This window comes from Lipotes vexillifer, unplaced genomic scaffold, assembly GCF_000442215.2.
Source record: "Lipotes vexillifer unplaced genomic scaffold, Lipotes_vexillifer_v1.1 scaffold740, whole genome shotgun sequence".
Lineage (NCBI taxonomy): Eukaryota > Metazoa > Chordata > Mammalia > Artiodactyla > Lipotidae > Lipotes > Lipotes vexillifer.
In genome coordinates this window covers 2,232,271-2,304,359 of record NW_006778610.1, presented here as the reverse complement: position 1 = coordinate 2,304,359, position 72,089 = coordinate 2,232,271, and the positions used below count along the sequence as shown (strand labels likewise).

At 39.2% G+C, this 72,089-nt stretch overlaps 2 protein-coding genes across 2 annotated transcripts in view; one reads left to right on the top strand and one right to left on the bottom strand.

Annotated features, from left to right (window-relative positions):
• Positions 1–8,001, top strand: part of ZCCHC9 (zinc finger CCHC-type containing 9) — an 8,777-nt gene extending 776 nt beyond the window's left edge. Inside the window, exons 2-6 of the mRNA XM_007451719.1 lie at positions 427–833; positions 3,493–3,643; positions 3,982–4,074; positions 6,027–6,095; positions 7,375–8,001. Of these exons, the coding sequence (XP_007451781.1) occupies positions 450–833; positions 3,493–3,643; positions 3,982–4,074; positions 6,027–6,095; positions 7,375–7,493 (816 nt within the window). The 5' untranslated portion in view covers positions 427–449 and the 3' untranslated portion in view covers positions 7,494–8,001. The remainder of the gene's footprint in view (positions 1–426; positions 834–3,492; positions 3,644–3,981; positions 4,075–6,026; positions 6,096–7,374) is intronic.
• A 9,341-nt stretch (positions 8,002–17,342) lies between these two features.
• On the bottom strand, positions 17,343–65,142 carry ACOT12 (acyl-CoA thioesterase 12). The gene is made up of 15 exons (XM_007451718.1): positions 64,890–65,142; positions 60,004–60,073; positions 55,048–55,108; positions 43,892–43,993; positions 39,552–39,687; positions 35,165–35,321; positions 33,487–33,606; positions 32,472–32,622; positions 31,910–31,965; positions 31,561–31,624; positions 30,803–30,886; positions 21,506–21,639; positions 19,626–19,754; positions 18,129–18,255; positions 17,343–17,863 (listed from the first exon to the last, which is right to left on the bottom strand). The coding sequence occupies exons 1-15, from the start codon at positions 65,020–65,022 to the stop codon at positions 17,714–17,716; spliced, it is 1,674 nt and encodes a 557-aa protein (XP_007451780.1). The 5' UTR covers positions 65,023–65,142; the 3' UTR covers positions 17,343–17,713.
• Positions 65,143–72,089: the final 6,947 nt, after the last annotated feature.

Sequence of the window (72,089 nt, the reverse complement as noted above, 5' to 3'; positions counted from 1 at the left end):
CTAAGCAAAAAGATTGGAAGAAAGTAGACCTGGGACTTAGAGATAGGGAAATAAACCGCTCAGAAAACTGCGGAATTTGGGAAAAGTAACTTCATTTACTATTACTATGTGATTTAATTTTGGAAATAATTTGGTTTCTTAATGAATTGTTTTTCAGTTTGAAGCAAGTATTTATATCCGTGTTTTTTTTGTTGTTGCTGTTTGTTTTCTTACTGGTGTGGTAGCAAGGGCTAGCTTTACATTACAGGCATATCTCTGCAGCATGTTATAGAATTAAATATACAGATATATAAATTAAGTTAAAAAGTGTTTTAATAATTAAAACTCTAACATATGGGTACAGGTGATATAGTGATATAGCATGTATCTTTTTTTTTTCATTTTTTTATTTGAGATGGTGACTAACTGGCCATGCTTGTCTTAAAGACGGATAAACATCTGATGAAACCATGACCAGGTGGGCACGAGTTACTACCACACAGAACAAAAGACCCTTCCCTGCAACATCATGGGAGGACATGAAGAAGGGGTCCTTTGAGGGAAAAAGCCAAAACCTACCAAAGAGTAAACAACTTGAAGCTGATAGTCTGTCCCTTAAAAATCATGCACCCCAAGCAAAACACAAAAAGAATAAAAAGAAAAAGGAGTATTTAAATGAAGATGTGAATGGATTCATGGAATATCTAAGGCAGAACTCCCAGATGGTTCACAATGGGGAGATGATAGCAGCAGACAGTCAGGAAGTCAGGGAAGAAATTGCAGTTGCTTTAAAGAAAGAGAGTCGCCGGGAAGGAAGACGATTAAAAAGACAAGCAGCAAAGAAAAATGCAATGGTAAGATTATCACTTCTACTAAAATGTTACTTTGTATGGCTAGAAACTATTATTCATACACTGAGATATGTATTTTAGCAGAGTCTGATTGTGGTTATGTACTAGACGTATACGGCATCTTTTTGAGGGCTAGTAATGATACTAGGACTTTTTTTGAACACCTTCTCTATGCTAGACACTTGATGTACTGATTAATTATCACAACATACAAAGGTTGTGGCATTATTTCCATATTTTGGGTAGAAAACACTGGTGTGCATCTAGGTTAAGTGTCTTGCTGAAAGCCACTTAGCAAGTAGCAGAGGAGAAGTTCAAACCCAGGAAAAGGTGTTAATATTTGATTACTTAGAATAGTGGTTGGCACTTTGTAAGTATATGCGTTATTAAATAAATGTAAACCTAAATGAGCTGCTAACTTTGTGTAGTTCAGCCAAAAGAAAAAAAGAAGATATTTAAACCCAGAGTCTGACTTTAAGACCTATGTTCTCACCCCTTCCAGTAGCCCTTTTTCAAACAGCCATTTTTAAAAAAGATCAAGATAAGGGGGAAGGTTAAGTACAACAGGTTAGATATGTGTGGTTCCCATTAGTTGGAAAGGATGTCTCCTTTTATCTTTATCCATGAAATACTGATTGCACAGGAAGGAGATCTAATAAGAATCATACTGGTTAGTAACAGAGCAGAGTAATAGCAGAGTTAAAACTCCTTGAGACTCTCCCTAGTCATTGCTCCCTCCTTCCCCATGTTACACTGAGAGGAGTGCTGGGGGCTACGGGTTTATTTCCGTGGTGCCAAGACCTAGATTTTAAACTGTGTCAGACACAGGAAATGAAATACTTGGTATAATTCTTTCCCTGCTCTAGTAAGGGATTCTTCTAGCAGGATACTACATAAGAATCAGGATTTGTTGCTATTTTTTACAGTTTTATTTTTTATCAGAATTACTACATGTAGAGCACTGTTTGCACCAGTGTAGATTTGAAATGTTACAGCCTCCATAAATGTGGCTTCTGACTATTTGCAGGATTAGTTTTATGCAGTGTCATATTTAAAGATTCTTTTGTGGAGATAATACTGATAAAATGTTCCTTATGGATAAATTGGGATAGAAAAGATAATCATTTCTATTTGGATCAAGATAGTTTTGTTTAAATTATACAATTTTTAAATATTTTAAAGTCAGCTTAATTTAATGTAAGGATAATGTAAAGATAATTTCATTGACATAGGTGGTATGGTGAATTGCATACTTTTTGAAAAAGTTTAGTATTGTGACCTTTTAAGAGAAGTTTTATGTTTTTAATTAAGGGGAAGGACATTGTTTTTCCAAAAAAAAAAAAAGGAATTCTTTATATTAAAGCGTGTGCTTTAAATAGTATATGGCTTGTTGAGACCCTTCAACTCATTTTCTTGTTTTTCTTTTTAATACCTCAGACTAAGCAGACTAAGCATCAGTTCTATTGTTAATAAGTTGACATCTAGAAATTTACCAGTCCACTCTCCACAATCCCATCTACATTAAATTTAAGGATCATTCAAAAAGTTTGTATTTGGTGAAATTAGGTTTTTACAGATAAAACCCCAGTCGGTAAGCTGTCAGGTTACTAGAGACAATTTTGACTTCACCAAGAATACAAGACTTCTTATGTTGGTGATCCAGTTTTGGGTAGTAACTTTTCCTGCAGTTGTAGAATAAATGAATTCTCTGTTGTTTGCACTAGCTCATTTTAAATGTAAAAGTTAATAAAGACTAAAGGGACTCATTCTTTTCCAGTATGTTATTAAACAGGAAAAAAAGAAAGGGCATAGTTGCAAAATATTATTTTGCCTACTGAATTTGCTTTTTAAAAACCTTGTGCTTATTTTGAAAAAAAATTAAATGATGAATTATTTGTTATCCAAAAAATATACCTTTTTCCAGTTTAAATAAAATACTTTAGCTCTCTACCATCTTTGATTATGACTGATATTCATTGCAGCGAAAAATATCCTGCAGATTGCTAGGTAGTATGTAAAGAAACCAAACCATTGTTCAATGTTAGGCTGGAGCCAAATAATTCATCTTAGAATTATACCTTGAAAATGTGCATATATTCTAAAATGAAACATCTATCTATTTATGAATATTAAGGAATATGTATGAAAGATATAAAAAATTAAGTATACATTTTGGTATGAAATATATCTTATGATTCGAATCATAATTTAAATGGAATCACTTGACCCAAATTCATTCAATTATGTGAACTTTAAAAGTGAAAGTATTAATTTTGAGTGATAATTTTTATGGTCATTGTCCATCTCCTCCAGAAAACTGAGTGTTTCTAGGTACAGACATCCCCATTAATGAAATGAATAGTCCATATTTGCTTAATTCATTTAAGCAATTACCTCCTACAAAGACGTTTATAACTTGAGTCTGAGACTGAGAGATTGATGGATTGAGGGTTTTCAAAAGCACTGAAACTCTGATGGAAATGACATTTCTTATGGTTTAGGAATATGTGAAACACTTTTTTCTACAGATAAATACTGAGATTTCAAAAAAAGAACTAGATAACTTAAAAATGAGGAATGTTTTAAAGACATTTTTGATGACTAGAATTAGTAAAGCCAGTGTAGTGTTGCAGTGTGGAAACTCACATTTTTGTTTTCCTAGGTATGTTTCCATTGTAGAAAACCTGGCCATGGGATTGCAGATTGCCCAGCTGCCCTTGAGAATCAAGAAATGGGCACTGGAATATGTTACCGGTGTGGGTCCACAGAGCATGAAATAACCAAGTGCAAGGCTAAAGTAGACCCAGCTTTTGGTATTAATGTATCTTTTTTTCTATCAATTTTTTATTTGGTTAATGGGGAAAGTGGCCAGTAAGTAGCCAACTTGTTTTTTTCGTTGTTGACGGGATTTGTTATGAGTGTGTCACTTAATATTTTGAAATCAAATGAGATTAAACTTTAAATCATGTAAAAACAAATATGTTTCTTAAGCACTCTGAAAACACTCTGAGAATAGAGTGTTTTAAAATAATATGAATTACATGATGTGTATATAGATATATGTGTGTGTGTGTGTATGTGTGTATATATATATGTGTGTATATATATATATATATATAACTAACTTAACAGGAACTGTTGATTGTTACAGGTGAATTTCCTTTTGCAAAATGTTTTGTTTGTGGGGAAATGGGACATCTGTCCAGATCTTGTCCTGATAATCCCAAAGGACTCTATGCTGATGGTGAGTACTTTTATATGTTGAAAATGGTGAGTCATCATGCAGTTGTGATTTAGTTTATACTGAAACTTACTCAAGAATTTATTTAAAAACTAAATTTATTTAGTTTTTAAATAAATTCTTGAGTAAGTAGCAAAATCTTGAGAATTTCATTATCTTTATCAAGCACTATTCTATGTAGTAGACTTTTTGTGTAATATAACTTTGTATTATTTTTAATACATCAAATCAGAAGAAACTGACATGTCTATTTCAAAATATCTGTGCTTGCTTCAGCATCATTTGTGAGAGTGTAAGTATCTACTTTTAAACATAACAGAAGCAAAGGGATAATTTCTCAAACTAGGAGAAGATTTAAAAAATAGTGTTGTGAATTTAATCTCAGTCTAGCATACCATTTTGGGTAGAAGGGTTGGTACACACTATTCATATTTGTAGTAACTTTTGTTTCTGAATGTTTTCCTTAGTTAGTTGTCTGGCATGGGAATCAAGTAACTCTCTTACCTTTAGCTCAACTAATGGCTTAAGGTGCCCACAGTGAAGTCTATGATGTTTAAAGCTTTAAGGAGCAGGTTGTCATCTGTTAATGTGAGTCATTTGTTAATGTGATGCTGGTACCATCAGGTTCTAGAAACCACTTGTGTTGTGACTGAGTCCCCTTGCAGAAGTCCAGTGAAAAAGCATAGCTTTGGAGTTAGACCAGTTATAGCCTCAGTACTACCACTCACTAACTGTGGGACTTTGGCCAAGTTAACTTCTCTCTTCTCAGTTTCCTTACCTGTAAAATGGAGATGAGAAAATTGTATTTCATTGATTCTAAAATGCACATTTTTTTCACATTTTAATATCTCTGAACTCAATGTATCTTACTATTGGGGGGTGTCACATAATTGGAAGGTTTTTTTTCCAGAGAGCAATGTAAAATAATGATACGTCTTACAATCAGTGGTGTCTTATATTTGATGAATTATGGTATTTTACCTTGAAGAGTTATGAGGATTAAAATATATTATTCAAGTGCCTCTTCTATTTCACTATGGCATCTACAATAGTAAAGAGTCCTGGACCTGGAAGATGCTCAAAAGTGCCTTTCAGTTTTGAACTTAAGAAACAGGTCATATAATATGACTAGTGAGCAAAGATGCCTTTGTATGGTCAGCCAAAATGACTAGATATAAAAAAGTGCAGCAAGGGGAGTAGGTCACATAGAAGTGAGAATTCATCCTATTAGGGTCATTTTTCTGAGTGAGTCACTTAACATTATGAGCATGATCGTGATAATGCTTGACCGTTAAGCAATAGTGTTTGACCATTCAGTGAAGACTCATTTTAGAAACCAAACGTGTTGTAATTCATAGTCCTGGAATGTTGCTTAAAGGGCAGTAGGCATTTTTACTCGAGTTAGGATGCCTGGCAGATAGAAGGTACTGAAACAAAAGTTAATTTCATTCCTTTTGTAATTGCTCACCCCCATCTGACCTGTACAGCAGAGCAGTGGTTCCTAACCCTTTGGGGACCTCATAGCACCTCATGGTTAAACATTCTGATCATTAAAGAATCTGATTAAAAACTGTGGGCATTCTCCTCAAAAAATGCATCTGCCCACAGATTTTTCAGAGTTCACAAACCCTTCCTTTTCTAACCGTGGTTAAGATCCAGGCTTCTGTGCAATGGCTGTTGGACACTCCAGAGGACACGTACCTTCCGTCATATCTCACTTCTTTTTCCCACATATGCCCTGAAGGCCAGGGGCAAGAAATGGTGGGTAGGTACAGTTTAGTGCTCTTTGAAGTCAAGAGGAATGGAGAATGGACTTAATAGGAGTAAGTTCCTGGCTCCAGCTACCTTTGCAACTAACAAGGTTGTGAGGACCAAATAAGATATGAAAGTGCTTTGAGACGTTAAAAGCCCTATGTAAGTATTAGAGGTTTTCAACTACTCTGTTCTTTTTATAGGTGGTTGCTGCAGATTTTGTGGCTCTGTGGAACATTTTAAGAAAGATTGCCCCAAAAGTCAGAATTCAGGTGAGATCTCTGGGCATCCATTTAGAAGGGGTGAGATTAGTATTCCTCTGTGTTTTTGCTGAATTTTGTTATTAATAACTTGTTGATGTACAACTGATTTTAAGGCTGCCTGGTTTCCTACTGCAGTGATGACTTCATCATTTCTTTATCAGCATTACTAACTGAGCATCAGCTGCTATTCTGAGGTGGGAAAAAAAATGACCAGTAAGCCCCAGAGGACCCTGATTTTATAAAGCATCTTATTCATAAACATTTTTATTTGCTAACCCATGTATTTAATAATAGAGCCAATTCTGTTACTTGAAGAAAAGTATGAGAAAAGTATTTCTCACTAAGAGAAAATAAGAAATTTGAGAATAACTTACAGTATTCTTATTATTGAGTATCCTCATGTATGCTGTGAAACCAAAAGGATTCAGTTAGTTGCAAAAACTGCCGAAAATATTAAAATTGTGTCATCTACACAGCATCTGGCCAGTTACATTTTCTTCCCAGTGAAATACTACCCATGGTCATTGAAAACTTCGTAAATGTTCACCAAACCTAAGGCAGATTTTTTTGGGATGCGGAGACCATTATTACATTAGTTTACCTAGCTTAAAATGATGATAATCCTGAGTGAAAGAAAGCAAGGCAGTAGGATAGCCCACTAGTGCTTCTTGGGGAAAAAGCACACTTCTTTTTATATCATATAGTCATAGTACCACAAAAATAAGTCTGCCCATTCTTACTTCCTACCCCTAGCATTTGAATCTGAAAACCAAGAGTTCTTGTTTACAATCTTGTCTAGAAGAAGATAGTCTTTACTACACTGTAGGCAGTGAGATTGAAATGATGAAGTGGAATTTGAATTCTCCCTCCTGGGAGGATTGCCTCTTCCCAAATGATAAGACTGACAAGCAGATGTTTTATAATTTCACAGGTGGAATCTTGTTCATTTGAAACTGATGCTTCATAAGTCTTGCTGTTTACAGACTCTTGGAATTCATTGACTCTATAATGATGAACTCTGGGAAAGAATGAAAGAGCTTTCTCATCAATTTGTGCATTGCAAAGCAGTTGCTGCATTTCCCTAATTGGGATGAGAAATTGCCTGTGGTACTCTGAAATCAAGGGTTATAATCAATTACAGAATTGCTCACTTTCCTTTAGTTATGGAGTCTTCTCTCTTTGTGATTATTCATGTCAAAACTAGTTCCTTTGCTAAACCAGTACCAATCTAGGTGGATGTATTTGATGACTGTTTCTCTTACATTTTGACTTTTCTGTATCTTTACAGATCGAATGGTCACGGTTGGTCGCTGGGCAAAGGGAATGAGCGCGGACTATGAAGACATTTTGGATGTGCCTAAACCACAGAAACCCAAAACAAAGATACCTAAAGTTGTTAATTTTTGATTAGTGCTATCGTTTGTTAGCACCTCATTGTTAAACATTCTGAACTGGGCCTACTTCGTAAGTTGGAGCTGGACTCTCCCTTGGAGTCCTGTATTGTAGATATCAGTACAGTCTAGGTGTGGTCAAACCAGTTCCTGAGTTCTGTCCATCAGGGAGCACTTCTACCATTGTTTGGAGAAAATCACTGAAAAAAAGTATATGTTCAAAATGGATTTTCTAAAAGAATATATTTTTAACCAACAGAACTTAGGTGTAACTAAGTGGTTATATACCTGATTGTAACAGTCATCTTTTTCTAAAAACAAAATTATGCATTAATATGAACTATCCCTAAACATGGGGTACCTGCTTTGCATTTGGAAATGAATTTTTGTTATATTGTTTTCTTGGCTCAAAGTATCAATTTATTATTATATTAGAAATTAATTTATAATTGCCACAAAATCTGTATTTTAAAAATATTTAATAAAAACTCACTTGCTATTTACTTATTTTTCTGAATACCTAATTTTGGATTGAATGAGCCATTGTCCATTAATGTCCATGTAATAATCCCTTTGGAAACACAGTCTTTATGAATCCTAGATGAGCTTAATTTTTATTAATTTTTGTTTTAGATTTGACATAAAGAACAAATTATTGAGGTTAAAATAGAAGAGTATCTCAACTTAACAGCAGCTCTTTCTTTGCCCCTGATTTTCGAGAGAAATTCTAGCCAAAATTCAGTTTGTGCTATTTAACCAGAATGATGATGGCACATAACAGATTGTCTGTCAAACTTAATAGCATTTTGTTCACATGTTTTAGATGAGTCAGGATGAGATGCAAGAATCATCATCATCAAAACGGAGTTAGAACACTAATCAGAGACCCATTAGCTTCTTTGTTTGATTTGATGAATACATGCATACTTAATACATATATTTCACAAGGCTTAAGCCTCCCATTGTACTGTATAATGGAATGACTGTTGGATTGTGTGTTTCATTTGGAATTTTACCTGATTGGATACATTTGTAATGAAAGGAAACGGCTGTGATTAGTTACTGATGTTTCAAAAGCAAAATATTTACCAAATAAGAAAGGAACACTTTTCTGTTTTAATGTCTGTACCTCTGAACATTTCTAATCTTAATAGGAGCTGTTCTTTTTTTTTTTTCAGTGACAGGAAAACATGACAGAATATGGCTCAGCATCCCAGAACTTAAGGAAATGAGTGCCATTTAAAAGGAATGGTACAAGTCATGCAGCTGGAAAAGGACAGCAGTGCTGCCCTGGTCATTTAGTCTGAACACACCCAGATTTATTTCACCTGTCCTATCAGGAGCAAAAGGCTCTGGAAAGTCAAAAACCTGTCAGCTGCAAGTTAAGTCTAATGTTTTTTATGTAGTCTTCAATGCAGGGATGTCCATTTTGTCTTCTTTGGGGTTACTTTGTTTACATTTTAATGGTCTATAAAGTAGACAGTGAAATCATTGGAAATAAATTGCAGGTGCTGAATGTAACATTGGAAAACTATGTGGACACTTTGTTAAAGAAACTCACCAGAGACAGAAATTCTGACATCCTGAGAGATTGTGTATTGCTTGATGTTGGTTATTTTCTTAACTAAGAATGCCAAAAGAAGAAGGCACACATTTACTTTATTCATTATATATTTTCCAAGGACCTACTATGTTCCTGGTACTCTTTCAGGCATTTGAGATTGTGGCAGTGAATAAGACAAACAAGGCCACATGCATTCTGCTGGGGCTGAAGAATGGAGAGGAGACTTAGGAACAAAAAATACGTATCAGAAATATCAGTAAAAATAATATAAGAGAGGGGTATTTTATACATTTTATAAATATTTTGTTGAATCCCCTAAGACTTAGTGGTTAGCACTCTTTTCCTCCTTTGGTCCTTTGAAAATGTCATCTCTCTTTACAAGCTTATCTTTCACTTTTCTGTGGCTGACTCCTAAATCTCCAGCTTGCCCTAAAATTCCTGGTTTCCGTTCTGTCTTCTCACCTGCCTGCTGGACATTCTTACTTGGATGTTGCACTAACACCTCAAACTCATAATAGCTTTAACTCTCATCACCTCCCCTGAGGGAAAAAATGGACTAATTCCCTTTGTCTCCATTTTATTCAGTACAATTATATTCCAAGCCTGTAGGCTCGCATCTCAAGTTACGCTTTTCTTGACATTCTCCCCACCACACCCCAGTCAACCCTCTCTTACTTCGTTCAGGCGTCTGCTTATAATCTGCTTAATAGAGAGTCTTTTATGACCAGCCTTATAGGAAATAGCTTTTTCCTCATCCCAATAACTTTTCATTCTCTTGCTGTCTAAATATTCTCCATAATTTATGTCCCTACATAACACTATTTGTCCCCTCTCCACCGGATTATAGGTTACATGAGGGCAGGAATTTTGAGTCTTACTCATTATCCTCAGAAGTGCTTGGCGCATACAGAGCATTCACACTGTTGAATGAATGAGTGAATTAAATGAATATGTGATAGAATTAACACAGAGATGATGCAAGAGGCTGGGTAGCTACTTCAGATTGGATAATCAGGGGAAGCCCTCTGAGAGGAAGACGTTTAAGCTGAAATCTGGTTGACAAGAAGAAATCTGATGTGAAGATAATGAGGAAGAGTGTTTAGGGAGAGAAAATAGTCAAAGCCATGAGCTTGCCATATTTGAGGGGCAGAGAGAAGATGTGATCTTTTTGACTGGCTTCCTTCACTTAGCATAATGTTTTCAAGGTTCATTTGTAATGTTACATTGTGTAGTACACAGGGAGGTATTAGGGAGAAAGCCTTGAATATCTTGTTGTGAGGTAATAAGTAAATGCATTGATACTGAGGAAGGAGCCTGCCTGGTATAGTTGGAAAACAGCAAAGAGGCGAATATGGTTGGAAAAGAGAGGGATAAACTAGTAGAAGATCAGAGAGTTAACGGGTCCTATCTCACAGCCTCTACCAGTTTCTGCCACATAAAAACCACAGACTCTCAGAAGCATACACGAATAAGCAGTTATTTAGCTCATGCCTATGAGTCAGATCTAGACTGGGCTTATCTGGACAGCTCTGCTAATCTCATTTGGGCTTGCTCACATCCATAAGAAGTTTGGTTTGGGGTCAGCTTATCTAAGCTAGGCTCAGATGTAGAAGCGCTATTGCATGTGTCTCTCTTCCTTTTCCTGGGACCAGCAGGCTAGCCCTGACATGTTTTTCTCAGGACAGTGGCAGAGATGTAAGAGGGCAGGTCCACTTGCAAAACCATTTTCAAGCCTTTGGTTGCATCATGTCTGTTGGTGAGTCACACAGTCGAGCTCAGAGACGAGGTAGAAGAGCGCGCTCCATTCGTGGAGGTGGGGATGGTGGTGAGGGAGTGAATATTTCTGAAAAATAATCCAGCGTACCACAACATACCCCAGACCATTATAAAGCTTTGGCTTTCACTCTGTGATATGCAAAATTTTTCACACGTTTGGGGAGAAATGTGACATGATCTGATTGCCGAGTTGAGAGCAGAGTGAAGGGAGGAGTAAGGATAAAAACAGGTTATAATTCAGGTGAGAGAAGATGGTGTGAATGAGGGTTGTCGTGGTCGAGTTGTTAGAAGGGGTCAGGTTCTGATTATGTTGATATATATATATTTATTATTATTATTATTATTATTTTCTTTTTTGTGGTATGCGGGCCTCTCACTGTTGTGGCCTCTCCCGTTGTGGAGCACAGGCTCCAGACGCGCAGGCTCAGCGGCCATGGCTCATGGGCCCAGCTGCTCTGCGGCATGTGGGATCTTCCCAGACCGGGGCACGAACCCGTGTTCCCTGCACCGGCAGGCGGACTCTCAACCACTGCGCCACCAGGGAAGCCCTGTTGATATTTTTAATGTAGAGCTAATAAGATTTCCTGAAGGAAGGAGGATTTATGGAAGGAAAGGTGGCAGAATTAAGAGATCTATTTTGGAAATGTGGACTTTGAGATGACGATTATCTTAGTGGAAATGTCAAATAAGTAGTTAGATAGACAAGTATGGAGTTCAGGAGAGTTTAGGGCTTGAGACACAGATTTGGGAGTTATTGGCAAGTAGATGTCTTTTAAAACCCAGAGGCTGGGTGGACTCACTGAGGAATGGAGCTAGAGGAGAAGAGGCCAAGAACAGAGCCCTGGGTAGTCTAATATTTAGAGGTCTGGTGGAGGAGGAAGAACTTCAAGAGGATTTAAACGTGTGACTGGTCACACAGGAGGAAATCCAAGAGTGTGACATCATGGAAGCCAAGCGGAGACAATGCTGCAAAAAGAAGGAACTAGTCAACTTTGTTAATGCTGCTCAGAGGCTAAATAAGCTAAGAACAGGTCCATTAGTTGTGGCAATAAGAGAGGTCTTTGTGGAGTAACAGAGGGAGAAGTACAGTTCGGTAAATGAAATAAGGATATGAAGACCACATTTATAGATAATTGGAGTAGAGATGGGTGGCCTTTAGGAGACTGGATCAGGTGAAGTGTTGTTTTGCTTTGTTTTGATTTATTTTAAGATAAGAGATAATAGTGACTATGAAAATAATCCAGGAAAGACTCCTGAAATAGAGAAAAAAAGAGAATTGGAGGTGGGAAGCCTCGGAGAAGGTTAGAGAAATGGTTCTTTGCTAGGGTAGAGATGTTTAATTCATTGTGTTAGGAGGGATGCCAGAGATGTGGAATGTACATAGATGGGGAGATGAGACAACTTCTGCCTAATGGTTTATATTTTCCTCAAAGAAATATTTTCTAAATTTCATTAACTGAGAAAGGGTAGGAGACATGAGAAACTTGAAGGAAGAGAAGGCAGTGTGAAATAGCAAACATACAGGAAATGTAGTAGTATTATCAGAGCCCTTTTGAAATCTGTGGTCATAAAAGTCCAGTGAGACCCGTCGACAATTTTCAGGTGCTTAGTGCACGGGTGAGGTATTACAAATACTTTAACCGCAGTTTTAAGTTTGCCAGACAAGTCTAATGAAAGGAAAAGGTACAGGTGTTTTCCAGGGTGTGATATTAATGATAGACCATGGAATCTAAGCCAGATAAGGAAAGAAGGGAGGACATGGAGAGGGATAATGAGCTATGGAAATGATAGAAATTTTATTTTTGAATCTATTTTCAGATGTCCCTAAAAATCACAAAATGAGGAAGGGAAAGATGGCATCAGATGTGTAATTTTTATATGGTACTTTATACCTTCAAGTGTACAATGAGAAAGACATTTTATAATATTTCTCTGACTTTTGAATCTGGAGGTGGGTTACTATCAAGAACTGTGAAGGGTCTGAGGTTCTTAATACACTAGTCTTACTGTTTCACAGATGTCGAGAAGGCATGAGAATCCTGGTTCAGAGACAAAAGATAGTATTCATGGCACAGCAAACACTTTGAGTATCGTGAGTATCAACTTATTTCTGTTGCTTCCCTTTTTCCCTTAGTCCCCACAGGGTGACATGATGGGCCCAGATGGATGCTATAGACAAAGCGGGTTTGTGTCACAGCTGGGGAACAAGTTGCAAACGCTGTAGCACAGCAAACAAGCCAGCCTTCCTACGCCCAGAGAGTGAGCCATTACACTGAAGTCAAGCTGTGGTCACCTTGACCTACTTAATTGCCTATGGGACTAGCATCTGCCTGTGGATAAATAAGTCTTGCAGTTTGGCACACTCAGCAATAATATGCAGGACCCCTCTGGGCCCATGGCGAACTGTGAACTGTCTGTCCCAGTAGTTACACTACCTTCAAATGGGTAAAATGAGTCATGAACAAGCTTCATAGTTTACATTTCAATAATTTATTCTAAACATAAAACTTATTCCTTAACATACACATTTTCAACATATATTTTCAAAACTACTCCTATAAATATACCAATAAAAATTTCCAAGTTTGTCTCTGAAATGTGCAATAAGAGATACGAACAGGGCTTCCCTGGTGGCGCAGTGGTTGAGAATCTGCCTGCTAATGCAGGGGACACAGGTTCGAGCCCTGGTCTGGGAGGATCCCACATGCCGCAGGGCAGCTAGGCCCGTGAACCACAACTACTGAGCCTGCGCGTCTGGAGCCTGTGCTCTGCAACAAGAGAGGCCGCAATAGTGAGAGGCCCGCGCACTGCGATGAAGAGTGGCCCCCGCTCGCCGCAACTAGAGAAAGCCCTCGCACAGAAACGAAGACCCAACACAGAAAAAATTAATTAATTAATAAAAACGCCTACCCCCAACATCTTAAAAATATTAAAAAAAAAATACGAACAAAACCATGTGATGGTATATATAAAAATACTCTGGATTTCTCTAGGTTTAATTAAAATTGTTCATTATTTCCTAGAGGTGTTAGACCATAATGGTAAACTATATTCTAAACTGTATAGATCAGTTTTTACATTTTTTTCCTCTAGAATTCTTCTTTAAAAATATGATAGAAAAACTGAATATAAATCAGAAACTCAGTTGCATTAAAACCAGGAAGAATTAATAGGGAAGAACTTCCTTTCTTTTTTTTTTCTTGCGTTATGCGGGCCTCTCACTGTTGTGGCCTCTCCCATTTGCGGAGCACAGGCTCCGGACGCACAGGCTCAGCGGCCATGGCTCACGGGCCCAGCCGCTCCGCGGCATGTGGGATCCTCCCGAAACGGGGCACGAACCCGCGTCTCCTGCATCGGCAGGCGGACTCTCAAGCACTGCGCCACCAGGGAAGCCCGAACTTCCTTTCTTAATCAAAAAGCTTTCAGTCCTGTTAGACACACTTGAAAACCTTACTATCAAGAAAGGTATGAAATCTTTAGTGTTCCTGGAGGATATTTTGACACTCCAAAGGAGAAAATAAGCATGACTACATTTTTATGTTCCCTCTGTCCTTAGTCTCCAGTGGCTTGAGGGTGAGTGCTGATGAACGAGCTTTGCTGCTTATCCTTGGTTCAGGCTTGTTTGCGTAAGGTCAGGGCACCAAAGAAATCCAGAAAAGGCTGTCGTTAATTCATTTGTCTTTAATTACCTCTCTATTCCAGCCTCTCCAGCGTCTGCTTTTCCTGGAATGTGCCAGAAACACATTCCCATCTCAAAGGCTGTGCCTGGGCTAGTTCTTCTGCAGGAAAGATGCTATCTCCAGAGATCCTCGTGGTTCAGTCCCTCTCTGCCTTCAGGTTTTCACTGAAATATCCCTCAATGGGGCCTACTCTGACCACCCTATCCACCAGGCCATCAATAACCAAAAGCCCAAATCCTGGATGTATATATTGCTACATTCGTTATATAGAATATTTACTATCTTTCAGTGTGAACTCCTCCCCACACCTTCTTGTTATTTAACAAAAGTCATGTTTCATTGCCAGAAGAATGTTATTAAATTTTACGTCTTTAACTTGCAGTTCCCTTAAGGAGTAGATGTGAAGCTTCACACTTCTGATCCCTGGTCCACATGCCTGCATTTCCAGGCATGAGGGCAACTCCTGGAACTCCTCACAAGGCCCCTCCAGCCCTGGCCCAGCTGGAGTGTGGGTGGCAGAAGTAAGGAGTGTGTGTGTGGGGGGTCCTGCAAAGTCAGCGGGGCTGAGGGACCCCGGGCTCTGCACTGAGCCATAGCGCTGGCCTCCCAGCCCGGGGGAGGGGGGCCCAGAAGCAGCAGAAGCATTTTCCTGCTGCTTCTGGCAAGTGACCACCCTATTTAAAATATGAACAACTACCTCCAACACCTTCCCAGCACTCATCCTTTACCCTGCTTTATTTTTCCATTTAACACTTATCTCCTAAATATTCTATTTATTTATCAATATTTTCTTATGATGTTATCAGTATGCTTCTGTTCCTTGCTGAACCCACAGTCCCTAAAAGCGTCTAACACAAAGTAGGTTCTTAATAAATATTTATTGAATGAGTGAAAGCATTCAAATACATTTCCATGAAAAAAGGAAATGTAGGGCTTCCCAGGTGGCGCGGTGGTTAAGAATCCGCCTGCCAGTGCAGAGGACATGGGTTCGATCCCTGGTCCGGGAAGATGCCACATGCTGTGGAACAACAGAGTCGTGCACCACAACTACTGAGCCTGTGCTCTAGAGCCCACAAGCCACAGCCACTGAAGCCCCTGCGCCTAGAGCCTGTGCTCCGCAACAAGAGAAGCCTGCGCACCGCAACAAAGAGTAGCCCCTGCTCTCTGCAACTAGAGAAAAGCCCGCATGCAGCAACAAAGACCCAACACAGCCAAAAATAAATAAATAAAATAAATAAATTTATAAAAAAAGAAAAAAAAAGGAAATGTAAACCTAAGGGCTGTTGTTGAATTTTGCAATAGGAATTCCCTAGTCAGTTGTGTCATGGTTTGAGGCAATAGATTTTAAACTTTTTGAGGTGCCCTATGTAGAGCCTGAATGCATTGCTATCTTTTCCGGTGTCATGCCCTTTTAAAGTCTCTTTAGTCCAGTAGTCTGAAAGTGAGCACTTCCAATTAGGCCATGATGACCACGTGACTGATAATATTGAAGTGGGGCTAGTGTGGCTGATGTTTAAATTTTATGTAAGTTTGATTAATTTAAATGGTCACATGTGGCTAGTGCCTACCATATTGCACAGTGCTTGACTATGCCTGTGTTACAAGTTAGAGTGGGCAACATCTTTACGTCTAAAAGTGATCCAGCCAAAGTTACTCTGTTCCTTCAACCTCACAATGTTTCTGTTACTGTTCAGGAGAAAGTTTCAAAAAAAAAAAAAAAAATTCAGAGGTGTAGGAGAGACAGAAGTTAGAAGTGTTTCAATTGTAGGAGAGGGCTGAAATTTTAGCATACAAAACTCTAGTGTACTGTAACCCTCTTTATTCCTCCTTTTTTTCACCTTTTTGAAATCTAAAAATATTCTCAAAAATCTACTTTTGGAATGTAATGTATAAGCATTTTTTAATCGACATATCCACTCTTCTTATTGTATATAAATGTTAATTCATAAAATTGGGGCACAGTCCAAATTTCATATAAATGAAAACCTGCTGGCACAGATTAATAAAAATAATTACAACCAAATTTGGACAGAAGTAAAGATTTGACATACTAAAGCAGGATGTAACTAATCTCTTAAGTGCTTTAAACTCTTAATGGAGAAGTCCTTTAACTTTTAGAAGTTGTCCTGTAGAGAAGGCTAACGACGTATGCTGGTTTGTCTTATGAGTTAAGACAAATCACAGACAGAGTAAAATAATAAATGTTAAAACCTAGAGGGACTTCCTTGGTGGTGCAGTGGTTAAGAACCCGCCTGCCAAGGCAGGGGACACGGGTTTGATCCCTGGTCCGGGAAGATCCCACGTGCCGCAGAGCAACTAAGCCCATGCACCACAACTACTGATCCCACGTACCACAACTACTGAAGCCCGCGCACCCTAGATCCCGTGCTCCACAACAAGAGAAGCCACCACGGTGAGATACCTGTGTACCGCAATGAAGAGATGCCTGCTCGCCGCAACTAGAGAAATCCCATGCGCAGCAACAAAGACCCAACACAGACAAAAATAAATAAATTTTTTTTAAAAGTCTAGGGAATAAAGTTCTAATGTAATGATTATTAAAGTAGAGCTCAGTTAATGCTTTCTCTACAATATCACATTTTGCAGGTACTTTGTGAGTGTAGATAGAGCAATAGATACTAAATTGGTCAGCTAACTTGATATATGTTAAATGACACTAGGAAAGTAGTTCCTATTACTAAAATTGATTGCATTCCATTATGTTTTAATGTCTTCCTAATTTAAAGTTCTAAAACATGTAATACATCTCGTCAGATGCTCCTGACATACAGATACCTGCTGTACATGGAACAACCCCATACTATTAATCAACTAGCCAACTTATCATTTCTGATTTTACAAAATTTTGTAAACTTTCAAACAGAACATGTAGCCTAAAAATGTTTTGATTATTTTAACCTAACTTCCACCATTTTACAGAACACACAATATTGCATGTGGGAAATTTTCCATTGCCTCTGCCCCTGGAAGGGAGCAAAGCCACGGGTGATCTAAAACAGAGTTTTAAAGCTCTTTTAATGTTAACCCAAATCACTGGTATTGGACTTGGGATGCATTTTGTTTTTAACCTCTTCATAACTGCATTTTGCTTAGACTGATATTATTTGTGGCCCAGAAGCTTGTCAAGTGTCAGAGCTAAGGGTGCTTGAAATTGAAAGTGGAAAATAAAATGACAGATAATTTAAATTTTATCATTTAAAATATGCTTATCAACCCATCATCAGTAGTGTTCTCTATGAATTGTATACAGGAGGCTGCTGTCTCTTCAATGGATTTTGACCAGCCACCAAGATTTCCAGCAAAGTAAGGAAGGATGCTAGCAGAAATCTGGTTAAAGTAAGATACCTGTTTCAAAAAACAAAGCAAAATAAAACAATATTTTAATTTCTTATTGACTTGGAGCTTTTTCAAGCAGGGATCTCAATCTTGTTAGTGTAGGGGAGGCTATTACCCTAATCTTTTGGGAATGGATCTGAAAGGATGACCTTAGGATTCCCTGGTGGGTGTGGGTGGTCACATTGCAGAATTACAGTTAATTAGTAAATCCAGGTAAAAGGTTCTTCTGTATCTGTAGGAACAAATTAATCTGCAGATGTTTCATTAGACTTACGGTACATGAACTGCTGTCAATAGCACGGATGAGAAATCCGGCACTTATGATTTCACTTCTGACGTACTGTGGAGAAGGTGGGACTGATGGCAGAATAACTGACCTCACTGCCACCGTGTAAGTGTGACTGAAAGATAAAAGGACATTTTCAAAGTTCTTGAGAGAAACAAAGAATAGTTGTTAGAAAATAAATTCCTGCAGTTAATGCAACTTGTTTATATAGTAGAAGTAAAACTATAGACACCCAGATCTTTTAGATGAGTGGTATACATAGGAAAACATTCTCTATGGATACATTCAAGTATAGCAAGTAATAATAAGGGCCATAGGTGTTTTCTGCCTAAGAATTACATATACTTTGTATAACTCGGCAAAGCTGCAGTCAACTTCCAAACTGGTTTTTTTTTTTTTGGTGCCCTAATGGGTTGTAATTTCAGTCTCTTCTTTTTTTAATGAAAAGATAATACCATTGTTTTAAAGAACCTTCAAACAATAGAGAACCCTATACATTAGAAAATAGAAGTCATCCTTCAGTCCACCATAAGCACAATACATACTTATCCTAGAGATGATCACGTTATATTGTGATCCTCCAGATCATTTTATAAATATATAACATTTATGTAAGCAAATGGACGTATGTAGATTTTTACATAAATATAATCATTTTACAAATATTGGTCTATAATTTGATTTTTCACCTAGCGGTAAAACTTTGGAGGTGTTTCTGTATCAATGCCTCTGTGACTACTTCATCCTTTTTAATGCTGGTATAGTGCTCTGAAGTATGGTTCTACCATCATTAATAAGATGGAGCTTCAGTTTATTTCTAATATCTTTTGCCATGGTAAATGATACCACACTGAACATCCATGTGCATTAATCCCACACGGGAGGGATTATTTCTATAGGCCAGCTGTGACATCAGAAATAATGCTGGCTACTTCCAGGGGTAGACCATAACTGCCCTGGCAGCTTCCACTTCTTGTCCCTTTGAACACCTGCTCTTGGGACCCTTCCACTTAGGACCTAGACACTATTCTCTGAGAAGTACAATGCCCATGGAGAAGCCATGAACAGACACTCTAATTGACAGCCAGCCATTTTGGGTGTCTAGAACAGTTGGGTCTTTGTAAATTCTGAACCAAAACCAATTCCTGGTATTTTATTTGGCTTTCACTGCATTTTTACAATAATGGAATATTTTGAAGGTTTGCTAAATATCCGTTTTACATCTGCATAGAGCAAAAGGAAAGGGAACTGCTTTACGAGTCTCACAGATGCTTTGCACATGGCTGGCACTTACTAGATAATTGTTTCTTTCTGGTTCTTTGTTTTTTAATGATAACTAAAGCCTCATCTAGAAAAAATTCACAGGAACATCATTCAAGACCAGAAATGTTTATTCCATTGACTTCCTTGCTTTCATACCAACTTTTTCTTTCTTCTCTATACTATAAGACATTTTGCTATAACACTTGAATTACATACACTCACCCATCTTTGAGAGGCCTTCTTCGTGAAACAAGTACTACCAAGTCTTTGGGTTTGTCATCGTTCACCACAGGACAAGTGATATAATATATCTGATCATCTTCACTTACCCAGTCTATGACTTCACAGGACCTATGTAAATAGAACAGTGACAGAAAGCCTACATTTTTCTACCTGGTAGAATAAGGCATTCCTTTCTTTTGTTTGTTTGCGTAACTTCATTATTGGTGTCCATATTCACCCTTCTGCTCACATAACCATCCCCCCAAAGCCAGCATCATTTCTTAAAGTCCATTTTTAGAGTTGTTTGGCCAGAAGGAATAATTCTGCATGTGATGAAAAGAATGCTGGCCATCTGACCCTAAGGTCACTGCCCTCAACACTGCAGAGAAAGGCACTTTTCTTTTTTCCACAAAATTATTTTTCTCTAGGATCAAGTAATAATATTTTGAAGACTAGTGAATTATATGGACAATCCAATGACTCTGAGGTAAAGGAATATGGTATATTGGGAAAGAGCACTAAGCTTGGAATCAAGCAACTTGCCTTTGAGTCTCAGATTGCTTAGTAGCTATGTTATGTTAGGCAAGTCACTTTTTTTTCATCTATAAAATGTAGATAATAGTACCTATGGGGTTATTGTGAGGATCAAGTGAAAACACCTGGCACAGTACCTGAATCATAATAGGTGCACCAAAAAAGTAAGTGGAATTAGAATTCATTCATTCATTCATTCAAGTTCAATTAGGCTAGAATGTCAGGTGATATAGAAAATAGTGGGAGATACATTTGAAAAGAGCAGCAAGTTTAGGCATTATTCTTGCTAAAATCTTTGTACTTATAGAGTTATCTACAAAGATCGTGGCAAGAAAATCGTCAAGTGTTTCCTCTTCTCTCTGAATGTTTATTATTGTAACATTAACCAGGATGTATCATTCTGGCATCTATGCAAATGTAACACATGAGCCCAGAGATGTTTCACTTTAGTGGTGGTAAATTGTCTATTACATGCTGTTAATCACAGTGAGATTTGGACATTTAAAAGATGAAACTCTACTTCATCCAAATTAGGAAGTAAATGGTAATGCTGAATATAATAGGTATAATCTTACCAATCCTTTCCTTCAAGCAAGGTGTCCATGAGGCCTGAGCCCTGCAGCCCAGGAGCTTGGACTCCTTGGAGAAGGGGGTGTTACCCTGACAGTGCAGTTGACAAGATGCCCAGCTCTGCGTTCCAGGAAAGGAGGGAGAGTGGAGAAGATTGGATTAGGGATGTGGGAGACAAGGAGTAAGAGAAGAGGTGTAGGCTGGCAGGAGTGGGCCCTGATCAGACATGGAGAGCAGGAAGGAATGTACTCAGAGCTGCTTCTCCCAGCTTCTCACCAGGGAGCGCTGCATCACGGAAGAAGAGGGGACTACCAAATAAAGATCAAGAGTGGGAGGTTGGAGGGACTATTTGACAATCACTTCCTCAAGAGCAATGAGACTGTGTATTAAAGTACAAGAGTGTGGAATTCAGAGCCTGACAGACCTGGGTTCCAATTCAGGTTCCATTGCTTTACTGCCTGTGTAATGTTGGCAAGTCTTGGGATCTCTCTCTTGTTAAATAGAAATAATATCAACTTTGAAGAGTTACTGATAGGAGTACAATAGATGTGGGTAAAGCATGTCAACTCAACATAGATGAAAAATAGATGATTATAATAATTTTTGTGTCTCTCAGTAGCACCTGATGCAGTTTTCCATGCAGAGCAAGCTTTAGCAAATACTGTTTAATAAAACAATAGGTCGTACATTGGGCAATGGAGATACACTGCAATGTAGAGGTCATCTTTTACATGATGTCAGGGTTGAATAAGAAAATATTTAAAATTTATTCTTACATGTAATGGGGGTCCCACAAAGGTCGCTTGGTAAAGTCAGACAAGAGATGATAAGCCAAGTGTGCTGGTCTTTCCACATGCTTTTCAACACAAACAGATAAAATATTGTGCTCTTCCAGAGTATATATTTTTATCTAAAAGAAAATAACAAGAAAAAAATTACAAAAGAAAAATAGGTGTTTTTACATTAAAACCACAAACATATATACGTAGTCATAGGCTGATTGCACTAGCTAAGGCATCTTGGCACCTGGGTAATAATGAAGCCAAATGATGGCAAGTTCACTTTAAATACTTGGATGTCTAGAGCTCAGACCAGGATGCTATGCCCCTGTGTCATCTAAATAATATGTGACTTGAGGGCGGGTTATTATTGTGCAATAGTTTTTCTCATGAAAAATTAAGAACATAAGCCTTTCTTTCTTTATCCCTTTGTGGTATTTCCCTGCCTCTATCCAGGAACAGCAGAAATTATAACCAGACTGCTGGGCAAGTCAGTGCTTCATTTCCCCCTAAGACCTTGGAGCCAAGGCTGCAACCTAACGTACTTTCTCAGGATGTCAGGCATGCCTTCACGTGGGCTGAGGGAGCCCAGGGAGTAAGTCAACGCCTCTAGAGCCAACTCAGCCTCTCAACAGGGCCGCTGAAGTGTTTCTTCAGCACAAAGCATTCTTTCATTTGTGAATCACAAGAACTCATCTTTCAAGGCGGCCAGTTCCTGGGTTTCTAGTGCTTATTATTCCTTAGATAAGAGGAGGCTTGTCGTGGGGATCCATTTGATGTATACTTAAACATTCATGTATCCCTTGTTACTCTGAACTTTCCTTCTACTCTGCTTTGGCCAGTAATCAGAGATACATGTTCAGCTAAGAGCATATTTCTATCCTGCCCATTTTCTCCATCTCTTTCAGGGTGCTTTGAAGACAGTGTTGAAATTTGCCATCTTATAATCATTCCCATGGCAACAAGCTGTGAGAAGACAAACAAACATAGGGTTAAGACTTCACTGCAGGAATCAAGGAGATGGAAAAATCAGGCTGTGAGGGAGAAAACTTTTATTTAAACATAAATATCTTTAGGAAGAGAATGAAGAAATGAGAAGCTGACTAAAAGCAGCTTAGAAAGGTAAGAAGTGACTATTTGCTTATGCTATTTTACCTCTCTAATTGACCTCAGTGCGAAGCCTGTCTTTAAATTGAGCCTGCAAAGGAGGACATGATGTAGGCTGTGGGCACTTATCAAAGAGAAAGAAAACCATGAATGCAGCTGTAGTTGGTGGCTGAGACTCACCCCAGCATAGACTTGCCTACCTTTGCCCCCCGTACAGCAGAGTCGAAGCAGGTTCACTGGTGTAAATCCAGAGGGAAGTCACCTTATCAAAGCCTGGTGTCCATGTGGCTCTTAGCCAGCCTGTTGGGGCTCTGCAGTCTCAGAGGAGGCAAGGGCAGGGGGCCAGAGTGAATCCCACCACCTCAGTCAGATTCTGGCCATGGGGCAACCATGGTTAACCTTGGTGGAACCAGGCTGGAGTAGGATGTAACACTGGACTGAGCATTTTTTAAGGGTTGAATTGTCTGTCCCCCCCCCCCATTCATATATTAAAGTCCTAACCCCCAGTAGCTCAGAATGTGACCTTATTTGGAAATAGGGTCATTGCAGGTGTAATAAGTTAAGATGAGGTTATACTGCAGTAGAATGGGCCCCTAACCCAATATGACTGGTGTCCTTATAAAAGGGGGCAATGTGGACACGTGAACATACACACACACGCACACACACTGGGAGAATCCCATATGAAGGTGAAGGCAGAGGTCAGGTGGTGCATCTACAATCCAAGGAATGCCAAAGATTGTCAGCAAAGCACCGGAAGTTAGGGGAAAGACCTGGAATAAATTCTCGCTCACTCCCTCAGAAGGAACCAACACTGCCAACACCTTGATCTCAGACTTCCAGCTTCCAAAACTGCAAGGCACCCAGTTTGTGGTACTCTTATGGCAGCCCTAGGAAACTATCACAGCACTTTTCCAGGAAGCTGCTCCCCAGGTTGCAGATACATGCTGCTACTTCCTATCCTGGATCCAAAACAAACTTCACGCTAAGTAGCCATCATTAAATTCTGCCCTTATAAAACTCACTTGACTTATCCAGTGCCAAGTACAGTATTGGATGAGTGGATGATATTTTGGTCCTTTCCCCAAAGTTAAAAGTAGCAGACAATCAGAGTTAATGACATTGATGCAGACAAAGCAGACAAGGAAAGGCAACGGTTGTTGTTGGTTCTCTTTAAACCGTACTATTTTAGGAAAGCCAACTTTGGCTTAATGTAAAAATTCTCCAAGACCAGCTCTCCAAGAAAACGAGTTCCCTTTCATGCTTGGAAGAATACAGGTTAAATTCCATTTATCATCTCAAATGTTTTATCATTTGGTGCCTGGAGAATTTTAGTCTATGAAATGAAGCTTATAGTAGGCCCAAAATTTGCTGGAGCTTGTTAACATTTTACTAATGCTATATTTTTTCATTCTAATAAGATTCTGTTCAATGGGTTTGGATCTTATACAAATAGCACAAGAGGAAATAACTCAAAGTTTTAGAATTTTATACTATCTGTTGACAAATATGTTATTGATACTATATTGTGGAAAGGAGGACAAAACTGGTTTTTACAGAGTCATGGGCACAGGGGTAGAGTCCTTGGAGGTAGGTTACCCCCTGGGCTAAGGGGAGGAGACATGATCAGGTGGAGCTCTGGGACCAGCCACAGCTTCATTGAGAATAGCTCTTCTTTGGTCTGTTTCCTGTGGGTTTTGTCCTGTGTGAAGGTTTTCACATGATCCTTGCCATTCTGGCTTCCAGTACACTCTCAGCCACTCCCTAAATAAAAGGCTACTCCTGTCAGGCCAATCTCTTACCCATGCCAATTCCAACCAGGAAGGTTTGGCTCAAGGCTACTCACTGCCTAGAAAGCACCCTTTACCCCTCCAGCAATTTACCCTTACACTATCTTCAAGGAGGAAAGAATCAACTCCTCTCCAAAGTTGTCTCTAAACATCTGTCTTCCCTGACATTGAACTGCCTAAGAGCTGACCTTTGCGGTTTAAATACTACAATCTCTCACTTGTTTATAAACTACCTTAAAATTATCCTTCAGCTATGATATGTATATATGTGATGCTTTCGAAATAGACTATAAGCTCCTTTAAGATGGGGGTTCATCTTTTGCTCCTTGTATTACTGGTATTATTAATTCCAACACTATACATTGAAAATGAAATATGGGTTAAAACAGTAAGTACTGCCCAATTTTGTTACAAGTACTAGAAATTTTAGAATTTTGCCATCTATCACAATTTATATCAAAATGAGTATAGATTTTTATATCCCGAAATAAGTATAATTCTTAACAGACTGTTTTGTTGTAAAAATTTACTCACCTAAAAGGTGACAGAAAAAAATGTGAGCTGTATTTTTAAATTAAAAGCATATTATGGTGGGCTTCCCTGGTGGCGCAGTGGTTGAGAGTCCGCCTGCCGATGCAGGGGACGTGGGTTCGTGCCCCGGTCTGGGAAGATTCCACATGCCATGGAGCGACTAGGCCCGTGAGCCATGGCTGCTGACCCTGCGCGTCAGGAGCCTGTGCTCCGCAACGGGAGAGGCCACAACAGTGAGAGGCCCGCGTACTGCAAAAAAAAAAAAAAAAAAAAAAAAAGCATATAATGGTGAAGGTGGTTAAAAAAACCACATGAAAGCTTTAAAAGGTGGGAGAGAAGAGGGCGATAACTCAGAAAGAAAAAATCAGATTTTTATTATAAATACAATCTAAAAAAAAAGGAGGGCTTCAAATTCAACAGAGATAACATAAGAATGTTTAATTATACAGTGTTCTCTAATAAGTATCTGTACAAAACTTAAGAATTAATTATTGATGACTCTCCTTAGACACTAGCAAATATACGTTTATTTGTTTAGATTGGTTTCTGGCACCAAACTCTTTAAGAATTGAAATTTTAATGACTTCACTAAATATGTTCTCGTCCTTCATTCCAGACATGAGTTTGTCCTTTGCTGTGCTGCTCATGAATGCTCAGATGCCAGCAATGATGCAAGAAACAGATTTCATATTAGTAAAAGAAAACAGTCTTGAAGCAGCTTTTATGAGGGATAAAGAGAAGCAAGTAACTTAGTTATGTTAAACCTGTATTTCTGCATCACTGAACCAAACACAGATGGAAACCTAACTGGATCCAAAGAAGGTAAGGAAGACCCTGAAAGGATTCAGCAGTGAGCACCAAGACATAATAAAAGCAAACAACCAAAGCCAAAACACGCAGAGGAGGTCAAAGTCAGAGCTGAAAACAATAAGTGAAGTATCTGAATTGGCTTTGATTTCAGGGTAAGTGACCATATAACTTATTATCCAAAGTGGAACACTTAGGCACTGTTAATAATTATGATGGGAAAACCAGGACTGTCCCAGGAAAACCAGAACATATGGCAATCATATTTTAGAGGCTACTGTTTCATTGATGATGAAAAACAGTACACACTGAAATGTGAGCATAGATAAAATGTCAGCATTATTGAGCATCTCCTGAATGCCAGGCAGTGCTGTGTTCTGGGACTATAGTCATGAACAAATTGGTCCTTAAAGAGCTTATAATCTGTTTAGTGTGGACATCAGCCTCAAAGGGTCTCCTGATAGACCTTTGAAGTTAGATAAAATTAAAATCCAAATGATATACATTAAATTTGATGACATGCAAAACATTGTAAAAGGTGCTGAGAAGAAAGATGTCAAGACAAGCCTTCTTTCTTAAGATGTTTATAATCTAGTTAGGGAAAAAGACCATGTGTAAAAAGTTAAATTACTATGAAAGACAAATACTAATTCAATGTAGCTGTGGGAGAAATGTCATGAGATAATGCATGTTGACAAGTTAATCATAAAGAAGTAATTGTTAAAGGAATTCCTAGAGGGATAAGTTCCTTCAGTCAGGGGTGATTGGCTTTATGGAAAAGCATTTGTCCTGGGTCATGAAGACCAGGTAGGACTGGGGTAGATAGAGAGGAGAAGGAGAGAGAGGTGGAACATGAGAACTAAGCTCGGAAGTAGGAGTGTGTAGGGCGATTTGAAGGACCCTAGATCAGCCAGTGTGGAGGAGTAGAGACAGGGCTGGAAAGATACTTGACTCTTAAAAAAATTTCCCCCAAAGATTTTTTTACCTTTTAAAAAATTGAAATACAGTTTATTTACAATATTATATTAGTTTCAGGTGTATAACATAGTGATTTAATATTTTTATAGCTTATACTCCTATATATATGAATATATATGTGACTATATATGAATCTATATAGATGTACATATCTATATTTATACATTAGATATATACCCAGTAGTAGAATTGCTGGATCATATGATTGTTCTCTTTTTAGTTTTTTGAGGTACCTTCATACTGTTTTCCTAGTGGCTGTACCAGTCTACATTCCCACAATCAGTGTACTAGGGTTCCCTTTTCTCCACTTCTTCACCAATATTTGTTATTTGTGGTCTTTTTGTTGATAGCCATTCTGACAGGTGTAAGGTGATAACTCATTGTGGTTTTAATTTGTATTTCTCTGATGATTAGGACTGTTGAACATCTTTTCATGTGCCTGTTAGCCATCTGTATGTCTTGGGAAAAATATCTATTCAGGTCTTCTGCCCATTTTTTAATCGGGTTATTTTTTTTGATATTGAGTTGTATGAGCTGTTTATATGGCCCCTTATTGGTCATGTCATTTGCAAATATTTTCTTCCATTCAGCAGGTGTTGATGGTTTCCCTTGCTGTGCAAAAGCTTTTAGCTTCAAAGCTAAATGCTCTGGGGGCTCCTCCTCCCGATGCCAGACCCCCAGACTGGGGAGCCTGACATGGGGCTCAGAACTCTCACTCCTGTGGCAGAACCTCTGCGATATAATTATTTTCCAGTTTGTGGGTCGCCTACCTGGTGAGCATGGAATTTGATTGTATTGCAAATGCAACCCTACTACCGTCTCATTGTGGCTACTTTGTCTTTGGATGTAGAATATCTTTTTTGGTAGGTTCCAGTCTTTTTTGTCAATGGTTGTTCAGCAGTTGTTATTTTGGTGTTTTCATGAGAGGAGGTGAGCTCAAGTCCTTCTACTCCACTATCTTGTCTTCCTCCCCTTTATTGTTATATAATGCCCTGCTTTGTCTTTTGTTATAGACTTTGTTTTAAAGTCTATTTTGTCTAATATGATTATTGCTACCCCTGCCTTCTTGCTGTTTCTGTTTGTATAAAATCTTTTTCCATTCCCTCATTTTTGGTCTGTGTGTGTGTTTAGCTCTGAAGTCAGTCTCTTGTAGGCAGCATATAGAAGGGTCTTGTTTTTTATCCAGTCAACCACCCTGTGTCTTTTGATTGGAGCATTTAGCCCATTGACGTTTAAAGTAATTATTGATATTATTGCCATCTTATTACTTGTTTTCCAGTTTTTTTTGGTAGTTTTTCTTGTTTATTTCTTTTTGTTTGTTTGTTTCTTCCCTTGTGGTTTGATTATTTTCTTTAGTAGTATGCTTGAGTTCCTTTCTTTTTGTTTTTTGCATCTATTTAAGTTTCTGATTTGGGGTTACCATGGCGTTCATATATGTTGTCATGTAACTATCTCCTTGTTTCAAACTGATAGTCCTTTAAGTTCAAACACATTCTAAAAGATCTACAATTTTTTCTCTCCTCCCTCACATCTTATGTTTTTGATGTTTATCCCTTAACTGTTTATTGTAGTTATATTTTATTTTATTTATAGTTTTTGTCTTTTAATATTTATACTAGCTTATTTAAATGGTTGATCCACAGCCTTTGCTAGTGGGGTTTTTCCTTTCCTATGACGTCTTACTTCTTGTTGTAGCCTTTTCTTTTCCACTTAGGGAAGACTCTTTAACATTTATTTTAGGGTTGGTTTAGTACTGATGAACTCCTTTGTCTTTTGCTTGTCTGGGAAGTTCTTTATCATTCCTTCAACTCTAGATGATAATCTTGCTGGGTAGAGTATCCTAGGTTGTAGGCTTTTCCCTTTCAGCACTTGAAATATATTGTGCCACTCGCTCCTTTCTTGTAAAGTTTCTGCAGAAAAATCAGCTGATAGCCTATTGGGGAGTGGGTGTCTTGTCCTTGTATGTGTCTCTGTTTTTTCTCTTGCTGTCTTTAGAATTCTCTCTTTTTCTTTAACTTTTGCCATGTTAATTATGATATGTCTTGATGTGGGTCTCAGGGCTCATCGTGTTTGGGTATCTCTGTGCTTCCTGTACTTGAATATCTGTTTCCTCTTTCAGGTTCAGGAAGTTTTCAATCATAACTTTTCCAAATACATTTTTGACCACTTTCTCTCTTCTCCTTCTGGGACCACTATAATGTGAATGTTAGTATGCCTGATGTTGTCCCAGAGGTCCCTTAAACTGGTTTTATTTTTTTAAATTTATTTTTCTTTTTGCTGTTCTGATTGGGTGATTTCCATTATTCTATCTTCCATTTTACTTATGTGTTCTTTATTACCTACTCTGCTTTTAAATCCTTCTAGTGTCTTTTTCATTTCCGTTATTGTATTCTTCAGCTCTGACTGGTTCTTTTTTTTTTTTTAAATTGGAGTATAGTTGATTAACAATGTTGTGTTAGTTTCAGGTATACAGTAAAGTGATTCAGTTATATATATATATATATGTATTCTTTTCCAGATTCTTTTCCCATATAGGTTATTTCAGAATACTGAGTAGAGTTCCCTGTGCTATACAGTAGGTCCTTGTTGATTATCTCTTTTATATATAGTAGTGTGTATATGTTAATCCCTGACTCCTAATTTATCCGACTTGTTCCTTTTTTTTTAATATTTTCTAGTTCCTTGTTAAAATTCTCACTGTGTTCATCTATTCTTTTCCCTAGTTCAGTTAACATTTCTTATTACTAATGCTTTGAGCTCTTTATCTGGTAAATTATGTATCTCTGTTTCATTAGTTGTTTTTTCAGGGTCTTTTGTTCTTTCATTTAAAACAAATTCCTCTGTTTTCTCATTTTGCTTAACTTTCTCTGTCTCTATGAAATTAGGTGAAACAGTTACTTATCCTGGTCTTGAAGGGTATCCTTGTGTGGGAACGTCCGTATACAGTCCATATCTGCCCAGTGGCTTTGGTGGGAGCCACTGGAGCTGGATCTGATGTGAGCATGAGTCACATCTTCCCCCAGGGTGTGCTGGAAGCTATCACCTTGGTGGGAGGGGGGGCTGGATATGGAGGGGCTAAAGCCAGAGCTAGCTGTGAGCTAGGGCTTCTCCTATGCTTAGTGGCCATTACTGCCCTACTGGGGTCAGTGAGGGGGTCAAAAGGTGCTGGCGCAGAAGCCCTGAGGGTTGGGTCCAAGCTAGTTCTGTTCCATCTAAGTGTGCGCTCTCCCCTATTCCAGCAGTGGCACCATCACCACAGAGGGGAGAAGTGCTGGAGCAAGAAGGCACAGAGTGGGTACCCGGTGTAGGCTGGGATATGTGCTAGGCAGTCTTGGCACACCAGTCAGAGCTCCAGACTGCTCGTGATCCACCACCTTCACGAGCACCAGTAATGGCCACCCTCGCCCTGTTCAGATGCAGTGCCTGGTCTGAGCTGGCTCCATTTCTGCCAGCTGTGCAACCTCCTCAGCAGTGGCAACCTTCACCCTACTGGGGAGCTGCAGTGGAGCTAGAGGGGCTGGAGTGGATGCTTGGCATGGGCCAGGGTATACACTGGGGTGGTTGCAGGAAACCAGCCAGAGCCCTGGGAAGTTTCAATCTGCTTCCTTTGCCTGGTTCCCAGGAGTAAGGAAGCATGTGTATGCTCTTTAAGAGCAGAGTCTAGGTTTCTTATAGCCCTCCTGTTAGTCCCACTGGTTTTTTAAACAAGCTAAGGGGACTCCTTCTCCTGGTATCAAACCCCAGGGCTGAGGTATCCTCTCCTAGGGCTGCAGGTCCTGACCTGATTGCTTCTCTTCCCCTCCTACCTGACTCCATGTGGATCTTTCTCTACAGCCTTGTTTGTCGTATAAGAGTCTTTCTGCCACTCTCAAGTTTGTTTTCACTGTGAATTGCTCCACATGTAGATGTATTTTTGATGTGGTCGTAGTGGGAGGAGAGCTCAGTGTCCTTGTACTCTGCCATCTTGATCTCCATTTTTGCCTTCTTAAAAGCAGCATTAGAAGTAGCAGAACAACCACTACCATGACAACTTTCATTTGTGATGGGCAATGGGTTGTGTGTATACCTGGATGCCTCCTACCTTTTCCACAGCACTGGTAACCTCCCAACCACTTTTGGCCGCCAGGCTTTTGAGAGCCTCCACATTGCCATTACTCAAGGATACCTAAAACACAAATATTTGAAGTGCTGTGAGTTCAGTGCAGATATGTGATCAAATATTTTCTGCTTAGAAAGTGGGCATTGTTAGAGCCAAAGTGATGATGTTGAGGTTAGAACTAAGTTATAGGAAAATAATTTCTGTCTCAAACTCTTAATGCTGAATTCAAACAGGTAATGTGAGTCATATATGCTTAGTAGATTAGTATCATTTTAACTAGCATCCTAAGCAAAGACAAGAACACCCTTCAGTATGACTTGTAATCAACGGGTAATAAGTAAACTTGGATTTCCCTTTACATTTTATGGTCAAAAACATTAAAATGACTAATACTTCGCTATTGTGTTATAAAAATGCAAGCCAGTGGGCATGTCATTCAACACAAGCTATGATGAAACACCAGATCTCAATGTCCTATGTTGCTTGAATGCATTTGATGGCAGAGCATCCAGAGTCTGTATTCAGGAACTATACAGATAATTCAAACAAGGCAGTGAAGCAGCTGGCTGATAACTAGTTACTGATAGCTTGGTTTTCTTTCATTTTGAGATGACTGGTTGCTATAATTCACCTTTTCATCTAACCTGTGTAGGCACAACGTGAGTCAGTTAAATGAGGGGATTTCCATTTTTGTAATGAAGTGATTTTACACGAAGAACTTCAGATCATAAAACTGTCACCTGGTTGCCAGTATCCCAGTATATGCAATGTGGAACCTCTCCTTTGTGGGAAATAATGTATTTTCTGGAAAGAAATTAAAATATTAAATAACAGTTTTCTTCCCTGTATTTAGCACACAGCAATAACTATGACAGTTTCTTGAACTGAAATCAGCAGTTTTAAAAAGCTGCCTTTACTGGTGGAACAATCAGAAAGAACAATTTCCATCACAGTAGTCTCCACAGTCAAAAAGCATCAGACCTTCTCTTTTTACATTATGTGGGAATAGAGACACAGAGAGGACTCTTTGCTATGTAATTTGTCACATGAGAGAAGATTCCATAAAATCCTTATACCTAAGTCCCTTACCTGCCTAGGCGAATTCTCTTGCGTGCAAGAGCTCCACGATACCGTCTAAAATCATCCTTAAATAAAAAACAAAGTAAAATCAATAAATTTCTAATATTTTAGTGCTACAATCCTTAAGTTTCTCTCTCCTAAGTCAGTTGAAAAGGCTAATTGGGACAAGGGGTCTCTACGTGAACTATCTTCAGGTCAGAGTTGGCAGTAAGGCAGCTTATTCCGAAAGACTTAATTCCGATGAGTGTAGAGCAGCATAGAGAACTGGGTGTAAAGTGGGAGAAGAGAGTCAGAAATGAGACATGGAAGACGATATGCTTCCAACAGCAGCATGTGGCTGAGTAGATGTGAAGTCTTCAGGGACTTCACCATTTAAAGAAATGACTAGAGTGATTTGGAAAAAGAAGGAAAAGACCATTTTACTTTGTGATGCAGAAAAGAAAGAAAACCAAAGGGGAATAGACATGGAGGTTTTTGCCAGTTCAGGGAAAGATTCTGTGTGGAGCTCTGTACCCACAGCTTCCCCAGAATAAGTGGTCTGATTACTGAACCACACATGCTAATAACTGACCTTTGACGTCGGTTTGATTCTGGGAAATGTGATCAGTTCTTCCTTATCATCGACAGCATTATAAATGAGAAACGCACTGTTGATATGACGGCCCCGGCCCCCAGACCACTCCTGGCAGTCAAAGGCCTCCACGCGCACTCCCACTTCGACACTGCAGACAGGCGACAAGGGCAGTGGGCAGAGAACCTGAGCATGCCAGGCCTACTCTGCCCACTGCCCCACCACCTCCTCCAGGGAAGGAAGAGAATGAGGACCCTGGGTTGTTTCATTGTCATCTGCTAATCTATGCAGCTGTTAACATCCATTTCATCAGGTCGATTGATCTGATGTACAAGCTCATGGGAGCATTTCTGCTTTACTTTCCCACTTTCAAGTGGTAAAAAGGCCAGTGGAACTTTATATACCTTCATGAACATATTTTGGTAATGGGGGAGGGGTGGTTAAATTGTGCCAAAGTCAAGTTTTCTCTCCTAAAAACAATAGTCCTATAATTTAAAAGCATCAAACACTGAAACTGGATAGGAAACACAGATGTTCTTTTTTACATTTAAAAAGAAAAAAATACTAAATTAAATCTTTTCTTTGTGTATCAAGAATAATAAAAATAACTGGGAAGCGGTTTGGACTTCATGGTGATAAATGATGGGTCCATTATGAAGTGGTTGACCACACAGTCACTGGGACTCTTTTGAGAGTGAAAGGAAGAATTAATAATTATGACAGGTGCAAAAACCAAGACCATCCTGGATCAAGTAGGACATGCAGTCACACTTATTATGAGACAAAAACCAACTTATCCTAACAGTGTAAGGAGGCCTGAAGTGGAACAGAGAGTTAAAATGTGTGTCTATGGATTTCGAAGATTAAGTGAAGTTTAAAAAAAATTAGAAGGAAACTTGATTTTTTTTAAAGTAGTCACTATACTTACCTCCAGATTGAAATAAAACAAAAAATATTGCTTATGTGCAAGTTTGAATTCATTTATAGCAGCCTAAGAGCATCAGACATGCTTTACCAGGTCTGAAATGTATTGTTGACAATGGCATTGAAGACAAGACGATCTCCAACTGTAGATGGTCCCCGGAACTTAAACATGTCCACGGACCTCAGAAGGGGATGCGCTTGACACAGGCGGCTGATGAAATGAAGAGAAGGAGAGAGAGAAGAAAGTGATCATTCTCCAGAATATTTTCAGGAACTGTTGCTTTGCTTAATGGATGCAATAGACCAGTGTTCAGGGTGCTTTCTAAATGAATATCTCTTTTAGCTCAAGAGGGAAATGAATAACTGGATTGTGTGTGTTGAGAGTGGTCCTGTACATTACCTGCAAATATTTTAGGAAATGCCACACGTCCCCAGGCCGTGGGGTCTTTACCAAGATGCTGGTGCTCCTGCTCTTGTGGTGACTGTCCTGCTCTTGTTTTGTGCCCTATGGAAGTGTCTCCAAAAAACAAACCGCTGTCGTTTGTTCTAATTTGAGGGATTTTGTTTTCCTCCTGACAGTTCATGACTACAATCACAGAAAGCTGTGACTCCCAGGTTGGAGTGGGGCACAGTGAAGAGAACTGTCAGCTGGTGCCATTCACATGCATTCCTTGGCTTCACTGTTACTTGAGTTCACCCTCATGTCAAAGACTAACTTTTTTCCCCCAAAGAAAAATTACCTGGATTGCTGCACAAAGCCTGAAAGGCTACAAAGAATACATTTTACGATTTTTGTGGTGTGCGGAGTTTTGAAAATCTATATAGAAAATTTAATCTCAGAAAGTTACTTCCATAATTCTCTACATTTTAGATTCCCACTATAGTCATCCAATTACTCTAAAGAATTGTGCCAAACAATAAGTGAACAGACTCTGCCATAGTTAATTATATTGTAAGCCTTTACAATAGAACAGGTTCAAATGCTTTATTGTCATTAAGAGTGACAGTGTCATTTTAAAAACAAGCTCTTATATTTGTGCACAATTTATAGGAAGGATAACCACAGGTTTCTAATTATAGTCGTAACTGTAGACATATTAATAATAAAATTCCTTTAATTTGGGGGAAATAAAACCTTAACAATTTTCAGTGGTTACAGAAATTGTCGGAAGGGCAGATCCTGTTCAAATGCATTTTCAGAGAACATAGTGTTCTTTAAAGCTGCTCAATTACCTACATGGCTTCATTAAGAATAAAGGAACCCTTTCTGAAACTGAGGAGCATTTAAAAGTACTTTTCTAAGTTCTTTCCTCTTTCTCATCTTATTTTTCAGTTAATCCTTTGGCCATGGTGATTCTAACCAGCACCTTCAGAGATCAGACCTAATTGTAAACCGCCTTTATAAAAGTTTGTATCTTGACCGTTTTTAAGTGTAAAGGCTATCTTCTGTTTCTGTCCTGCATCTACTTTGTCATAAGTAATGTGACAAGGAGTTGCAGTGTCATAAGATCAACAGTCATAATTCAGAATCAAGTATAAGAACTGTCATTTCATTTTTATTTTTGAACCAAGAATTTAAACATTCACCTTCAAAAAAGGACAGAATAATTCTAAGGTAAACAGGAAAATGACTTATCATTTTCTCAGTTTGATAAAAGGCAATATTGTTCTCTACTTGTTTCCTTGACTGCCCAACAGCTGAGCCTCAGACCCTTCTATCCTCTCCCCACTGGTCTCAAGATCACAAGCCAAAGGTCCAAACCAAGAACCTTGCAGAAATAGTAGCCACTGTCTCCATCCAAGCCATGATCTGGCCACCAAAAGTATTTCCATGATGGTTTGCATGGGGTGGGAGGACAAGTTCAATGCTCTGCACAGAGGTGTCCCTCGTGGAAACCGTTCCTTCTTCTTCATCACAAGTGGGATCTGAAAGGTGGATGTGAACAAAGATGGTGGAGTTAAATGCAGAGCCTGAGGCTACAGCCTTTGCTTCAACTCATGGGATTTTTAGAAAACATAAATTATTACCAAAGACTTAAAACTCCTGAAGAACTGAATAGGCTTTATTTGCAGTGAATTGGATAAGACCACAGATCAGAAAGGGCATTTTAGAGATTGTATTCCAACCTGTTTTACAAGTCAACCAGAATTTTGATTAAAAGAATGTTTAAGTTTAAATCTGAGTTGCTTCAGGTGGAAGAGGGGCAGATCAGAGCAGGTCAGGGCAGAAAGAAATTAAGGGATTGATGGATATATTATTATCTTGATTGTGGTGATGGTTTCATGGGGGTATACATGTCTCAAGACCTATCAAGTTGTACACTTTAAGTATGGGCCATTTATGGTATGTTAATAAAGTTATTAAAAAGAAAGGGATTTGAGCTTTAAAGGGCCACAGACACTGAAAATCTGGAATAGTTTGCTGTATGATAAACTTCAGAATGGGAATATGGCCTCCCGTAGTTACTGTTTTGAAATGAATGCAGTCACAAACAGAAAAGACACAATACACTGTATTTCTTAGTGTCTTTCTGCTTCTTTTGAATCATATCTGCTTCATTTACTGACAAATTGGTTTTGACTCTCAACAATGGAGAAATCATTTACTTTGGCGGCAAAGCAGTAAAATGTATTCAGTTATATTGCCTGCATCATCAAGGGAATCACCATCTAGGCTTAAATCTCACGTACTATTGTTGAGGAGGTGGGAGAAAGAATTACAGAGTAGGGCAGCATCCTGGTTGTACCGTCAGAGCTCAGAGGCACAGCTGAGCTTTCAGTGTGAGAGCACAGACATGCCCGGCTGTTGTTGGTAACTGGAAATGGAGCCTTTCTTATCACAGTCACATATAAGTGAGCAGAGAAGAGTGGTTACAGAGATTTCACTCCATTTCCTGATCTAATTATTATATTTTTCATTAATTGATGGTATTTTTCTTTTATGTTTTTTCCCCTTCATTCCACTGATCATTTCAGTCCCCTGCTCAAAAACATGCAGTGACTGCCCCTTGGCCTATTAGAAGAACGTAAATCATTCCTATGGCCCCAAGCCCTTCCTTTCCTGTCTGGCCTATGCCTACCTCTCCAGCCCCAGCTAGTCTGATTTGCTCCTAGCACCCCTTCCCCTCTCAAGCTCTCTCTCCCTTTGTTCCAACCACAATAGCCCTTTTTCAGTTCCTGTAACTAAATGTTGCCCTCAACATCAGGGCATTTGTACATGGTGCTTCCTCTGTCAGTGGCAGTTCCACTGGCCACCCACACTTTCTCTCACTTACCTCCTATTCTCTCTTGGCCCATCTCAGTCACTACTTCCTCAGGAAAGCCTTCTCTGACCACAGCAACCCCACTATTATGAGCTCCCACTTGTACCTTTCTTAAACCGTTATAATTTTATGTTTATTTGTGTGATCTTTGATTATCTGACCCCCTATATCCTAAGCTCCTTTGGGCAAGGACTGATTTTTTAAAATTCTAATAAAATTCCAGAATGTGGTGGTTGCTCAGTCAATATTTATTGAATGAATAAATGGATGAATAAGCTTAACTTTGCTGATTTATTCCACGTTCACAGTCCTTACTAAAAACACAATATTTTTAGGTAACAAAATGGCTGTACTGATTTATACTTCTGTCTGTTGTTTACTACAGTTCCTACTGCTCCCCATTTTCACTTAAATAGTATTGTGGACTCTTCAATTTTTCCAGTTTCATGGGTGTGAAATAGTGTCTCATGGAGGTTATAATTTGCATTTCCCTGATTAATAATGAGGTCCAACATCTTTTCATATGTATATGAAACTTTCATGTTACCCTTTAATGACATGTCAATGTTGTTTGCTTCAAATGTTACTTCTCTTCCTTTTTCTCCTCTCTTCCTGGAACTTTGATTAGATGCTTGTTAGACTTCTTACTCCATTCTCTACGTCGCCTAATCTCTCATATATTTCCCATTTCTTTGCCTATCCATCTGCATTCTAGGTAACTTCTTCAGATTTACTTTTCCAGCTTACTGTCTTAGATGCTGTTTAATTCATTCATTGAGTTTTTAAAAATTTATTATTATTATTTTTTTTGTTTGCATTGGGTCTTCATTGCTGCACGCAGGCTTTCTCTAGTTGTAGCGAGCCGGGGCTACTCTTCGTTGTGCACGGGCTTCTCATTGTGGTGGCTTCTCTTGTTAAGGAACATGGGCTCTAGGCATGCAGGCTCAGTAGTTGTGGCACACAGGCTTAGTTGCTCCATGGCATGTGGGAACTTCCCAGACCAGGGATCGAACCCGTGTCCCCTGCACTGGCAGGCAGATTCTTAAGCACTGCACCACCAGGGAAGTCCCATTCATTGAGTTTCAAATTTTAATTATTATATATTCTTTTTTATAGAAATTCCTTTTGCTTCTTTGTCAAGTAGTCTAGGTCATTTTCTTGTTCCTATATAATACTTTTGATACTCTTTTCTTAAAATATATTAATGTTCTTACTGCACATTCTTTATATGGTAAATTCAATATCTGTAGTCTTTCTGGACCTCATTCTATGGTCTGGTGCTTTTCTGGATTTAGGTGACTTATTTTTGTCTTTTATGATTTTTGACTAGGAGCTCACATTCCTTGGATCTTTGTCTGTGACAGTTCTTAAGGGCTGGGCTTAAAGTCATTTCTTCACAGAGGATTTGCATTTGTGGCTGCAGATCACCCGTGGGTACGTAGCACAGTACTAGTTCACACTAAGTATCACTTGGTCTGTTTTGGGCCAAACAGATTATGTGAATTCTGACACCAAATCTGCTTGAGAATGTAGTTGTGATTCAATCCTCAAAGAGAAACAGTTTTTTTCCATTCCACCTAGGGCTAAATGGAAAGCATCCCTACCAGGGCTCTCTGAGGGGTGGGATTTTTCCAGTTGACCCACTGAGGGTATCATTTTGGGGGTGTTGCAGCTCCAGGTATGGTTCCTTGATCCAACCTTCCACCTGACTGTGTCTCCTGAGCCCTGGCAGGCCCATTAAAACACAGCTCTAGGTCTGGCACATACAGGTTCCTCCTGAGCAAATGCCAACTCTTGTGTCTCCTTACACTGCTGAATTTGTGTTTCTAATCATTTGTGGACTTCAAGGCTTTCTCTTATTTTTTTGCCTGCTGAGATGTGTTTGCAAAGATGTTTGTAAATATTTCATCCAGAAATTTTAGTTTTTTTCAGACTCCAAGTCCACCATAGTGCTGTAATCAGAACTGGATTGCTTCCTAAAGTGATCCTTAAAAAGCATATGAAGTCTTAAATCCCTTCCAACTTCTTTTTTAAGTACTGATTTTGTTAGATAATTTCCTATAAACATCCAAAACCAGTATTGATTGAGATTTTTTAAGGTTAAGTTCTCTTGCTCAAATGGTACTTTTTTGTTTCAAAATAAATTAATATAAATTATCTGTAAACTATATAGTTAAATGAAAAAAAGAAAGGTATATACTTGTTTGAATATTGTGTTACCAGGATAAAATAAAGAATTAAGAGAGGACCTTATACTGTGAGAGACATTGTAAAGACTCAAATATAAGGCAACTCCTTTTCTGAGGGATAATTAAAGAAAAAGCTACCTGATTCCTATGAAGACATACATGGCCTACACTGGGACACATAGAGGAGGGTACTAGGGCAGGTCATATGTGTATAAGCATCAGCTATGACATCTACGCAGAAATATATTGAGTATAGGGGACCTTGGTGCAGAAATATGCCTATTTGGAGGTAATTGCCAATCAATGGGGAAATAGGGCTCTTCCAGGTTTAGAGACCAGTCTAGGCTCACAGCTCTGGCTGTGTACCCATGTTAAGGACAATAAACAAATGTCACCCTTTCTACAGGCTTCCAAATAGGGGCATACTCATCTGGAGGTCAATTTCAATTCTTGTACTTTGGATGTTCATTAAGTATTGTGTCATTCTGCTTGGACAATTTTACATTTATCCCGCATTTTCTGGTCAGGAACTCTGACCTGAATTGAGGTTGTTCTATCTCTGGTTTTCTTTCTCATTACTGGAAAGGATCAATACAGCAGCAGAATACACATTCTTCTCAAGTGCACATAGAACATTCTCCAGGATAGATCACATGCTAGGCCACAGTCATATAATTAAAGTTCCTGAAAGTAGATTTACTGACCGTCAAACTTGCCACTTTCCTTCATCAAGTTTTTAAAAGTATCTTCATGTTGTAATCGAACTTTCCTTCTCTCAGAAGCCAGATTATGTTCCACATGATCTTGTTCAGTTAGAAGTGTGACTGGTTTTAAATGAATCTAGAGAAAGAAAAACAGTTATCTTTCATTGCCTTGTTAAACTATAAAAGCACATCATGAATTTTGCAAAAACAAATGATATGCTACATTGTTTTCTAACTCAAAGTAAATAGAGCATTTATGGGTGTTTATATATGCATTTTATTTTGACTTAATTTTTTCCTTAAAATATTTTTAAACTAAAAAAAATCAACATAGACTTAATTATTTGTTCATATCATATGTGCCTTAAAAAGTTGTCCAAATATTAATTTTCCCTGATTTAAAAAATTTTCAACAGAACTACAAAATTAAAAATTCTTCAGATTAATGAGTGAGGGGAGGGACTTTGACTCCACTAAATTCTTATCAAGAAATGCTTTCTACCTTTTGCAAAATTAATCTATCAAAGGGAGAGAATAAAGATGTTCTAGAGAAAGCTATCATGTACCAAGAGATATTCCCAATTTGGAAATTTCAATACATGGTGAAAACATTTCTAATAAGCAAACTGAAAAAAATCAATAAGTCAGAATAAAGCTCTAACTGACCTCTAGAAACCTGGAAATGTGATGCAACAGAATGAAATAGAAACAAAGAAAACAGTAGCAAAGATCAATAAAACTAAAAGCTGGTTCTTTGAGCAGATAAACAAAATTGATCAACCTTTACCCAGACTCATCAAGAAAAAGAGGGAGAGGACTCAAATCAATAAAATTAGAAATGAAAAAGGAGAAGTTACAACGGACACCGCAGAAATACAAAGCATCCTAAGAGACTACTACCAGCAACTCTATGCCAATGAAATGGATAACCTGGAAGAAATGGACAAATTCTTAGAAACGTATAACCTTCCAAGACTGAATCAGGAAGAAATAGAAAATATGAACAGACTGATCACAAGTAATGAAATTGAAACTGTGTTTAAAAATCTTCCAACAAACAAAAGTCCAGGACCAGATGGCTTCACAGGTGAATTCTATCAAACATTTAGAGAAGAGCTAACACCCATCCTTCTCAAGTTCTTCCAAAAAATTGCAGAGGAAGGAACACTCCCAAACTCATTCTATGAGGCCACCATCACCCTGATACCAAAACCAGACAAAGATACTACAAAAAAAAAAAAAATTACAGACCAATATCACTGATGAATATAGATGCAGAAATCCTCAACAAAATGCTAGCAAACAGAATCCAACAACACATTAAACAGATCATACACCATGATTAAGTGGGGTTTATCCGAGGAATGTAAGGATTCTCCAATATACACAAACCATTCAATGCGACACACCATATTAACAAATTGAAGGATAAAAACCATATGATAATCTCAATAGATGCAGAAAAAACTTTTGACAAAATTCAACACCCATTTTATTATAAAAACTCTCCACAAAGTGGGCATAGAGGGAACGTACCTCAACATAATAAAGCCCATATATGACAAACCCACAGCAAACATCACTCTCAATGGTGAAAAACTGAAAGCATTTCATCTAAGACCAGGAACAAGACAAGTATGTACACTGTCACCACTATTATTCAACATAGTTTTGGAAGTCGTCGCCATGGCAATCAGAGAGGAAAAACAAAGGAAAGGAATACAAATTGGAAAAGAAGAAGTAAAACGGTTACTGTTTGCAGATCACATGATACTATACATAGATAATCCTCAAGATGACACCAGAAGGCAACTAGAGCTAATCAATGAATTTGGTAACGTTTCAGGATACAAAATTAATGCACAGAAATCTCTTGCATTCCTATACACTAACAATGAAAGTTCAGAAAGAGAAATTAAGGAAACAATCCTATTCCCCATTGCAACAAAAAGAATAAAATACTTAGGAATCAACCTACCTAAGGAGGTAAAAGACCTGAATGCAGAAAACTAGAAGACACTGATGAAAGAAATCAAAGATTTCACAAACAGATGGAGAGATATACCATGTTCTTGGATTGGAAGAATCAATACTATGAAAATGACTATACTACCCAAAGCAATCCGGAGATTCAATGCAATCCGTATCAAATTATAATGGCATTTTTCACAGAACTAGAACAAAAAATCTTAAAATTTGTATGGAGACACAAAAGATCCCGAATAGCCAAAGCAATCTTGAGGGAAAAACACAGAGCTGGATGAATCAGACTCCCTGACTTCAGACTATACTACAAAGCTACAGTAATCAAGACAATATGGTACTGGCACAAAAACAGAAATATAGTTCAATGGAACAGGGTAGAAATCCCAGAGATAAACCCACACACCTGTTGTCAACTAATCTATGACAAAGGCAGCAAGGATATACAGTGGAGAAAAAACAGTCTCTTCAATAAGTGGTGATTGGAAAACTAAACAGCTACATGTAAAAGAATGAAATTAGAACACTCCCTAACACCATACACAAAAATAAACTCAAAATGGATTAAAGACCTAAATGTAAGACTGGACACTATAAAATTCATAGAGGAAAATGTAGGAAGAACACTCTGCCATAAATTACAGCAACATCTTTTTTGACCCACCTCCTAGAGTAATGGAAATAAAACCAAAAATAAACAAATGGGACCTAATGAAACTTAAACACTTTTGCACAGCAAAGGAAACTACAAACAAGACAATAAGACAACGCTCAGCATGGGAGAAAATATTTGCAAATGTATCAACAGACAAAGGATAAATCTCCAAAATATATAAATAGCTCATGCAGCTCAATATTAAATAAACAGCCCAATCCAAAAATGGGCAAACACCTAAATAGACTTTTCTCCAAAGAAGACATACAGATGGCCAGGAAGCACATGTAAAGCTGCTCAACATTACTAATTCTTAGAGGAATTGCAAATCAAAACTACAATGAGGTATCATCTCACACCAGTTAGAATGGGCATCATCAGAAAATCTACAAACAACAAATGCTGGAGAGGGCGTGGAGGAAAGGGAACCCTCTTGCACTGTTGGTGGGAATGTAAACTGATACAGCCACTGTGGAGAACAGTATGGAGCTTAAAAAACTAAAAATAGAATTACCATATGACCCAGCAATCCCACTACTGGGCATATACTCAGAGAAAACCATAATTCAAAAAGACACATGCACCCCGATGTTCATTACAGCACTATTTACAATAGCCAGGTCATGGAAGCAACCTAAATGCCCATCAACAGACGAATGGGTAAAGAAGATGTGGTACATATATACAAAGGAATATTACTCAGCCATAAAAAGGAATGAAGTTGGGTCATTTGTAGAGACATGGATGGACCTAGAGACTGTCATACGGAGTGAAGTAAGTCAGAAAGAGAAAAACAAATATCGTATATTAACGTATATATGTGGAATCAAGAAAAATTGTACAGATGAAATGGTTTGCAAGGCAGAAATAGAGACACAGATGTAGAGAACAAACTTATGGACACCAAGGGGGGAAATAGTGGGTGGGTGGGGGTGGCAGTGGAATGAATTGGGAGATTGGGATTGACATATATACACTAATATGTATAAAATAGACAACTAATAAGAGCTTGCTGTATAAACTAACTAAATAAATAAAATGTTAAAAAAATAATGCTTAGACTAAATGTGGATCCTCCCCTAGGCACTCTGACCCTAAAAAGAAAAGCCAAAAAATTATGAGTAAGTCCTCAGCAGACAAGGGACATGCTGCTCTGGGCCAAAGCCAGGCAAGCCCACTGGGCACCCACATCAGGCCAACATATTTCTTTTAAGGGTGTTTTTACCCTATATGCCCTTCAGCTTATGTTTAAACTTCAATAACTCAGCAACTTTGACATTATTCCTTTAGGCATGAAAAAGTGATTGGACCATAAGACACAACTGCTAGCTAAAATGCTCTTGCTTTAAAAAAATATTTTAACTCAATTTTCAGTTATATAACCACTTAAAAAAAAAAGAACTAAACCAGCAAGCAATATTGTGGGGAAACAGACATGACCTTCAGATCATTTAAAACACAATGTTTTTTTTCTCTTTCATGAACTGGCTACATCTCTCATTTTCTCTAAGACAGTTAATACTATGATATTACCACATAAATATTGGTGAAAATTACGATAAGTATTGGTGAGTAACAAATCTTGGAAAGTATATCTCACGGTAAAAAGAAATGTCCCTTATTCCATAATAATTCTGATGCTTATACTTCTGTTGATATGTCCCTGAATTACATGCTAGATACTCTTCACAAAGAAATTTACCTTTTCTTTTCCAACTGGTTTGGCTACAAATGTAGAGAAAGCCACACTAACAAGTTTCTCAGTGCCAGTAAACATGTCCTGTACTGTGACCTTGATGCTGATCTAAAAAGGAAAGAAAAATAAATTCAAAACTTTCAGCCGTCTAGACAACAGCTGAGACTGCAGCATTCAAAATTCATTTATACACTTCACCATTGTTTTGTTTTTTGAATAAAACCAGCATTTCAATTTACTTTTAACTAATACTGTCCTCTCAATGATTTTCTACAAAATTGGAAAAATATTTTTTTCTGATTATAGAAAAATATATATTTACCATGGAAAATTTGGTAAGTATAAAAATAGATAAATGATAAAGATGGAATCTGACAATCAAGAGTAAATATTATCAGTAATTCCATCACTCAGATTAATAGTTACTAACCTTTATATAAAATTTCTTCCAGTTTTATATATATACATATGTATGAAATGTATCTATATGTATATAGTTATGTCTGTATGTGTTTATACACACACACACAAAAGATTATCATACTGTATTTACAATTTTATATTATAACAAATTTTTTTGGCATTTATATGATAAGCGTTTTCTAATCCCACTATTACTAAATGTGCTTTTGAAAACAAGATATTAATGAATTCCTTATAGCCCATCAGAGAGATGCACCATAACTTTTTTTTTAATCTTTAGTCTGAGTTTTATAACCAAGTTGACATGGACAGAATGTTATTTACAGTCATGTTATTTGCAGCTTTGTTTCCTCTTTCAGGAGTTTTATTTTTCAGGAATAGCAAGAAAGTAGTTGAGACATTTTATGGTGACACCACAGTGGACTGGATTTCCCCATGTGAAGAACTCTGAAGTTCTGGTCCTCATGATCACACACTGCAGAAGTGTAGGTAAACTCGGGAACATAGCCCAGAGAAATAATACTACCTTCTTGAAATAGTGGGCAACCTCGGGCATCTTAGTTCAGCACTGTGTTATCAATGATAATATCTATTTCTACATCTTCGCCAAGTACATCTCGCACAAAAATAATCATCAATCAGTGATTCACTTAATTTATGAAACCAAATTAGTATTTGCATGGTAAACATAAGTTAACTAGATGGTGATTAACCAAATTTAAACCATCCATTTTCAACCCCCAACAACTCTCAACGTCACATAGCTTTCTACTTTCAGAAAAACAGGCAAATGAAAAATAGAATAGACAACTAATAGTAAAAACAAAGCAACAATTCTGGAGACTTAAAACAAGTTCCAAACATTGTCTTCTATTAGAACAGTTAATTTAGTTATGTACAATGGCTAAAGGTATCGAAAACATATGCCAGGGAGAATTTCACTTTGTGTCATTACAGAGTGGGTCAGATTGGAATTACATCCTATGAAAACAACTGGAAAATTGGACCAAGTATAGGAAGCAACTATTTTCACACATAGGACAACAGACAACACAGACCTGTGATCTCCATGGAAAGGGAGATAAATGAAAGGAGCACTTGCATTTCCTGGGTTCTCAGCCTGCACATAATTCCTAGACTATGGCCAAGGAGGGGAAATGGAAACTTGCTGAATTGAAGAACCAAAAATCAAGGAGATCAAGGCAGCTGAGATTATCTCAGAAAGGAGGGAGCTACAAAAGGAATGAATTCCAGGTATGTGCATATTGTTCCTGTTGAGTGTTTGGGTTGATACCAGTCTGAGCATGTGTAGGGTGAAATCTGACAAAGCCAGAAAAGAACAGCTTCTGAGGAAGAAACAGTTATTGTAAGGTAAACAGTTCCAAGTGCTATACGAATCTGGTGTTCCCTCCAGCCAGACCTCAGTGAATACACAACACATTCATAGAGGCCATAGAAGACCACAACTTAGTAGAGGGACTAAATTAGCCCTAGATGGGGCTAGCATTTATTTTTCTTAAGAAATCTGTGCTTTCAAACTCACCGGGTTCTTTTCGTAGCTTTTAGTCAAACTTCTGGAAATTCTAGCTGCTATCAGGGAATAGGAAGAAAGGAGAAAAGAAAGGGAAGTTTCATCTGTGTATGGGCTGAATATAAAGGAGAGTGCTGTCTCTCAGGGGAAAGGCTAGACCCAGAGGCTACTGTGAGGCAAAGCTCAAGAGCCCCACAGCTGAGAAATCAGGATCCAGAAGCACCATCATAAACTGTCTCTGACAGAGCTCATTTTATCCACAAGTTTTTATTACCTTTCTGATTTCTTCAAGTTTTTTTCTATTCTGTTTATAAACATACTGGGGGAAAGTGACTAAATCAGGGTAAAGCCATCACCATAGGTGTGGTTATTGCCAAAATAGTTTTTTTATGGGTTGATTTGTGTCCTTCACCAAATCTGGTACCTCAGAATGTGACCTTATTTGAAAATAGGGTGTAATTAGTTGAGATGAGATCCCTCTGGAGTAGGATGGACCCCTAATCCAATAGGACTGATGTCCTTATAAAAAGGGAAAATTTTGGGGGGGTGCCTTCAAGATGGCAGAGGAGTAAGACATGGAGATCACCTTCCTCCCCACAAATACATCAAAATTACATCTACATGTGGAACAACTCCTACAGAACACCGACTGAATGCTGGCAGAAGACCTCAGACCTCCCAAAAGGCAAGAAACTCCCCAGGTACCTTCGAAGGGCAAAAGAAAAAAGGAAAAACACAAAAGAATAGGGACGTGACCTGCACTTTGGGGAGGGAGCTGTAGGAGGAAAAATTTCCACACACTAGGAAGCCCCTTCACGGGCAGGGACAGGGGTGGGGGGGAAGCTTTGGGGCCGTGGAGGAGGGCGCAGCCACAGGGGCGCGGGGGGCAGAGCGGAGAGATTCCCACACAGAGGATCGGTGCCGACCGGCACTCACCAGCCCGAGAGGCTCGTGTGCTCACCTGCTGGGGCGGTCGGGGGCTGGGAGCTGAGGCTCGGGCTTCGGAGGTCAGATCCCAGGGAGAGGACTGGGGTTGGCTGCATGAACACAGCCTGGAGGGGGCTAGTGCGCCACAGCTAGCTGGGAGGGAGTCCAAGAAAAAGTCTGGACCTGCCTAAAAGGCAAGAGACCATTGTCTTGGAGTGTGTGAGGAGAGGGAATTCAGAGCACTGCCTAAATGAGCTCCAGAGTTGGGCGTGAGCCGTGGCTATCAGCGCAGACACCAGGGACGGGCATGAAATGCTAAGGCTGCTCCTGCAGCTACCTAAGAGCCTGTGTGCGAGCACAGGTCACTATCCATACCTCTCCTCCCGGGAGCCTGTGCAGCCCGCCACTGCCAGAGTCCCATGATCCAGGGACAACTTCCCCGGGAGAACGCACGGCGCACTTCTGGTTGTTGCAACATCACACTGGCCTCTGCTGCCGCAGGCTCGCCCCACCTTCCATACCCCACCTACCCCCAGCATGAGTGAGCCAGAGCCCCCTAATCAGCTGCTTCTTTAACCCTGTCCTGTCTGGGTAGGGAACAGATGCCCTCAGTAAACTTACACGCAGAGGCGGGGCCAAATCCAAAGCTGAACCCCAGGAGCTGTTCAAACAAAGAAGAGAAAGGGAAATTTCTCCCAGCAGCCTCAGGAGCAGCGGATTAAACCTCCATAATCAACTTGATGTACCCTGCATCTGTGGAATACCTGAATAGACAATGAATCATCCCCAAATTGAGGTGATGGACTTTGGGAGCAGCTGTAGATTTGGAGTTTGCTTTCTCCAAATAATTTGTTTCTGGTTTTATATTTATCGTAGTTTAGTATTTAGAGCTTATTCTCATTGGTAGATTTCTTTATTGATTTGGTTGCTCTCTTCCTTAATTTTTTGTTTTTTTTTGCGTTATGCGGGCCTATCACTGTTGTGGCCTCTCCCATTGCGGACCCCAGGCTCCGGACGAGCAGGCTCAGCGGCCATGGCTCATGGGCCCAGCCGCTCCGCGGCATGTGGAATATTCCCGGACTGGGGCACAAACCCGGGTCCCCTGCATCGGCAGGTGGACTCTCAACCACTGCGCCACCAGGGAAGCCCTAATTTTTATATATATATTTTTTTTTCCTTTTTCTCTTTTTGTGAGTGTGTATGTATATGCTTCTTTGTGTGATTTGTCTGTATAGCTTTGCTTTTGCCATTTGTCCTAGGGTTCTGACTGTCCGTTTTGTTTGTTTGTTTGTAACTATAGTTTTTAGCTCTATAACCAACTTTTTTGGTTTGGTTACTCTCTTCTTTCTTTCTCTCTTTTTTTAAATACTTTTTTATTTTTAACAACATATTTTATTCTTTTTTTCTCTCTTCCTCCTTCCCTCACTCCAACTCTTCCTTCCTTCCTTCCTTCCTGTCTTTCTCCCTATTTTTCTGAGACGTGTGGCTGACAGGGTCTTGGTGCTCTGGCCGGGTGTCAGACCTGAGCCTCTGAGGCGGGAGAGCCGAGTTCAGGACATTGGTCCACCAGACACCTCCAAGCCCCACATAATATCAAATGACAAAAACTCTCCCAGAGATCTCCATCTCAAAGCTAAGACCCAGCTCCACTCAACGACCAGCAGGCTACAGTGGTGGACACCCTATGCCAAACAACTAGAAAGACAGGAACACAAACGCACCCATTAGTAGAGAGGCTGCCTAAACTCATAATAAGTTCACAGACATCCCAAAACACACCACCGGACGTGGTCCTGCCCACCAGAAAGACAAGATCCAGCCTCATCCACCAGAACGCAGGCACCAGTCCCCTCTACCAGGAAACCTACACAACCCACTGAACCATCCTTACCCACTAGTAGCAGACACCAAAAACAACGGGAACTATGAACCTGCAGCCTGTGAGACGGAGACCCCAAACAACAGTAAGTTAAGCAAAATGAGAAGACAGAGAAATACACAGCAGATGAAGCAGCAAGGTGAAAACCTACCAGACCAAACAAATGGAGAGGAAATAGGCAGTCTACCTGAAAAAGAATTCAGAGTAATGATAGTAAAGATGATCCAAAATCTTGGAAATAAGAATGGAGAAAATACAAGAAACGTTTAACAAGGATCTAGAAGAACTAAAGAGCAAACAAACAATGATGAACAGCACAATAAATTAAATTAAAATTTCTCTAGAAGGGGCTTCCCTGGTGGTGCACTGGTTGAGAGTCTGCCTGCCGATGCAGGAGACACGGGTTCGTGCCCTGGTCCAGGAGGATCCCACATGCCACGGAGCGGCTGGGCCCATGAGCCATGGCCGCTGAACCTGTGCATCTGGAGCCTGTGCTCCACAACGGGAGAGGCCACAACAGTGAGAGGCCCGCATACCATAAAAAAAAAAAAAAATTCTCTAGAAGGAATCAATAGCAGAATAACAGACAGAAGAACAGATAAGTGACCTAGAAGATAAACTAGTGGAAATAACTACTACAGAGCAGAATAAAGCAAAAAAAAAAGAAAAAAGAAAAGAAAAGAATTGAGGACAATCTCAGAGACCTCTGGGACAACATTAAACACACCAACATTCGAATGATAGGGTTCTCAGAAGAAGAAGAGGGAAAAAAAAGGGACTGAGAAAATATCTGAAGAAATTATAGTTGAAAATTTCCCTACTATGGGTAAGGAAATAATCTATCATGTCCAGGAAACGCAGAGTCCCATACAGGATAAATCCAAGGAGAAACATACCAAGACACATATTAATCAAACTATCAAAAATTAAATACAAAGAAAAAATATTAAAAGCAGCAAGGGAAAAGCAACAATTAACATACAAGGGAATCCCCATAAGGTTAACAACTGATTTTTCAGCAGAAACTGCAAGCCAGAAGGGAGTGGCAGGACATATTTAAAGTGATGAAAAGGAAAACCCTACAACCAAGATTACTCTACCCAGCAAGGATCTCATTCAGATTCAACAGAGAAATTAAAACCTTTACAGACAAGCAAAAGCTAAGAGAATACAGCACCACCAAACCAACTCTACAACAAATGCTAAAGGAACTTCTCTAGGCAGGAAACACAAGAGAAAGAAAAGACTTACAATAACAAACCCAAAACAATTAAGAAAATGGTAATAGGAACATACGTATCAATAATTACCTCAAATGTAAATGGATTAAATGCTCCAACCAAAAGACATAGACTGGGTGAATGGATACGAAAACAAGACCTGAAAGAACAAGAAATGTCTATTTAGGTCTTCTACCCATTCTTGGATTGGGTTGTTTTTTTGATATTGAGCTGCATGAGCTGCTTGTATATTTTGGAGATTAATCCTTTCTCAGTTCCTTCATTTGCAAATATTTTCTCCCATTCTGCAGGTTGTCTTTTCATCTTGTTTATGGTTTCCTTTGCTGTGCAAAAGCTTTTAAGTTTCATTAGGTCCCATTTGTTTATTGTTTTTATTTCCATTTCTCTAGGAGGTGGGTCAAAAAGGATCTTGCTGTGATTTATGTCATGTAGTATTCTGCCTATGTTTTCCTCTAAGAGTTTTATAGTGTCCAGTCTTACATACAGGTCTCTAATCCATTTTGAGTTTATTTTTGTGTATGGTGTTAGGAAGTGTTCTAATTTCATTCTTTTACATGTGGCTGTCCAGTTCTCCCACCACCACTTATTGAAGAGGCTGTCTTTTCTCCATTGTATATTCTTGCCTCCTTTATCAAAGATAAGGTGACCGTATGTGCATGGGTTAATCTATGGGCTTTTTATCCTGTTCCATTGATCTATATTTCTGTTTTTGTGCCAGTACCATACTGTCTTAATTACTGTAGCTTTGTAGTATACAATGGAGTCAGGGAGCCTGATTCTTCCAGCTCCATTTTTTTTCTCAAGATTGCTTTGCCTATTTGGGGTCTTTTGTGTTTCCATACAAATTTTGAAATTTTTTGTTCTAGTTCTGTGAAAAATGCCATTGGTAGTTTGATAGGGATTGTGTTGAATCTATAGATTGCTTTGGGTAGTACAGTCATTTTCACAATGTTGATTCTTCCAATCCAAGAACATGGTATATCTCTCCATCTGTTTGTATCACCTTTAATTTCTTTCATCAGTGTCTTATAGTTTTCTGCATACAGGTCTTTTGTCTCCCTAGGTAGGTTTATTCCTAGGTATTTTATTCTTTTTGTTGCAATGGTAAATGGGAGTGTTTCCTTAATTTCTCTTTCAGATTTTTCATCATTAGTGTATAGCAATGCAAGAGATTTCTGTGCATTGATTTTGTATCCTACTACTATACCAAATTCATTGATTAGCTCTAGTAGTTTTCTGGTAGAGTCTTTAGGATTCTCTATGTATAGTATCATGCCATCTGCAAACAGTGACAGTTTTACTTCTTTTTTTCCAATTTGTATTCCTTTTATTTCTTTTTCTTCTCTGACTGCTGTGGCTAAAACTTCCAAAACTATGTTGAATAATAGTGGTGAGAGTGGGCAACCTTGTCTTGTTCATGATCTTAGTGGAAATGGTTTCAGTTTTTCACCATTGACAATGATGTTGGCTGTGGGTTTATCATATATGGCCTTTATTATGTTGAAGTAAGTTCCCTCTATGTATACTTTCTCTAGGGTTTTTATCATAAATGGGTGTTGAATATTGTTGAAAGCTTTTTCTGCATCTATTGAGATGATCATATGGTTTTTATCCTTCAATTTGTTAATATGGTTTATCACATTGATTGATTTGCATATATTGAGGAAACCTTGCATTCCTGGGATACACCCCACTTGATCATGGTGTGTGATCCTTTTAATGTGATGGTGGATTCTGTTTGCTAGTATTTTGTTGAGGATTTTTGCATCTATGTTCATCAGTGACATTGGCCTGTAGTTTTCTTTCTTTATGACATCTTTGTCTGGTTTTGGTATCAGGGTGATGGTGGCCTCGTAGAATGAGTTTGGGAGTGTTCCTCCCTTTGCTATATTTTGGAAGAGTTTGAGAAGGATAGGTATTAGCTCTTCTCTAAATGTTTGACAGAATTCACCTGTGAAGCCATCCGGTCCTGGGCTTTTGTTTGTTGGAAGATTTTTAATCACAGTCTCAATTTCAGTTCTTGTGATTGGCCTGTTTGTATTTTCTATTTCTTCCTGGTTCAGTCTCAGAAGGTTGTGCATTTCTAAGAATTTGCCCATTTCTTCTAGGTTGTCCATTTTATTGGCATATAGTTGCTTGTAGTAATCTCTCTTGATCCTTTGTATTTCTGTAGTGTCAGTTGTTACTTCTCCTTTTTCATTTTTATTCTACTGATTTCAGTCTGCTCCCTTTTTTTCTTGATGAGTTTGGCTAATGGTTTATCAATTTTGTTTATCTTCTCAAAGAAACCTCTTTTAGTTTTATTGATCTTTGCCTATCGTTTCCTTCATTTCTTTCTCATTTATTTCTGATCTGATCTTTGTGATTTCTTTCCTTCTGCTAACTTTGGGGTTTTTTTGTTCTTCTTTCTCTAATTGCTTTAGGTGTAAGGTTAGGTTGTTTATTTGAGATGTTTCTTGTTTCTTGACGTAGGATTGTATTGCTATGAACTTCTCTCTTAGAACTGCTTTTGCTACATCCCGTAGGTTTTGGGTTGTCGTGTTTTCATTGTCATTTGCTCCTAGGTATTTTTTGATTTCCTCTTTGATTTCTTCAGTGATCTCTTGTTTATTTAGTAGCGTATTGTTTAGCCTCCATGTGTTTGTATTTTTTACAGATTTTTTTCCTGTAATTGATATCTAGTCTCATAGCGTTGTGATCAGAAAAGTTACTTGATACAATTTCAATTTTCTTAAATTTACCAAGGCTTGACTAGTGACCCAAGATATGGTCTATCCTGGAGAATGTTCCAAGAGCACTTGAGAAGAAAGTGTATTCTGATGTTTTTGGATGGAATGTCCTATAAATATCAATTAAGTCCATCTTGTTTAATGTATCATTTAAAACTTGTGTTTCCTTATTTATTTTCATTTGGATGATCTGTCCATTGGTGAAAGTGGGGTGTTAAAATCCCTTACTATTATTGTGTTACTGTCTATTTCCCCTTTTATGGCTGTTAGCTTTTGCCTTATGTATTGAGGTGCTCCTTTTTTGGGTGCATAAATATTTACGATTGTTATATCTTCTTCTTGGATTGGTCCCTTGATCATTATGTAGTGTCATTCTTTGTCTCTTGTCATAGTCTTTATTTTAAAGTCTTTTTTTTCTGATATGAGAATTGCTACTCCAGCTTTCTTTTGATTTCCATTTGCATGGAATATCTTTTTCCATCCCCTCACTTTCAGTCTGTATGTGTCCCTAGGTCTGAGGTGGGTCTCTTATAGACAGCATATGCAGCTCAATATCAAAAAAACAACCCAATCCAAGAATGGGCAGAAGACCTAAATAGACATTTCTCCAAAGAAGATATACAGATTGCCAACAAACACATGAAAGGATGCTCAACATCACTAATCATTAGAGAAATGCAAATCAAAACTACAATGAGTTATCACCTCACACCTGTCAGAATGGCCATCATCAAAAAATCTACAAACAATAAATGCTGGAGAGGGTGTGGAGAAAAGGGAACCCTCTTGCACTGTTGGTAGGAATGTATATTGATACAGCCACGATGGAGAACAGTATGGAGGGTCCTTAAAAAACTAAAAATAGAACTACCATACAACCTACCAATCCCACTACTGGGCATATACCCTGAGAAAACCATTATTCAAAAAGAGTCATGTACCCCAATGTTCATTGCAGCTCTATTTCCAATAGCCAGGACATGGAAGCAACCTAAGTGTCCACTGAAAGATGAACAGATAAAGAAGATGTGGCACATATATACAATGGAATATTACTCAGCCATAAAAAGAAATGAAATTGAGTTATTTGTAGTGAGGTGGCTGGACCTAGAGACTGTCATACAGAGTGAAGTACATCAGAAAGAGAAAAACAAATACCGTATGCTAACCCACATATATGGAATCTAAAAAAAAAAATTGGGTCTGAAGAACCTAGGGGCAGGACAGGAATAAAGACACAGACATAGAGAATGGACTTGAACACCCAAGGAGGGGTAGGGTAAGCTGGGACGCAGTGAGAGAGTGGCATCGACATATATACACCACCAAAAGTAAAAGATAGCTAGTGGGAAGTAACCACATAGCACAGGGAGATCAGCTCAGTGCTTTGTGTCCACCTAGAGGGATGGGATAGGGATGGTGGGAGGGAGATGCAAGAGGGAGGACATATGGGGATGTATATATATGTATAGCTGATTGACTTTGTTATAAAGCAGAAACACACCATAGTAAAGCAATTATACTCCAATAAAGCTGTTAAAAAAATTTTTTTTAATACAAAGGGAAAATTTGGACACATATACACACACACAGGGAGAACACCATGTGCATATGAAGGCTGAGATCGGGGTGAAGCAAACCACTGGCAAACCACCAGAGGTTAGGAGGGAGGATGGGGGCAGATTCTCTCCCATAGGCCTTGGAAGGAGCCAACCCTACTGACACCTTGATTTAGGACTGCTAGCCTCCAGAACAGTGAGACTATAAATTTCTGTTGGTTAAGGCACCTAATCTGTGAAACTTTGTCATAGAATCCCTAAGAAAGAAATGTAAGTCCCTACATGTCTTTTGTGCCCAGAGATCAAAGGGACTGCTATTGAGCAAACTACAAGTTGCAACATGGGATCCATGAACTCCTTTCCTGCTATTTTAACCTGGATAGAGACTTCAAAAGCTCCCAAGAATTTTGTATTCATCGCTATAATAAAGAAAAGAAAACCAGGTAGACAAAGAAGAAAAATCTAAGCTTCCCTTCTTGCTCCAATTACTCTGCCTTTCAAAAACTAGTTAATCGTGGGGCTAGTTTTCATTATAGGTGAGGAGATAGAGAACAAGTAAAATTAGAATAGTAATAGAGTCAGAATAATTAAGAAATAAAACCTATACCTGGCAAAGAACCAAGGGAGTGCCCTCCCTTGTATGTTTACTTTGTGTATATCGTTTTATGTAAAAATAGTTCATTGCATCACACTTAATTTTAGTAGCAGGGAAACACAGGCTTATTATTTACCTGTGAGCCTGACTACAGATTCAAGGGCCTTCTGAAATTCAGAATCACATGAACTCCAAGTTATTCCAGGCCTCCTCCTCTCTCTGTAAACAATGGAGAAATGAGCACCAACAGGCAGAAGGAAGAAAAGGGAGCCTCTTACCTCCATGCTTGTGCTGAACGCTCTAGTAACTTTCGCTTTGATGGTTATAACTTGTCCAACTCTAGTTAAAAAAAAAAACAGTAATTCTAGCACATCTCATTTCAGACTTGAAGATTCACTTAAATGTGTGTGCCATAGAACAGTTTCACCTTATGCTGATAATGTTCATGCATGAGAAACTCAATAACATAACAAGACAGCACTAAAAATAGATACTGATTATTGTAAACCACACAAGAGTTAGCTGACTACCTCTTTTTAACAGAAAACGGCCTTTGCAAAGAGGGTGTGCAAAATGATTTCCAAATCTACAACAGATACTTGACTGCACCACAGCTGTTTGGTTAAGAGAAAACGAACACACATGCAAACCTATACAATTGATATTTTTAAATGTTGGTTAACAAATAAATGGTAAACATACAAGCAAGCAAGCAAGCAAGCAAGCAAACTGAATACCTTCACTAGGTTTACAGGAGCCCTCAATGTTGCCAGATGATCCATTCACTCCACATTATTACTGGGACTCTGGTCATGTAACCCTAGTTGTTTCAAAGCTTTTGTGTTCTGGCCCTTCAGTCACCTAAGGGTCTACCCAATATAAGCCTCCTCAATTTTTCTCCCTGACTTCAAAGTTGAACTACATTCTCACTATTCTTCTCAATCTTCTGTTTCAGGGGAAAAAAAATAGATCTCTTCCAGACCTCTTTCTTTACCCGTACCCTTGATCCCATCCTACTCTTAACCTTTCCTGCTGCACCATGGCCTGGCTTAGGCAGCTCTTTCCTCTTTTGTACCCTCAATCTCTGCCCCTTCCTTGACTCCTTATTAGTCTGTGAAAATGTTCAAGGCTTTCCCTTGCTAAAAATCTTTCTCTCAAGTTTATTCTATCACAACATTTTTTTCTCTTCTCCTCTATATTTCTCCATATTCAAACTTCCTAAAATAATCTTTTTCTCTTTCCAGCTCATATATTTAACAAATGTTAACTGAGTTACAACTAGTCCTGGCACTAAACTAAGACCTCAGGATACAGTGATTAACAAGACAAGGTTGATGACATCAAGGAGACCAGTCTTCACTTGGGACACCAGGATGCAGACAGATGAAGTGCAATGCTATGAAATTTTTCAAAAGGAAGAAAGAATCAAGTATTGCAAAAACACCCAGAAGTGACTAATTTGAAAAGTCAGGGAAGGATCCATAGAAGAGGTGACATCTGAGATGGGTCTTAAAAGATTAGGATTTTGTCAGGTTCAGAAGTTTGGGGGTTTCATCTCTCATTCACTTCTCAGCCACTCAGATCTAGCTGTTGCTTTCACATCTTACTTCCCATCTCTCCGAAGTCACTTCCTAACAGCTAAATCCAAGGTCTTCTCTCATTTAACAGCATCAATCAACCTCTTTCTTCAGGAAACCTTCTCTTCCCTTGGCTTCCAAAATACTGTTCTCTCTTCATTGTCAGTTTTCTTCACTGATTTCCCTTTCTTAATCCATCCCTTAATGGTAGCTATCCACCAAATTTATGTTCTTTGTTTTTTCTCATTTCAGCCTCTTCCTGAAGACCTTGTTCTCTTCCACAATCCTATCATCTTTAGAGAGATGATTCTCAAATCTAAATCTTTAGCGCGAACCTCATTCTTGAAACACAGAGCCATATTTTCAAACTTCTCTCAGCAGATTCAGCTAATGGTTATGGAGGCCCTACTAGGCTGAGTGATAGCTGCTTACACACACATTACCTAATTTAACTTAATCCCCACACCTAGCACATGCAAACCCAAACCAATTTTCTCTTTTCCTTAAATTTGTTCCTCCTAGATTTCCTAGCTCTGTTTGGTAAAGTTTCTAGCAGAGATTTACAGTGATAACACGAGGCAGAGTGTCCCTCTTCAAAGCTATTGTAGTACTTTGTATTCATATACTACCAAAATCTTCTGCCTCTGCCTGTCAGACGCTGAGGAGGGGAAGCATCTTGCCACTTTTTTTTTTTGGCCACACCATGCGGCATGTGTAACTTCCCTGACCAGGGCTTGAACCTGCGCCCCCTGCAGTGGAAGCGCTGTCTTAACCACTGGACCACCAGGGAAGTCCACCTTGCCACATTTTTGTCTCTTTTGTGAACTCTGCCCTTCCTTTAAAAGCAGGAGACATTCTGCTAAAATCCCAAGTAAAATCAATTTCATAGCATGGCATTCAAGGTCTTCTGTTACCCAGCCCCACACTGCTGCTGGGGCATCATCTCTGCACGCCAGGCTTTTCCTAAGCACCCCCCACTTCTTCCCACCTCAATGCTTAGGCTCTTACATGTATGTACCTCATCTTGTGAAGTCCTTTTCCTATTCACCAGTGAAAATCTATACCTCATTCAAGGCCCACATTAAATACTACCTCCATCATGAAAGTCTCATTGGTTCTCCAGTCAAAATGTACCTTTTATCTACCCCACAGAATTTATATCTCACCCTAGGCATGCATCCTATCATACTTTCTATTCTGATGACTATGTATTTGTCTGACTTGCTTACCAGACTGAGTGACTGCCACACTTCAGTACTGTGTCATAAACATTCACATATTCTATTGAGCCTAGAGCAGTACTTTTGGTATATTCAATATATATTGTGAATTTAAAAAATATCTAATATGGGACTTCCCTGATGGCACAGTGGTTAAGACTCTGCGCTCCCAATGCAGGGGGCCCGGGTTCGATCCCTGGTCTGGAAACTAGATCCCATGTGCATGCTGCAACCAACAGTTTGCATGCCACAACTAAGGAGCCCGCCTGCCGCAACTAAGACCCGATGCAACCAAATAAATAAATAAATAAATATTTAAAAAAATCAATATAGTAAAAAAAAAATATGGCTTTTAAACAAATTGTATGGCTTTCTATATGTAGCTTTCAATTTTCTTTTTTTAATGGTGCAGGTCCCATATATTTTAGTGGCCACAAATCCTTGCTGATAACACAAACACACAATGGTTCAAATGGCAAACCACACTTTAATGATGAGGTTACTAGTTAAGTCTAAGTTACAGAATTTAGGATTGGAAAGTACATAATAGATGTTTTATTGCAATATACTGTTGGCATTCCTAAGTTTAATAATGGTGCTTTAATCTATTCCCAAATAAGTTTGGATTTTCAGTAATCTGTAATTGTGTTGAGATACAAACACATGTCAACTTTTTCTACTTCAGGAAAAATCACATAGCTAGTATCTGTGCTTAGTCAATAGACCCAATAGACCTTTATCTATAACTACAAGTCTCTAGAATGTCAAGGGCTCTTTCACTGACACTGCAGCTGCCTATGAGAACAAGCATCAGGAGATGTTCAATAAAGGTTGCTGATCACAAAGATAGAAGAAGTGGGTTGTAGAAAGCACTGGATAGAGCATAAGAAGATCCAGGCTCTAAGTGTCCTCTGTCCTTTGGCTGGCTCTGGGCCTTAGGCTTCAGTTTCTTATCAGTACAAAGAGATGATTGGGTTGAGTTCTAAAGGTCTTTCCATATCTATGATTCTAATGCCTACCAAAAATTTCTTTTGGGTTAGCTTTGGAGATATAACTTCTTTATGCATGTCATTTTATTTAACTTAATTTTGTTTGTATATAAATGAATAAGTGCCAAATAGATAAATGTAAGCTGGAGCTTGTAGAGATGAAGTGGGCATCTCACTGGACAGACTACTTAGGGTTTGAAAACAGGTGGCAGCTACCCCGTGGTCCTTGAGAACCATCCCAGACTAGAAATAGATGATCTTTTCTCTTCCTTTTTCTAAACATAACATAAGAAAAAGGAAGAGAGAAGATCATCTGTTTCTAGTCTGGGATGGTTCTTTTAGGATCAAGATATTCAGAAAGAAAAAAAAGAGATACAAACATAAAATCAGATAAATTAAGTAAAACCATATAACCCTAGTTTATTACAGTTATTAATGTAACCTCTTTAAAAAAATAATTCCTAATTCTGTCCACCAAAAAGACATAGAAATAATGACCAATCCTGCATCAGTGAGCATGTTAAACAGGTATACAATGAGCAGATACAAAATGTGGTAAACGCTATAGGACAAATGACCAGGTTTCTTTAAAAAACAAATTGCAGGAGAAAAGAAGAAAGGGAAATTTTTATGTTAAAGGTCATATCGGCCATATTGGATCCTGATTCAATCCATAGACCAATTGTTTAAATTTAAAAAAAAATTTTTTGAGACCATTGGGAATGATAGTTTTTCTTAATGGTACTGCAGTTACGTTATTATGTTTTCTAAAAGAGCCCTGATCTTTTAGAAATATATACTGAAATATTCAGAGATGATGTCTGGGATTTGCTTGAAAATAATCCAGGTATGTGGGGAAGTATGGAAAGGTATTGATAAAACAACAGCATTTATGAGTTGATTATTGTCATAGTTAGGTGTTGGGTCCTTGGGGATACATGGTACTATCCTCTCTACTTTTGTATATGGTTGAAAGATTTGTGTATCTTGAAATTTTCTACAATAAGAGATGATAAAACATATACACACTCCTACACATAAAATGTTTTTCATAATTTAACACCTCTACTCAGATGAATTAATGTTTACCCAACAACCTAATGATGAAATTCACCATCATAGAAATACTTATTATCATTAATAGTAAAGGAAGGAGCCATTCAGAACCAGCTTTTAGAAATCCTGCAGTGCCTTATCCCAGAATGCATTTAATGCTGAGAGCTATTTCTCAACAAAATCAGGGCTGTAAATTTACACTTAATAGTATTTACTAAAAGTAGGTCCTGAAATTATTATTATTATGTTTTACTGATTTACATTGGTTCAAATGTTACATATTAACAAATTGGATCCCTGATTCCAAATGAGTACGCTTAGGTGCCACAAATACATGTTGTAAATGAACCAATAAACCCAGGAGAAAGGCATGATAAAGCAATGCCACTTACCTAGCTGTCTCCTCAAATTGTATGTCATCCACTGAGGCTGTAACACAGGAAACGCCAGCATGTTTTTCAGCTTCAAAAAATAGGTTAAAAATGGGCTGCATTAATAGTTATGTTTAAATATTTCAGCATGCAGGAAAAGGAATAAAACAAGTGGATTTATTCTAGTAACTCATCCTCTTACGCAGTATAGGACCACTGTGCCCACACTTCTGGATGAACTGGATTGATAACAGTTCCTTTGCTCAATAAGTTATTTTTCTACTGCATGGAAATTACTGTACTTTCTCCAAAGTTTTAACTTATACTCTCTTTGATTTGAAATTCAGCACCAATACCCAGCATATCTAACTATTCAGATAGTAACTTTAGTAAGTTGGTGGAAAATTTAAATATTTTGTCAGGTACTACCCTTCTTTCATTTAAAAAATCAGTGCATCAAAGCTGTATCTATTATCCCACATAACCAGTAGCTGAATATATTTAAACCACTTAACCAGTGCAAGCACTGAACAGTGTGGAAGACCTTAAGTTCATACCCCAAATCAGAGAGAAACTTGTCTGGGCATCAGAGAAATAGAGATGGGCACATAGTAAGTATTTAATCAATATTTATTATTTATTACTACCAAATTCATATGAAATTCACTATGCATTAATTATGTTGGAGGAGAAAAGTATTGAGTAGGGTGAGAGAGATTAGGGAAGCATTCCAGTTATTTCCATGTTCCCTGCCTGCATTTATTTATTTATTTATAATATTTATTTATTTGTTTATTTATTTATTTATTTTTGGCTGTGTTGTGTCTTTGTTGCTGCCCTTGGGCTTTCTCTGGTTGCAGTGAGCGGGGGCTACTCTTCGTTGCGCTGCACGGGCTTCTCATTGTGGTGGCTTCTCTTGTTGAGGAGCACAGGCTGTAGGTGCATGGGCTTCAGTAGTTGTGGCACATGGGCTCAGTAGTTGTGGTTTGCAGGCTCTAGAGCGCAGGCTCAGTAGTTGTGGTGCATGTGCTTAGTTGCTCTGCGGCATGTGGGATCTTCCTGGACCAGGGCTTGAACCCGTGTTCCCTGCATTGGCAAGCGGATTCATAACCACTGCGCCACCAGGGAAGTCCCTCTGTCTGCATTTAATTTGTTGAGATTTTTTTTTGATTGTTGGTTTTACTTTATGTAAAAGTATCCGAATTTTTCCTCTTTGGGAAAAATCTTGACATGTGGTTTTTCCAGAATTTCATTTTGAGGAACAGTCAGTTAAAACCCAAACAGACTGCATTAGCTTTTTAAAGAAATTTTAACTCCATTTTAATTTTGGAGACTTCACTCCTGCTGTCATATTATGAAAAAGAAAGAGACAGTGAATTATACTGAATTTGCATTCTTTGTGTGTAGTGGATTACTTTAATTGCAATATATATTGATAGTCCCAGGTAAAGTGATATGAGAAAATACTCCAGAGAGCAAGTATTTAAAACATTCCTCTCTATGATGTAATTCTGTAGAAAACTGGACATTCTGGCTTTACTAGTTGGAAATAACTATTCTTCCAAATATGCAGATAACATAAACTGAGTTACCAGAAAACTAACCATAGCAGAACTCTGTGTGTGAGTGATGGAGAGGGGGAAATGGGTTTCCCAGCTCTGAAGTTCAATTAGAGGAAGGAAACATAAAAGAATTAGACTCTAGAAAGTTGGGTTCAATTTAATTCAGTGTATCAAACATTTGTTAAATTCCCATTGATTTCCAGACACTGAGCTGTTATCAGTCCTATCTTTTAATGAGTCTACTCAGTGACAGAGATCTAGCCATAGTCAATAAAGTGTTGACTAAAGGGTATGTAATAGACATTCAATCTGACATGAGGGAATGATATGTTGAGTTTATTAAGCCATTCTTGTAGGTAAAGTGTTACCATGTACACCAACATGAGTTACGAAATTTTGAATGATTTAAATGATAACTAAAGTGAAAAAACCAATAAAAGACTAAATTTTTATTGTATATATTGGGTGTCTTCTATGTATATATAGCACTATACCAGGTTGCATTAGGGATCACAAAGAAACATAATCATAATAATTATGATTTATTATTGGCCTGGCACTGAGCTAAGTATTTATGCATATAATTACATGAGGTTGATATTGTTATTAGTTCTATTTTACAAAAGAGGCAATTTTGGCTTATAAAAATCAAATACATTGTTCTAAATAGTTATTTTTACTACAGAAGCAACCGGAACTCTGAGAAAAGAAAAGACCAACCAAGGAATGCTCACTAGAGAAGTACTTGGCTGAATATGGGATTCAGGAGCTCAACTGCCATGTTTTACATTATAGACTTTCAAGGGCCATTAAATTAAAAATGAAAAATTAAAATATGGGGAACCAACACAGGGCCACAATTTTTACATGTGTTTATTTTCTTTTTACAAGTGTGACAGATATGAATTCAACAGGACCAATCTGTTCTGGTTCTTGGTTTTGATTGTCCTTCATGCAGTATGCCAGTAAAAGTGGAGAAACCCTAAAGCTATTTCTGATTTCCTGGGGAAACTGAGAGAAGCTGAGGAGCAGCTAAGTGGATATAGTCCAGGTATGATGACTGATAAAAATGATGGTGGCTTCATTCTTTCTTTCTTTTAACTAATATTGATTGAACACTTGTGCTATGCCAGCCTCTCTGTAAGGTGCTGGAAATATAAAACAGCTACTATCCTTATTCTCATGGAATCTAGTGAGGAGCCAGACATTAATTAAATGAATACATAAAAACAAAATGAGTTAGGTGATCTGAAGGAAACATGGATTTTATGAGGGTCTGTAAACTGAGGAACCACACCTAGGTGGCATGTCAGGGAAGGTTTCCCTGTGGAGAGGATGCTTGAAGTGAGATCTGAAAGATGAGAAGGAGTAAAACAGATGTGTGTTGTGGAGGAGAGCATGGAAGGGCTTGCTGGGCAGAAGGAACAGTGAGTACAAAGGTCCTGAGGTTTTTGTGGCAAAAATGCAAAAAGCAAGAAGGAGAGTAGGTAAGATAAGGCTGAGGGGAAGGCTGAGGATAAACCATGCACAGGGCCTTGAAGCTCTTGGTTGACAATTTTTATAATATTTAGTATTAAAGATATTGTTTCAGTATCTTCTGGTCTCCAGATGAGGCCGGTGGCTAATTCTAACAAGGTCAGTGGCTAATTCTAATCCTTGTTTTCCTACAAGGATTAACATTAACCGTGTTTCCAAACCAACTTTATTATAAAGGTTTCTTCAATATTGTATTATTAGTAATATAACTATTAAGGTCCACAGTAATTGGATATCAATTGACTCCTGCTGTGATCCGAGTTTCCAAAGGTGTAAAACCATAGAAATCTTAATGAAAATTGCAGGAGGGCAATTGTTTCTCCATTATAGGACAGAAGCACTAAGTGAGGTAACTTTAAAAGTCACATCAGTATTCACATAATGAATTCAGTTGCCATGGCAACAGGCATGGCAACTGAATAATTTCTATACTTGTTTCTCATACATGTGAATTACTTTTATATTCATGTATCCATTATTGTTATTATAAGAGACCTCAAATCCTGATAAAAACTGTTAAGACAGAAACCAAACAGACCTATCAACAAACAGAAAATAAACAGATTGGCATCAGATATATGACTGAATTTTGCGGGTGGTTAACACACAGGGAATTAGAAACTCTGTGCACACTCATTGAATAAAGCAGGAATTTGTAATCAGCTGAGCTTTACTTTTGTCCTGTATAAAATAAGAGTCCTGGGATACACGATCTTAAGCTCCTTCCAGCTCTAATATTTTATCCTAACATACTTTACTTAAAATGTACATTTGCTGAGTCTATTAAGTGCCTTACGCAAAGCCTGGCTTCCTTTTAGAAATGAGATTCCAAATTCTGGACCCATCCATCCAATTACCCATCCATATAATCAGGGAGTTTTTATTTAGTGCTTACTTATTAAGTGCTTACTAAGCTTCAGTTTACATGCTAATTGGCCAGGCAGGAAATAAAAGGTGAACATATATGTACACAAAGTAATTACGGATTGTGCTAAGTGGTGTGGAGGAATTTGGAAAGGGTGTTGTGATGAAAGGGTGCAAATGTAAAGCAGGTAGTTAGGAAAGACTGCTCTGCATAAATGATATTTAGTGGAGATGGAATGCATGGAAAGGGCCAAGAGAAGAGTGTAAAGGCAAAAATAACAGCAGGTGCAAAGGTCCTTCGCAGAGACTACATGACGGTGTGGAAGGCAACAAACTGAATTAAGAAGCAGATATAAGAGGTGAGTGATGTATTAAACTAGACATTAAAGAGATTTGCAGAAATGTAAACCAATACCACTTCTCTAAGTACATTTTTGTTCTTGTTGAAAATATAGTTATTTTACAATAAAAATATATAATGGGTTTTTGTTCTTTTCAAATGAATTATTTTTTAAAATTTCGCATATGGTAAATACGGATAAAAAAACAAACACGAAAGCTCTCTGGGGGTCCTCGTTTATTTTATGGGGTAAAGGAGTCCTAAGACTAAAAGGTTTGAGAACCACTGGTCTAGGTCATTCCCAGTGTTGGATGAACAATCTCAATCATTACTTCCCAGCTGCACAGGGCTTAAAGCTCTGTCAATACCCTCCTCTCCTTCCTTCTCCCTCCTCACCGATCAGGGGTCCTGGTGTGACAGCATCCCGGCCTCTGCCGTCCGGACCCCCGCCACCCCGCATCCCCACATCCCAGCCCGCTTCCCAGTTCCCAGACACGCCCCTCCGCAACACACACTGGGCCCCGCCCCCACTCAGGGCTCCTCCACTCCAGACCCCCGGCACCCTGGGTCTCCCCGTTCCTACCCTCCCCTTCCAGCACCCCTACCCGCCAGGCAGGCGGCAGCGTCGATCCACTTGAGCAGCTGAGCGGCGCTCAGCTCTCCGCGGAGGTTGGCGTGCGCGGGCTGGATGGCCTGGCTCACGAGCACCTCGCCGGGCGCCGGCCGCTCCAGCTCCATGGCCGGTCAAGAGTGCGAAGCAACCGGGCCTGGCCGCCGCCCGGCCACCAACTGGGCCCGCCCCTGCTCCAAAGGGCACCGAGCCGCTTCCACCCCGTCCCCGCACCCCGCGCCCTGCTGGCCACTGGGCCACCTGGTGCACCAAGAGGTGAGATTTAAGGGGCCAGGAATACCGCGAGGAGGGCGAAAGGGAACTCTCTTCTGTCTCAGAAGACACTGACTCGGGCGGCCGAGGTTGGCAAAGCTGGAACCAGACCTGGTTTCTCACCTATAAAGGGGGGGGATAGCAGTACTTATCTCAAGAGGACTGTGCAGAGAATTAAATGAGGTAAAGTACAAAAGTCATAGCGTGTGCCCGGCTAAGGTGACATAGGTGTTTGCCAAGTAAAGAGTGAGGTTATTATCAGTCTGAAGAACTTGACAGGTGATGTGGAGTTAATAATTAATTAGTTAAATGCTGTCCAGAGAAATGTAGACCTTTAGAAGTTGATTTTAAAGTATTTGACTTCTTATTTTCTTTTTTTTCTGGCTGTAGACTGCCAGGTAGGATGGGCACTCACTCCTCCCATCCCTAGTTCAAAATCCACCTCCTGAGTCTTAGGATAATATAATGGCTCCAAAAAAACCCATTATTCATCTTTTTGTTATGAAATTACCTCCACTGCCAAACAAACGGAGAAAAATTTTAAAAGGGCTGATCTTTGCTGGCACATCAGAAGTCACCCCATAAGGGAAGGCAAACTTTTGGTTTTAATATAGAGAATTTACAGTTAAAAGCTGCCAACTTGGACTTCCCTGGTGTCGCAGTGGTTAAGAATCCACCTGCCAATGCAAGGGACGCGGGTTCGGGCCCTGGTCTGGGAAGATTCCACATGCCACAGAGCAACTAAGCCCATGTGCCACAACTACTGAGCCTGCGCTCTAGAGCCCGTGAGCCACAACTACCGAGCTCATGTGCTGCAACTGCTGAAGCCCATGTGCCTAGAGCCCATGCTCTGCAACAAGAGAAGCCACTGCAATGAGAAGCCTGTGCACCTCAACGAAGAGTAGCCCCCGCTCGATGCAACTAGAGAAAAGCCCAGCATAGCCATAAATAAATAAATTAATTAATTAAACAAAACAAAAAAACCTGTCAACTCATTACAAATGAGCCGAACAAATCCCAAGAGAATCTCTTCTTTATGAGAGACAGAATCTAGAACATTAAATATGAGTTCTCATGGTCAAACTTTAGCACATATAAGCTGTTACACTTTCTAGAGCTGAAATCAGTGACTCTACAAAGCAGTTCCCATTATGGAAACAGTGGCACCAGAAAACCTCCAGCATGTTATAGAGCCATAGATGTCATATTGTGAGGGCTGACTGCATCTGGGATGGGTGAGGGAATGGACACCTGGAGAGAAAACCATGTGTCAGGCAGGCAGCTGATGTAAAAGGAACAGTTAAGATAGTAGAGCACCTGACTTGAACTCAGGGCTCCTGACTTACCACAAAGTCTAACTGACGCCAACAAATCAGTGCTGCTTTTTTATCCTTGTGCAGATGGCCTGCCAAGCCCCAGCCTGGAGCATCAGAATGGAGATTCTGGTAATTTTGCTTCTCCTTTTAAAGATTTTTTTTCTTTTAATGTAAGAGAGGAATGAAGGAAACATGGACTTGATAACTTTTCAGGATCCTCTGTGAGTAGGTTTCTGTCCCATATAAGCATAAATAAGAATTAGATGCATTCAGTTAGGGAAGTATGAAGTTTGACTTTTATAAAAAGCATGAAAATGACTTTTTTAAACAAACAAATTAAAATGTGTGCTTTTTAATGCTATCCCTTTCCAGATAATCACTTCAGAAAGCCACCAAGTATACGTATAAAGCAAGTACACAAGTACTTACATATTATTATCACTTCAGTCACCTTTTTTTACCCAAAACAATACAACCCAACCTAAACACATGATGGTCCCCTCATGTGCTTTATGCTGATTTCAGTGACAGTGTTATTACTCATATCACTTTTGGCATTCCTCATTGGAAAGTGCCTCTAGAGTTCTTAATAGCATCTTGGCAGATTAGATCATTGTTCAGCAAATATTCACTGAGTCTACTAATAACTTCATGCGAGGCACTTATTGGTGTTGGGCCTGGCCATGTGACTTGCTTTGGAACGGAATGTGAGGAGGTAACAGTGTACCAATTTGGACCTAGCCCTTGGAGGTACCACATGCTCCTGTTCTCAGGAACATCTGACCTCTGCAGTGAGAAGATGCTAGCCTCAGCTGCTGCCCCATCGGCATCTGGGTGCCAGGCTGAATTCACATATTGCAGAGCCATTCCAGCCAACCTTCAGACTTGCAGCCTGAAGCTGAGCCACACAGCAGACATGCGGACTCCTGAATGAGACATAACTATTTATTGTTGCATGTCACTGTGATTGGGAGATTGTTACACAGCAATGAATAACGGTTACATACATGAATTTCATTTATTAATATTTTAGAAATTTTATTAAGTTATTGGAAATAAAGTATGTGTTTAGGTTGGGTTGTATTGTTTTGGGTAAAAAAAGGTGACTGAAGTGATAATAATATGTAAGTACTTGTGTACTTGCTTTATACGTATACTTGGTGGCTTTCTGAAGTGATTATCTGGAAAGGGATAGCATGTGTCTGTATATGTATGTCTAGGAACGTTTGATCAAAGAAGCAGACACAGTACACAAAGTCACTATTGTTTTCTTATATATATTATCTTCTAATTAAATGTCTTGATTATGGTTTCATAGCTTTTGTTGGTTTTGCACTGATTTTCATTTTCATAGCCTCTGCCTGAAACTACTGTTCTTATGTTTTTCTCAATAACATCTGCATGTGTGAACATTTGCTATATCCTTTATCTGTCAAGGATTTTTGCTATTATGTTTGAAAAAAGGGCTTCCATTTTCCATTTCTGTTTAGAGACATCTTTTGGAGATGAGCAGGCTGTGAAGCCAGATTGATTTTTAGAAGGTCGTGCACAAGAGCAGGAAAGCTGATCAGGAAGAGTATGGAAAGTATGATAATCACTAGAATAATAAGAACATCTTTAGAATGTTGGTGTAGGAGGGAAACTAGACAGTTGAACCCCGTCATTCTGGAGATGAGGAAATGAGGTGTTGGCCCTGGCTCACATTGCAAAGATAAAGGTCAGGCTTTAAGAAAACTGAGAGCAAGGAGCATGAAATATAAGAAAAGAGACAGAAAAAAGTGCTTCCCGGGCTTCCCTGGTGGCGCAGTGGTTGAGAGTCCGCCTGCCAATGCAGGGGAGTTCGTGCCCCGGTCCGGGAAGATCCCACATGCCGCGGAGCGGCTGGGCCCGTGAGCCATGGCCGCTGAGCCTGCACGTCCGGAGCCTGTGCTCCGCAACGGGAGAGGCCACAGCAGTGAGAGGCCCGCGTACCGCAAAAAAAAAAAAAAGTGTGGTCCTCAGACCAGCATCAGCACCACCTGGGAGCTTGTTAGAAATGCAGAATATCAGGCCCCACCCCAGACTTGCTAAATCAGGATCTGCATTTTATTAAGATTCCCAGGGGAGTCATAAGCACATCCAAGTTTGTGAAGAACAGCCTGAGTTATATACAGCCTGCCGGAGACATGGAGGAGATTGGAGGTTTCTACCCTCCCCACCTTTCATTGGCTGAGAGCTGCTTCCCAGCATGAATTCCTCAGCACTTCCACTGACTGCAGGGCAAGAGCGGGCTCTCAGGCAGAGCTTTGCCTCCTTAGGAAGGGAGGATGCTGTCAGCTTGTACTGGAAGCTGGAATGGTGAGTGCCGAGCGGATGGTGGCAAGGCACCAAGAGCCATGATACTTACTGTTCTGAACACCAGCGGCAACTGGGAGCCTTTTCTTTTTATGAGATGAATCCCAGGCAGAGGGTTTGGTCATTTAAAGTGTTTCACACGGAGATGAAATTTATTAGCTAGCAGTCTCTATCTCCACCTTTGGTAGAGGTTATGAAAGGCGCCAGGTCAATGTTTTCAAATTCAAATTTATACGGATATGGTTCAAAGTTTAAATACAGAGTTCCTAAACAAAAAATTCAGAGTGTGTTTCCATATATTTTGGGTGCTAACTTCTTGCCTGGAGGGTCTTTTTTGCTCCTGGACCCTATTCTTGGGCTCACGCTGACCTTGGGATATTGAACTGTCCCATTTAGCGCCTGGAGCCTCAAGCAAAACTTTCTCCTGTTTGTTCCTGTGCCTTCCGTGGCCCCAGCTCTCAGACAAGCATTAGGTGTACAAGCCAGGTGTTACCTAATGCATGTGGAGTGCAGCACTTTATTTTTTTGAACAAAAGCCATGTGTATAGAGTCCAATATTTTCTCTTCCCAGGGTTTGCTTGGCCCTACCTTCATTCCAGGAACAGCTCAGTGGAGCCCCCTGGCTGCCACCCCCATTGCTTGACAGTAGGCTGGACTCTGGGGATTGCTTTCAAATATGGAGCCATCCTTGCATCTCTGGAATAACCCCACTTGGTCATGGGGTATAATTCATTTTACATGTTGCTGAAGTCTCTTTGCTGATATTCTGTTAAGGATTTTTACATCTACATTTTTGAGACATACTGGTCTCTCTTCTCTTTTTCTTTTTTTTCTTTACTGTCTTTGGTTTTGGTGTCAGGTTCATAAAATGAATTGGGAAGTGTTCCCTCTATATACTAGAAGAAATTGTTCTTTAAACATTTGTTAGAATTCTCCAGTGAAATCATCTGAGCTACTCATAACATGCTACACAGCCCTATGAAGTGTGGGTATTATTATAATTCCCATTTTATAGATGAGTAAACTGAAGCAACTTGCCCAAGACCACACAACTAGGAAATAGTAAAGACAGGATTCAAACCCGGTAATCTGGCTGGAGTCTCAGCTAGGCTGAGAAGGTGACCGGTGGGGTCAGGACCACACAATTAGGAAATGAGAGAGATGGGAGTTTACCCAGATCTAACTTCAAAGGCCATGCCTCTCTTAGTCAAGCTACCTTCACTCATTCATTCATTCATTCAATCAGTGCATATTTATTGAGTGCCTCCTGTGTCCCAGAGACTGTTCAAGGCACTGGATAAATGAAATGATGAGTGAAATAGATTTAGTCCCTGACTTTATAGAGTTCATAGTTTAATAAAATGTGCTACAAAAATGTAAATCATTCTAATAAGGATGAAGCAGTGATAAACATGTATGGAAACTAGCTGATGGCTCTGGGCAGCTCCTCAAATTATATCCAGCAGTTGACCATTTACTAGACTGAAGATCAATCCAGATTTGTGTGTGTGTTTTTAGACAGTCACAAACTTGCAGAAAAGGGGAAGTACCATACAAAGATGTGCTTGTTGCTGTTGGAGTGTCACTGCTCCCAGGCCCTCACTGTGGACACAGCTACAAAGTGTAAGTGTGTGTATATATCTGTCTATAGTGGATTGAATGATGGTCCTCCCCAAAGATATGTCCGTGTCCTACTCACCAGAACATATGAATATTAGCTTATGTGGCAAACAAAAAAAAAATGTGATTAACGATCTGAGAGGAGAAGCTTATCGTGGATAATCTAGATGGGCCCTAAATGCAATCATATGTATCCTTATAAGATAGACACCCAGAGGACAAGTCACACAGAGGAGAGGAGGAGACAGAGGGTGGAGTGATGTGGTCACGAGCTAAGGAACACACAGCCACCGGAAGCTGGAAGAGGTGGGTACAGATGGAGTGTAGCTGGGCCTTCACCTTGACTTCTGACTTCCAGCCTCCAGAACCTTGAGAGGAGCAACGTCTGTTGTTTTAAACCACCCAGTTTGTGGTAACTCGTTGCCCTGGGAAACTAATACACTATCTATAAAACCCCAAATTCAGATTTATTTTTTTTGGCCGCTCTGCATGCAGGACCTTGTTTCCCTGACCAGGAATCGAACCTGTGCTCCCTGCATTGGAAGCATGGACTGGACTGCCAGGGAAGTGCCCCCAAATTGAGATGGATACATCAGTTCCCATCCACCAATGCAGGGTTCATTTTATTTCTCTTTCCGCATATCTCTAACTCCATTTTCTGACAAGGAGAAGCCTGGCTTACATCCCACTTGGCAGATTGCCTTATTTGGTCAGTCCCCCCCCACTCCCCACCCCGTGTGTATCCAATCTACCACCTCCAGGTCATTATTGCCCTTGAGGGGCACCCTCCTCATCTGCTCAGGCTCCAACGCCCAGCCGGGCCCTGTCCTGGGGCCACCTCCCCACTAGGCAGGCACAGCCTCCTGCTCAGGCAACCTGCGCATACACACACCTGCTCGCCTCACATGATGGCTTTAGGCAGTGTGGCTGAGGAAAGCAAGAGGAAGGAAGGGGAAGGAGAGAGGAAGAGGTGGGCCCTGACTGGGTGTGCTGGCGCCGCCCCTGCTTGCTGAACGTCCTGCAGCCCAGCGCAAGCCCCGCTCCCCCTGGGATCCGCGTGAGCCCACCCCAGCGGGGCTAGATGTGGCTGTGACCCTGCAGCGGGTGGGAGGGGCCAGGGGCTGGCGCCCACTGAGACGCCCTCACCCTGCAGGACCAAGTACATCTTTTCCCACGAGGAGTCATCAGTCAGGACTTGGTGACTGGAGTGAGGCTGGAAGGCTAAAACCAACCTGGAGGTTTTGATACTTTATTTCATTTAGGAAGAGGCCTGTACCTAAACATCAGAGGCATTTCTTGGTGGCAAATTGGATATTTCTCCCCTATTATATAGGCATCAATCTGCTGTGAAGAAGCCTTCAGATTAAATTTCAAGGATGAAACAAGATTAGTCCTGGCAGGTATATAGATCCTCAAAGAATGTGCAATAACTCCTCATAAAACAGCCTAAAAATATTCTTTCTGTCAGTTCCACACTTTGTGAAGAGGCTTTATGATTTGTGCTTGATAATATACTGCTTAAATTTTAAAATTGTTTAATACCAGCATGACTTTTCTCTCTAAAGAGATTCATTCATCAACCATTTCATTGAACATGTTATCTTAAACATGTAATATTGACCAGACACTGGGCTAAGTGTAGGTAAGGCCCC

What these genes read in the sequence shown, in the direction of transcription:
- ACOT12 (XM_007451718.1), bottom strand. Translation starts at nt 65,022, where the DNA reads ATGGAGCTGGAGCGGCCGGCGCCCGGCGAGGTGCTCGTGAGCCAGGCC. An exon ending in CAATTTGAGGAGACAGCTAG is followed by an intron (nt 55,109 to 60,003) that starts GTAAGTGGCATT and finishes TTTTTTAACTAG; the next exon opens with AGTTGGACAAGTTATAACCA. An exon ending in AGAAGGCCTCTCAAAGATGG is followed by an intron (nt 18,256 to 19,625) that starts GTGAGTGTATGT and finishes TTTATCTTTCAG; the next exon opens with TCACACTTACACGGTGGCAG.